Source organism: Trichechus manatus, unplaced genomic scaffold (assembly GCF_000243295.1).
Source record: "Trichechus manatus latirostris isolate Lorelei unplaced genomic scaffold, TriManLat1.0 scaffold00032, whole genome shotgun sequence".
In the NCBI taxonomy this organism is placed as follows: Eukaryota; Metazoa; Chordata; class Mammalia; order Sirenia; family Trichechidae; genus Trichechus; species Trichechus manatus.
The window spans coordinates 12,028,073-12,100,161 of NW_004443968.1; the positions used below are offsets into that span (position 1 = coordinate 12,028,073).

General features: G+C 40.2%; 1 protein-coding gene across 1 annotated transcript; it reads right to left on the minus strand.

Annotated features, from left to right (window-relative positions):
• Nucleotides 1-11,031: 11,031 nt before the first annotated feature.
• Nucleotides 11,032-54,662, minus strand: PCSK1 (proprotein convertase subtilisin/kexin type 1). Its single transcript, XM_004375040.1, has 14 exons — nucleotides 54,288-54,662; nucleotides 50,975-51,079; nucleotides 45,579-45,689; nucleotides 43,533-43,679; nucleotides 42,114-42,190; nucleotides 36,410-36,498; nucleotides 33,837-34,009; nucleotides 31,783-31,995; nucleotides 27,796-27,896; nucleotides 19,724-19,957; nucleotides 18,648-18,805; nucleotides 15,752-15,885; nucleotides 13,300-13,461; nucleotides 11,032-11,846 (listed from the first exon to the last, which is right to left on the minus strand). The coding sequence occupies exons 1-14, from the start codon at nucleotides 54,465-54,467 to the stop codon at nucleotides 11,469-11,471; spliced, it is 2,262 nt and encodes a 753-aa protein (XP_004375097.1). The 5' UTR covers nucleotides 54,468-54,662; the 3' UTR covers nucleotides 11,032-11,468.
• Nucleotides 54,663-72,089: the final 17,427 nt, after the last annotated feature.

Consider the following 72,089-nt stretch of genomic DNA (forward strand, 5'->3'; position numbering starts at 1 on the left):
AGCCTCTTTCACAGCCACTCCTGTCATTGCCAAATGGGCTCAGGAACAAAGTGGCCATGGTGACAAGGATGGAGGTTATGCATGGGCACAGCAACACAGACATCCACTCTCCAAAACTGACTTGGCTACAGCCACTGCTGAGTGTCTGATCTGCCAGCAGCTGAGACCAACACTGAGTCCTCAATATGGCACCATTCCCAGGGGCAATCAGCCAGCAATCTGGCGGCAGGTTGATTATATTGGACCACTTCCATCATGGAAAGGGCAGTATTTTTTCTTACTGGGGCAGACATTTACTCTGGATGTGGATTTTCCTTCCCTGCATGCAATGCTTCTGCCAAAACTACCATCCGCGGATTTATAGAATGCCTTATCCATGATCATGGCATCTCACACAAGGTTGCCTTGGATCAAGGAACTCACTTCACAGCAAATGAAGTGCAGCAACGGGCCTGTGCTCATAGAATTCACTGGTCTCACCAGGTTCCTCATCATCCTGAAGCAGCTGTCTTGATAGAATGATGTAATGGCCTTCTAAAGACACAATTATGGTACTGGCTAGGTTGGGGAAATGTTCTCCAGGAGACTATATATGATCTAAACCAACATCTAATATATGATGCTGTTTCTCCAATAGCCAGGATTCATGGGTCCAGGAATCAAAGGGTGGAAATGGGAGTGGCACTGCTCACTATTACTCCTAGTGACCCACTCCCCAAAAATTTGCTTCCTGTCCCCACAACCCTATATTCTGTGGGTCTAGAGGTCTTAGTTCCAAAGGTTAGAATGCTTCCACCAGGAGACACAACCCTCATTCCAATGAACTGGAAGTTAAGAATGCCACCCAGCCACTATGGGCTCCTTATGCCTCTGGATCAACAGGCAAAAAAGAGAGTTACTGTATTGGCTGGTGTGAGTGATCCTGATTACCATGGGGGAGTCAGATTGGTATTATGTAATGGATTTAAAGAAGAGTATGTTTGGAATACAAGAGATTCTTTAGGATGTCGCTTGTTACTACCATGCCCTGTGATTAAAGTCAATGGAAAACTACAGAAACAAAATTCTGACATTACTACTAATGGCCCAGGCCCTTCAGGAATGAAGGTTTGGGTCACCCAACCAGGAAAAGAACCATGACCAACTGAGGTGCTTGTTGAGGGCAAAGGGAATATGGACTGGATAGTGGAAGATGGTAGTTCTAAATATCAGCTATGACTACATGACTAGTTGCAGAAATGAGGAATGTAATTGTTTTTAGTATTTCTTTTTTTGTACGTGTGTGTGTGTTTTATATATGTATATATAATACCTTCGTTTTCTTCCCTCCCTTATTCCATTACTTATTAAAAATATAAGATGTAAACAGGACTAGCGTGTTTCAGTTGTACACATGTTAGTTGTATCATGTTGGGTGCAAGTATGACTTTATAACTGTCTTTATTTAGAGACTATGTATGGTTTTGGAAACCCTGGTGGTATAGTGGTTAAGTGCTACGGCTGCTAACCAAAAGGTAGGCAGTTTGAATCCACCAGGCACTCCTTGCAAACTCGATGGGGCAGTTCTACTCTGTCCTATAGGGTGGCTATGAGTCTGAATCAACTCGACGGCAACAGGTTTTTTTGGTATGTTTTTAGGAAATGTGTATAGGTGCCAAGTTGACAAGAGGTGTACTGTGATGGCTAAGGTTATGTGTCACCTTGGCTAGGCCATGATTCTCAGTGGCTTGGCAGATAGTATGTAATCATCCTTCATTTTGTGATCTGATATGAGCAGCCAATCAGTTGAAATGGGAGTTTCCTTGGGGGTATGGCCTGCAGCCAGTATATATGGATATTCTGGAAAAGCTCAGTCTTTCTTAATCCTGCATCTGTCTCATCATCCTCTGACATCTGGTTCTTGGGATGTGAGCCAGCAGCCTACCACCTGACCTGCAGATTTTGGGATTCACCAGCTCCCGAAACCCTGTGAGTCAGCAGCCTGCCTCCTGATCTGTCAATTTTCGGTTCATCAGGCCCTGCAACCATGTGAGTCAGAAGAAGCCTCCAACCTGACACCTGATCCATGGATTTGGGACTTGCCAGCCTCCACGATTTTGTGAGCTGTTTCCTTAAAATAAATCCTTAGTGGTGCAGTGGTTAAGCAAGCACTCGTTTGCTAACCCAAAGGTTGGCGGGTCTAACCCAACAATGGCTCTGTGGGAGAAAAGACCTTACAATCTGCTCCCAGAAAGATTACAGCCTAGGAAACTCTGTGGGTTAGTCCTATTCTGTCCTGTAGTGTTGCTGTGAGTCAGAAGCAGCTTGACAGCACACAGCATATATATTTATATATACGCCTCACTGGTTTTGCTCCTCTAGAGAACCCGGCCTAAAACACCAGGTTAAACATCTGGTCTTATAATAAGTATAAAAAAAAAAAAAAAAAAATCAAAGCAGTCAATAATATTCTGACTCATAGCGACCCTAAAATAAATAAAATAACACTCTTCCTGATATGATGCACTAAGAGAGACAGAAAATCTCATGTTATTATTAGCAAAATGTTAATAAGTATAAAAAAAAAAAAAAAAAAAATTGCCCTATAGTTGATTACAGCTAATGGCAACTCATGTGTTACAAACGGTTCCATATGGTTTTCTTGGTTGTAATCTTTACAGAAGCAGTTTGCTACGTCTTTCTTCCGTGGAACCGCTGAGTAGGTTTGAACTGGCAACCTTTAGGTTAGCAGCCAATTGCAAACCACTTGCATCACAAGGGCTCCTTATCTTAAGTACAGTGGGTTTTAAAGAAGACAGGGCCATGATAATATATACAATTTAGAAATGTCACAGTATGAAAGGACTCCAGGGAGAAATCTGTTATAACAGTCTTGGTGAAAGAAGATGGCAGTGGAGACTAGAACAGAGATGGTGAAGACCGAGGAAAGTAGGGGAGATTTGAGGGATATTTAAAAGACAGCATTCATGGGCTTGGTGACTTAGATCTGGGAGATGAGCAGGGAAGATCCAGGTTTTACAGGGCCTGAAGTTTATAGAATTTTGGGAGCTTTTTCAGAAATGGATTTACTGTAAAAAGGAGGGACCCAGGATGGCTGTTGAAGCCCCAAGCATACCGCAGAGACACACGTTGTTGTTGTTGTTGTTGTTAGGTGCTGTGGAGTCAGTTCCAACTCATAGCGACTGTATGTACAACAGAACGAAACACTGCCAGGTCCTGCGCCATCCTCACAATCATCATTGTGCTTCAGCTCATTGTAGCAGCCACCGTGTCAATCCATCTCATTGAGGGTCTTCCTCTTTTTTGCTGACCCTTTACTTTACCAAGCATGATGTCCTTCTCCAGGGTTGAGTCCTCTTGATAACATGTCCAAAGTATGTGAGACATAATCTCACCATCCTTGCTTCTAAGGAGCATTCTGGTTGTACTTCCTTCAAGACAGATTTGTTCATCCTTTTGGCAGTCCATGATATATTCAATATTGTTCGCCAGGCCAGAATTCAAAGGTGTCACTTTTTCTTCAGTCTTCCTTATTCACTGTCCAGCTTTCACATGCATATGAGGTGATTGAAAACACCATGGCTTTGGTGAGGCACACCTTAGCCTTCAAAGTGACATCTTTGCTTTTCAACACTTTAAAGAGGTCTTTTGCAGCAGATTTGCCCAGTGCAATGCACCTTTTGATTTCTTGACTGCTGCTTCCATGGGTGTTGATTGTGGATCCAAGTAAAATGAGATCCTTGACAACATCAATCTTTTCTCCATTTATCATGATGTTGCTTATTGGTGCAGTTGTGAGGATTTTTGTTTTCTTTATGTTGAGGTGTAATTCATACTGAAGGCTGTAGTTTTTGATCTTTATCATTAAGTGCTTCAAGTCTCCTTCACTTTCAGCAAGCAAGGTTGTGTTATCTTCATAATGCAGGTTGTTAATGAGTCTTCCACCAGTCCTGATGCCCTGTTCTTCTTTATATAGTCCTTCTCGGATTATTTGCTCAGCATACAGATTGAATAGGTATGGTGAAAGGATACAACCCTGATGCACACCTTTCTTGACTTTAAACCACGCAGTATCCCCTTGTTCTGTTTGAACGACTGCCTCTTGATCTATGTACAGGTTCCTCATGAGCACAATTAAGTGTTCTGGAATTTCCATTCTTCACAATGTTATCCATAATTTGTTATGATCCACACAATCCAATGCCTTTGCATAGTCAATAAAACACAGGTAAATTTCTCTCTGGTATTCTCTGCTTTCAGCCAGGATCCAAATGACATCAGCAATGATATCCCTGTTTCCACGTCCTCTTCTGCATCCAGCTTGAATTTCTGGAAGTTACCTGTTGATATACTGCTGCAGCCAATTTTGAATGATCTTCAGCAGAATTTTACTTGTGTGTGATATTAGTGATGTTGTTCAATAATTTCCATATTCGGATGGATGACTTTTCTTGGGAATAGGCATAAATATGAATCTCTTCCAGTCAGTTGGCCAAGTAGTTGTCTTCCAAATTTCTTGGCATAGATGAGTGAACACTTCCAGCGCTGCCTTCATTTGTTGAAACATCTCAATTGGTATTCCGTCGATTACTGGAGCCTTGTTTTTTTTTTTTTTTTTTTTGAATCATTACATGAGAATGTTATTTTGTGATTGTTAAATCTTTGTTCAAAGGGAAGTACTACATACAAGATCAAACACAATCAATGAAATTAGAGTTACAGTGAGCTAAATTTTATAATAGATCTCTCATACCGGGCTGCCAGGAACACACACCTCCCAAGAATTAATTGCACTCACTTATTGATAAATTGAACAAATCCATCTTGGAGGGAGTACAGCCGGAATGCTCCTTAGAAGCTAGGATGGCAAGACTTTGTCTCATGAACTTTGGACATGTTATCAGGAAGGACCAATCCTTGGAGAAGGACATCATGCTTGGTAAAGTAGAGGGTCAGCGAAAGAGAGGAAGACCTTCAATGAGATGGACTGACACAGTGGCTGCAACAATGGCCTCAGATGTAACGATTGTGAGGATGGTGCAGGACTGGGCAGTGTTTCATTCTGTTGTACGTAGAGTTGCTATAAGTTGGAACTGACTCGACAACACCTAAGAACAACAACGTCGATAAGTCTGTGCTCCGGAAAGACGAAACACAGTTGTTTATCATCAACTTTATAAAAGCTGTAAAACTGTAGAAAAGTTTTACTCAATTTCCATAAGTTAAAAAACGCACCTCCACTCTGTGAGGGCAGAAAACTTTTGTTCTTCCCAAGATCCAGGTTCCTGCCACACTGCCTGGTACACAGTAAGTGTTGTTGTTGTTGTTGTGTGCCATCGAGTAGATTCCAACTCATAGCGACCCTATAGGACAGAGTACAACGGCCCCATCGGATTTCCTATGGCTGTCATCTTTATGGCAGCAGATTGCCGGTGGCTGGTGGATTCCAACCGCCAACCTTTCACTTAGCAGCTAGCGCTTAACCATTGTGCCACCAGGGCACCTTACCCTTAGGTACTCATCTAATATTTACTGAATAAATCATACATGATGGATGCAAATTTGGTGTCTGTATCAAAAGATTGGAGCCTTGTTTTTTGACAATGCCTTCTGTGCAGTTTGGACCTCTTCCTTCAATATCTTTGGTTCCTGATCATATGCTGCCTTCTGAAATGTTTGAATATTGACCAATTCTTTTTGGCATAGTGATTCTGTATATTCCTTCCCTCTTCTTTTGATGTTTCCTTCATCATTTAATGTTTTCCCTGTAGAATCCGTCAATATTGACAGACACATGAGTTCTGGGAAAACATGGGAGGTGCTTTCTCCCTTGCATCTTTTCTTTCAAGGAGGAATACCTTCCCCAGAAGGTTCCCCAGCATAGTTTTCAAGTGTATGATATTGCATAGAAAAATAGATGATCCCTTCCATTTCTGAGATTCTCTGATTATGGTGGGAAATGTATTATTACCTGCAAGCCAAGAAGGCAAGCCACACCTGTGTGTTACTAACAGGATGTAATTATTGTCCAACAAAACACTTTCAACATAATAATTAGGCTGGGAGAACAGGGATAAACTAAAGCTGTCTTCATCAAATTAGGAAAATTACTGCTTAATCTACTAAGATCGTAAGTGAAGGGGTGCGTTCCCTCATTCTTGTCCCTCATCTGAGTTGTCTCTCCTCATAGGGATGAGTTCCAGCTCTCCCCTGCTAGTGGGCTCTGACTCAGCCTCCTCACTGACAATAGTTAGTACCTGTTTTCTTTTAGATAACTGGTGCTGCAGCATTTTGTACTGAGGCAAAGAGAAGGCATGAGCTGTAAGCTCTCAGAAATAATCAGGCATGTGGTGGCTTGGAGACTTACTTCTGATAGAATCCAGAACAGGCTGGGGAGTTGTTAACTGGATATAGTTAGTTGGAAAATAATGTCTCCCTAAGTGCCCTGAGAGAACACTGGTCCTGGAAGATGCTCTAGGAAAAAGGGATTCCATCTGGAGAAACGCTGAGAAATGCATCTCCATCTTGAAGAGTCACAACGCACACCAGTAGGTTAAAAGGACCTCTGAGAAGTCATAAATGAAACTCAGGTTTTCATTCAGTGTTTCACAAGGGTATATGTCCAGGGAATCTTTTTTAAACACACACGCACACTCATCAATATGCTGAAGCATACACTTTGGAGGGAAAAACATACCTTAGTGTTAAGGCAGGAAGGTCAAGAAATGGAAAGAGAAATAAAATCTCCAAATATAGTAGAATACTCCTAAAGTCAATGTCCAGACCAGCGACATTATTGTTCTCAATATATTTTGGCAGCAGCCCTGGATCTGGACCACACTTGAACTCGTGTGAGGTTGCTTCTGGATCCAAAGGATGCTTGAGCTATTGGGTAGGGCTGTCACTCCCCTAAGAGTTTGCGTTCCTTTCAAGATAGGTCAAGAAGGGCTGATTGACAAGGATAAGCACTTCTCTCACTTTTGAATTTATTGGGGTTTCCAAAATTTGAAGAAAGAACCAGTATGAAATCTAGGTAGGTGTTCCTGGAAGCATCAGATTGCCTATTAATGTGTCAGTTTGCAAAATTTGAAAGTAAAGCTAAAAAGTGAAACAGAGTGGCATAGTGAAAAGATGAGGTCAGACAGACCAGATAACTATTGGATTAACCATATGCAAATGAACAAATCTGTCTTGGAAAAAATACATCCAGAATGCTCCTTAGAAGTGAAGATGGTGAGACTTTGTCTGCCTTACTTTGGCAATGTTATCAGGAGGCACCAATCCTTGGAGAAGGACATCATGCTTGGTAATGTAGAGGGTCAGGGAAAAAGAGGAAGATGCCCAGTGATAGATAGACACAGTGGCTGCAACAATTGGCTCAAACCTACCTGCTATTGTGAGGATGGCGCAGGACTGAGCAACATTTCCTTCTGTTATAAATGGGCTTGCTATGAGTCGCAACCCACTCGACGGCACCTAACAACCACAACAGACCAGATAGATTATTTTATGTTTATCACTGGGACATGTGGGTGTGTTTGCAGCATGCACATGGTTAATTCAAATAGTTACCAAATGCATATTCAAAAGGAATCAGAGACATAACTTCAACCCATCCTGGTGAGAAGACTTTGAAGATGGCTGAGCTTGGAGGACAAACCCAGTTATTCTTAGAATTCCTGGAAGACTATTCTAGTTTGCCTGGATAATTACGATTTAGGAAAAAGGAATGGAGTCCAGGGGAAAACCAACCTCTGTGGGTAGGGAGGTCATGTTCTGAAATGGTGGGTGGAAATTTCAGGGATGGAAGTTTGAACCAGGAGAGAAAAGTGTGTCTGAAGACAAGAGATTGAACTTGGGAATTGGGGGGTTCTGACAAGGGCACATCTGGGAAGGATTTAATGCTTAGCCACTTTACCCTGGCCTGTAAATAGTCATATTTAGTGAACTGTTGTAAATCATTTCTCTCACATGTACTAAGTCCCTTTATTGCTTTTTTTCTCAGTTAAGGCTCAGTCATACAACACCGTATTGTCAAGAAAGTGAAAGGCTGGGCTATAAAGAAAAAGGAAATATACCTGTTCAAATAGATTCTTAAATTGCCTCTTATAAGGGCCATTTTTCCAAAAAGGAATTAACTTCTTAATGTACATTTTCAGCTTTTCTGTTTTACAGCCCGTTTGGGGAACACAATAAGTAAGAGAGGGAGATTGTGTTTTTGTTGCAAACATGAACTTTTTTTCTTTTTGACTTAGTGAGAAACCATTTATTCTTTTGATTTATAAGCATATTTTACATATTCTAGTTAATACATCAAGTGTATAGTGTGAGATTTCTCTTAAGAATGCTAAGACCACACACATTAAACTCAGCTAACACATTGTATTAGGCTATGAGACAAACGTCACTTTTAATATCACAACACATACATATTATAATTTTTTCATTGACAGAGGAGCATGCCTTTCAAAAATATTTTATTTGATGAAACTTTCTTATTCTCAGGAAAACTTTCAGTTCTTTAATATAATTTATTTTGCCTTTTAAAATTCTGTTTGATAAAAGCATTGGTACATTATAAATACCTGTAAAGAAAATATAGTTTAAAATTCTGAGGGAAATATTTTATAAGTTTCCTCTTTTACATTTGACAAAAAAAAATTCACACAGGCACTAAGAAAGACTGACAATAAAAATATTTTATGTCTGAACAATATATTCCAGTTGAAAACATTCAAACAATGATTTTATTTAAATACTAAACCTTCTCTAGAGCAAACCTTTGGCTACAATCCAATGGTTGGGGATTTAACCAGGAAAAGACACTGTTAGAAAGGGCTAACAAGAAAGCTTTATACATATAGCACTAGATTCGGAAAGGAGAAAGGAGTTTTAGCCCCAGCTCTTTCATTTACTACCTTTTCTTGACCTCTCTGGGTCTCAGTTTTTGTTTTTCACTTGAAAATTAAGATTATAGCTCCCTGGTCCTTTTCAGTTTTAATACCTTCTCATGTGCTGCAATATTCAAAATTCTATTCAACGCTTTACATCAAACACCTTGTGAAATGTTCAAGGGCTAAATGATATTGCATTTCTTTTAGAAGCACATCATCTAAGCATCATGGGTACTGCTCTGAAAATATTCTTGGTCTGCACAAATTCAAATGATAGAGTAGGGGTGAAAGTTTGTTTTACCAACCAGACTTTAAGCCAAAGCAGGTGATGGACTGCAGTATGCTCATTCTGGATCAGTTCAATGTCTCATGTGGCCTTATGAAGTTCAAACTTTGTGGAAGAATTGCCCACAGCAAACTAAATGGGAGAATGCAAGCATTGTAAGTGACTGGAGCCTTAGAGAGCTTACAGAGTAGAAGGTTAGGAGGTTAGAATAAATGGGTTAGTATAAATAAGCACCCAGGTGAGGTGGGATTAAATGAATATATAAAACCAGATTTCAGAGCTACTTTCAGGTTCTAAAATACTTTTTTTTTTTTTTGGAGGGGCTGTAAATGCAATATAAATTAACTAGATCATGGCATATTCTCATAATTATTGATCATTTTAAAATCCAACTTAAAAGAAGTTGAGGATAGTTTCGAGTCTGGTTTTTTCCCCCCAGTACATTTACACTTTGTACTCATTCATTTAGTGCAGAACTAGGTAAAACCAAATTCTTATAGGATCCTAGTAAGTAATGAGTAAGGTGGCCACCGTAAGTAACATGGAACAGAGTGCTACAGTGTTCTCAAGTCTAACCAAGCAGTTGCTACTCAGCTCCAGTCAACTGTTGCCATGAGGGAATACGGGCTCAAGTACTAGGTTTTTACATGAAATCTCATACTGTCAATATTCACTCAAATTTTGAAAGTGCTGTGCAGGCCAAAGCATGAAAATTTACCTGAGGGACAAATGGGGCCAGTAGGCTGCTAGTTCGTGTCCTCTGATTTGAATTTTAAAAGCAATTTGATGAGAATTAGGATACTCACAGCTCTAAGACTGGGGAATAGACTTCAGGGGCAAGGAATCAACTCTCAGTTTCAAAGACTGAAAAAAACCTGTTCTGATGAACATAATTAAAAAAAAAAAAAACCTCCCATTAGTTGTCATGAATTATCTTCCTGTTATTACACTGGTTCTCCTTATTATAAATTGTTTCTGTTTATTATTGTTTTAAAGAATGTGACTAGGAATTTGCCAAGTCCCAAGTGTAAGTTTGTTTGGAGAAAGCGGTATAAATTAGTTCTCTCAATATTTAGTTTGTGGCTGAGAAAGGAGGCTGGTCAGGGAAACCAGAAGAAGGGAAAAGGAGGGGAAGACCAGAGCACACAGCATGAGTCACAGTCATCCTCAGATCCATTGAACCGTCTATGTGGCACACCCATCAGAAAGGAATAGTCTACAACTGCTCAAACAGATAATGTAAACTTCAAGCTCTCTTTCTTGGTCTAATTAACCCAGGTTTTCCCCAAAATCGCCAGATTGTCATTCCCTGAATGAGTAGGCTTTGGAGTAGAAAGGCCTGGGGTATGGGTCTAATTGTGAAATCTTTCCTTATAGACTTTTCTAAATGCTTCCTTGGCATCAAAATTGGAAGAACTCTATGACAAGGATCTCTGGTGACAGAATGGTTAAGAGCTCATCTGCTAAAGGAAAAGTTGGCAGTTCAAACCCACCCAACCGCTCTGCAGGAGAAAGACCTGGCTATTTGCTTCCGTAAAGATTACAGCCAAGAAAACCTTAAGGGACAGTTCTACTCTGTCACACAGGGTTGATAAGTCGGAATTGACTTGATGGTACCCAACAACAGTAATGGCAAAGACAGGAGTCCCCGGGTGGTACAAACGGTTAACATGCTCAGCTGCTAACTGAAAGGTTGGAGGTTTGAGTAAACCCAGAGGTAACTCAGAAGAAAGGCCTAGCAATCTACTTCCGATAAATCAGCCATTGAAAACCCCATGGGGCACAGTTCTACTCTGTCACACATAGGGTCACCATGAGTTGGGGTAGACTCAACAACGACTAACAACAATAACATGTCAAAGACGAGGAGTAAGCTATTGGAACAATTTTCTTTCTCTCATTTTTTGAACTTTAGTTTTCAAATTAATCTACTGCCCAGGTTTTGCTTTCTTTTCATTTGAGAAATGAAAGGAGAGGGCTCAAGGAGGCATTCTAATGTGGTGTGAGGACATCGTATGAACGAACTCCAGAAAGAGCAAAACACTTTACGGGTGCAGGCAGTGAAGACATGTTTTGAAAAAGCTATGATCATTTCTGGAAGTTGGATTTCTTACTTAAGTTCATCCCTTTCAAACGTGTAGTTTGGGGAGAAAAGGGAAAATTATCACAAAGGGTATTATAACCATAAGGATCAATGACAAAACAATCACTTCAGACACAGGCAAAATCTAAGAGTAAGGAAGAAGCATGAATAATGAATATTTCGACTTTAGGACCACACCCTCATTTTAATTTTCCTCATTCAGAATGTCCACCAGAGCTTGCAGCAGCCGATCATCTCTGTGCTTGTAAGGTTTTGTGTTATAGAAAACGTCAACGTAGTCATTATACAGACTGTCCTCTGAGTCTCTAAGCTGGGAAGGTTTGTTCAGCTTTTCCAAGGCTTCGTAGAAATTTTCGTAAGGGATGTTGAGCTTTGCACTTGGCGACTTCTTTGGTGATTGCTTTGAGGGTGAGTTTTTGCTGAAAGCACTTTGTAGGAGCCGCAGCATGGCCTCCGAAGGGGCTCCTCCTGCCATTTCATCCCTTCTATTCCCCACACTGCTGCTGCTGGGGCTTTTTGCCACCAGGGGATTCTCATTCAGGTTCTCTGGTGTTGGCTGCTCCTACAAGACAAAATGCCACCGACAGAGGGAAGAACATCTCATTATTTACAGACAGACACACGAGCTGCATTCCTAGTGCATGCTCACTGTGGCCTCTGTGAGGCAGTGGAGGGAGCTGAAGGCATACAGGTTTGGAGTTACCATGGTTTTGGGTTTAAATTCTTGTTCCTCCCCTTACTGCAATACCCTTGGCAACCTTTTTTAATCCCTCTGAACCTCACCTGTCAAAAGGGAATAAGAATACCTCCATTTCCTGGTTGTTTTGAAGATTGACTGAAATATGTACGTAAGTACTGAGTGCATGTTGGCCTTCACTTGTCAGTACTGCTAGACTGGAATTCTTTTTGTGAAGGAGATATTAGATTAGTAACGACTTCTACAGAAGGCACTGACTGGGTGTTGTAGTGCCGCAGCAGGGTCCTGGAAGTGGTGGGCGGGGTAGAAGGGAACTGGAGGGATCTGAGAAGTAGCTCTTTGTACCATTGTGGAAGTATTTCAATATTTTAACAACTGGAGGGGCCCTGGTAATACCCCTTAAGGACTCTCAGAGGGAGAAACGCCTACAAGTTTAACCAGCCTCCAGGACTGTGAAGAAGAGGCCCCAGAGGCTGGGGTCATGGAAGGAACCTATTCTGCAGAATGTAAACGGGGCCAGAATTTGAACTGAGGTCTTCACACAGCTAGTCTACATGTTTCTTGAGGGTACCCAGCACAGAGAGGGAACCCTTCAGGGTTGACCATTCTGGAAATTCAGAGGATCTATCAACTACATCTGAGACACTTATGCTAGATGCTGGGGGTTACAGAGAAAAAGAAAATAAGGTGTCTGCATGTCCTCTTATGTGGCAAAAGCCAGAAGGCTCAATAGGTTGAGATGCAGGAACTCGAATGACTGACTTTAGCTATCCTCCTAAGTTTTCAGAGAGAAATTATTCTATAGTGCCCCTTGGTGTTGCCAAGAAGTGTTAGTTAAAGAATCAGTAAAGAGAAGCCTGTATGACTTTGCCACCTGAGCCTCGGTTTTCTTTCTGGAAAACAGACACAGTAACATCTGCCCTTCCTAGTACAGGGATTCTAGGTTAAATGAGACAATGTGAAAATGCTTAAAAACTAAGTACAATGCAAACATTAGGTCTGTATGATCATGCGTAGACAGCATTCTTTACGATTTGATGTGTCATAAATGAAGAAAATTCATATTAGAGAAGTTGATTTTGAACTAATTAATTTTAGTTTCTAAATTCTGGACAAAAAACAAATGACAAAAATAACAGAATTTCATCCTATAGGAAATTAACAGTTTACCACCATCACCCTCTCCCTTCCCACCCCCACCCCCCACTCCACCATCTCTGACCTTCTCCCTGCTTAAAAGTCAGGTACAGTTTCACCCACTACATTGTCTGCTAGAGTTGAGAAGAGCGCATGCCAAGAAGAACAGAGCCTCACAGACCTCCCCAGAATGCACCATCTTCTCCACCCCTCTTCTGTCATTCTGAACGGTGTTGTAAGATGTGTACACACGAGGCTGTTTCATGTGTTCCGGCTGAGGAGCAGTCCCATGCAAAATCAGCTTCCAGTTCACAATTCTTCCTTCATTTTGTGTTCTTCCAGACTAACGAATAAGCACACATATGGTTTAGTGTGTTGTTTTGAATAATATAAAACAAACTCATTCAAAATATCCAGACAGGATTTCCTAACTAAAATCTAATTTAAAATTCTATGCATTCCATATATAGAGCTCGATATAGAAAGAAGTTAGTTAAAGGATTCACTCTTGCTATGAAAAATAGCAATTTACAGGTTCAAGGATTTTAAAACTGATTAATTGCTTAGTAATCAAACATTTAATTCAAAAAGCAGAAGTGTCTATATGAACCTACTTTTCCGTATTGGATGTGTTCTTGAAAAGGTGACTGTACCTTCTAGAAATAGAATTATGCTTCCCAATTATCAACTTGCAGGAGAATTTCAATGGGAAAAAGTCAGCCTATAATCAGCCTTCAGCATTAATCAAGCTTTAAAAATTATATATTTATGGTAATGGTAATAATTTTCAGACTCAACAATAACGTTATAAATAATAAGCTGAAATTTAAAATATCTAAAAAATAATCTGAAAATGTAGAATCAGATTTTGCAGACCTGATAATAAAAGTTATAGTCTAGTAAATAGATTTTCTTAGTTTCCTGATAGTGAAATTGAATTAAAGAACGCATAGAGGCCAAGGTCAACAACAGGACCACCAACTAAGAACATGTTCTTTTTCTCCCTAGGAGAGCAGGAATTTTTACAACTTCCATTTCTAAATACACAGCATTAGCAGTCTTTAGGAGAAAACTGTTGTCAGAGAATACGAGTAACAGTGACTACAGAATTCTATTTATTTAATTGACATCTCCAGAAATTTGGAATCATTTCTATTTAAAAAGTTATCTAGAAACTGAAATCCAGTGCTACTGATACTTGTAACTCTTTTTTTCTTGGGAGAACTCAGAGTCGAAACACCATTCATTTATTTTCTCATCTATAGAGAATGCTGGAGGGTAATGCAAAAATAAATAATTCAGCTGCATTTTGCTTCTGGCTCAGACACTCTTTGTTCTTTCCTTTCATTTTTGTGACTGTGTGTTACAGTTATAGAAGGATGTCAAAGTGGCTTGGTAAGTAGAGAGAAAAATGGGAAATGCTCTTCAGTTTGATTCATAACTGAAACTAAAAAAAAAAAAAAGGCATATTAAGTAATATGGTTGCCTAACAAATAGCTACTTCTAAATAGCCATTAAGGACTCAGGTGCGCCTGACCTGAGCCATGGTGTTTTCAGTCGCCTTATATGCATGTGAAAGCTCGACAATGAATAAGAAAGACCAAAGAAGAATTGATGCCTTTGAATTATGATGCTGGTGAAGAATATTGAACATACCATGGACTGCCAAAAGAACGAACAAATCTGTCTTGGACAAAATACAGCCAGAATGCTCATTAGAAGCAATGATGGCAAGACTTCATTTCACACACTTTGGACATGTTATCAGAAGGGACCACCAGTCCCTGGAGAAGGACATCATGCTTGGTAAAGCAGAGGGTCAGGGAAAAAGAGGAATACCCTCAACAAGATGGATTGACCCAGTAGCTGTAACAGTGGGCTCAAGCATAACAACAATTGTGAGGATGGTGCAGGACCAGGCAGTGTTTCATTCCGTTGAACCAAGGGTTGCTATGACTCAGAATTGATGCGACGGCACCTAACAACAACAACAACGACAACAAAATAGCCATTGGAATGAATAATTAAAAGGATACCTTCATGTGACCCCAGCAGAGTGCCAGAGCAAAGTTGGTCTGAGAATTTGACCGTCTAGGAATGCAGCTAATTCTGGTGGCTGAATAGGTCACGTGCCTGGCTGCATTCAGACATGGGAACAACTGGATTTGTCCCATTATCTATCATGTTGTGTGTTGGTATATCTTTTCTTCTTTATTATGATATGGCCATTGCCGAATTTTCTTTTTTTATTATTATTTATATAGCCAAGTGGGCAGGCCTTGAAACACTGCATGTTTTCCTTACTTCTAAGTAGTGTCAAGTTCCTTAGAGCCTTGATTAATGATGACATCAAACTTAAAAGTGTTTAAAAGTGAGCTCATGCTTTTCCATGATCTTATTCATAAGTACCAGTACCAGTATGAGTTGCCTCTGGAATCGATTCCCATTCATGCTGACCCCATATGTGTCAGAGTAGAACTGTGCTCCATAGAGGTTTCTGTGGCTAACTTTTCAGGAATAGATTGCCAGGCCTTTCTTCTGAGGTGCCTCTGGGTGGACTCAAACCACCAACCTTTTGATTAACAGCTAAGTGGGTTAACCATTTGTACTACCTAGGGAACATTCATTCTTACCATGTCTGTAACTCGCAAAGTCCAGGTGCCTACAGGATTCTCTCCCCATGTGTGAACAGACATGAAGTCCCAATTCTTAAAGCCATTAGGAGATGTATCCCGCTCTCTTTCAGCCAACAGTACAGTGCTGGTTCCTGTTGTCATGCAACAAACACAAGTTATTGAATGACCTGGCAGCTCTCATAGTAGAACATACGCCAGCATCTGATAACTGAAAATGAAAGCTGGGAGAGATTAAACCAAAACCAAAAAACCAAACCCATTGCCATCGAGTCCAACTCATAGGGACCCTATAGAACAGAGTAGAACTGCCCCATAGAGTTTCCAAGGAGTGGCTGGTGGATTTGAACTGCCAACCTTTGGTTAGCAGCCGTAGCTCTTAAACCACTACACCACAAGGGTTTCCAAAATCCAAACTCATTGGCACGAGTCCATTCTGACTCATAGTGACCCTATAGGACAGAGTAGAAGTTCCCCATAGGGTTTCCAAGGAACAGCTGGTGAATTTGAACTGCTGACCTTTTGATTAGCAGCTGAGCTTTTAATCACTGCACCACCAGGGCTCCATGGCCAATTTTCCCTCTTAGTATAAAACTAGGATAGAAACATTCATACAAAAAACTTGATGTTTTTATCCACGGTACTTAGCACATTGCTTGGCATATAATAAATTCTCAATAAATACTGTGGAATAAAAAAATAATGAATGAATATGTTGATTAAGGTTTATTTGAATATAGAGAACTCAGAGAACCATATTTACAAACTGGATTAAAGCAGAAATTCAAAGATTTAAAATACGTTTTAGTGGAATTATCATTTTGACTTTTAAAAGGAAATTTTAAAAATTTACTAGATCCCCCCGGGCATCCTTTTAACTCTGTACTGAAGTCATTCCTGAGGTTCACCCTTCAGCCAAAGATTAGGGAGGCCCATAAAACAAAACAAGACTAAATGGGCATATCAGCCCAGGGGCAAGGACGAGAAGGCAGGAGGGGACAAGAAAGCTGGTAACGGGGAACCCAAGGACGAGAAGGGGAGAGTGTTGACATGTCGTGGGGTTGGGAACCAATGTCACAAAACAATATATGCATTCATTGTTTAATGAGAAACTAATTTGCTCTGTAAGTCTTCATCTAAAGTACAATAAAAAAATTTAATAGATGCCTGAGCCTATACTCTAGTGTAGACATTAAAAAGGAAAATATGTTTATTTGATAATCTTTTGTCATATAAAAACTAGTGGTAGGAGTAACTCTAAACTTTCAAGCCTAAGCCCTCTATAGATCAAAAAATAGTATTTCCTTTTAAATGAAAGGGTCAAATTATTAGCTCCATCAATATAAAAATGATTCCATCATTATTTGAGGTCAGTTCTGAGACATCACAGAAGCATGGCTCCAAAACAGAGCCTATTTCAAACGTTAAGAGTCACTGGGTTGTGCAAATGGTTAATATGCTCGGCTGCTAACCAAAAGGTTGGAGGTTCAAGTCCACCCGTAGCTGCCTTGGAAGAAAGGCCTGACCATCTACTTTTGAAAAATCATCCATTGAAAACTCTGTGGAGCAAAGTTCTATTCTGACACACATGGTATTGCCATGAGTTGGAATCGACTCAATGGCAACTGGTTACTTCAAATGTCTAGGAAGTTCATATCCTGAAAGGAGAGATATAGATACATCTCTGTCTCTATAATCTATAGAACTAGGTATAGAAAGAGTGCTCATGGTTACTCATATCTGATCTGTAAAAAATTAATTTAGTCAGTTGAGTCCTACTAAAACATGAAAGAATATTGTGACAGCTCTTCCTGGTTGGACTGTGGTTTATGGTTCACAAGCCCTTTCTTATCCATTGTCTCATCTGAATTACTACCCTCTCAGGAAAGGGCAAATCCCATGCAGCCAGTTCTTGGCCTTAATCATATTGTTATGGTAAGTTTGTTAGTCTACTCCACCTTCTTTCATGGGTCGGAATTCCAGTTTTTCAATTGATTCATTGGATGTGTTAGGTATATCTGTAAGCTTCATTAATTATTTTAAGTATCAGAGTACATTTCCCTAATGTGCTACCTGAGAGAAATGAATGATGGGCCAGTGACCTGGTGTCATGGTTTGAATTACGTCCCCCAAAAAATGTGTGTATCAATCTGGCTAGGCCATGATTCCTGGTACTGTGTGATTTTCCTGTATGTTGTAAACCTGCCTTTATGATGTTAATGAGGGAGGATGGGTGGCAGTTGTGTTAGTAAGGCAGGACTGGATCTACAAGACTGGATTGTGTCCTGTGGCGATCTCTTGAGATATAAAAGACAGAAGTGAGCAGAGAGACAGGGGGACCTTACACCATCGAGAAAGCAGTGCCGGGTGCAGAGCGCATCCTTTGGACCGAGGTCTCTGCACCGAGAATCTCCTAGTCTGGGGGAACACTGATGAGAAGGCCGAGAGAGAGAAAGCCTTCCCCGGGAGCTGACACCTTGAATTTGGACTTTTAGCCTACTTTGACTATGAGGAAATAAACTTCTCTTCATTAAAACCATCCACTTGTGGTATTTCTGTTGTAGCAGCACTAGACGACTAAGACACCTGGGAAAGTGAACACAGTCTGAAAATGCATCCAACTGACTCCAGAAGTTTATCAAATGGGTTATTTGGATAGCCTCATTCTCTGCTTATCTACGGCCCAGTAGGAACCAGCAGGGCAGAGGGAGATCTGACACCAAGAAAAATGAGTAATTAAAAAATTATGTATATATTTTTTAAGACATGAAAACTTCTATTAGGAGACTTAGTCCTATGAATGAACAAACACAGTCATTAATTCAAAACCATTCAATTAACACTTTAAAATTAAACAAATGTTTAGAAAAAATTTGTGGAAAGTTCTGTTTTTTACCAGCAGCAGAAGTGAGTGTGACGTGAAGGTCCCCTCTGCGAGAATATTCGATCGTTGCTTCAAATTGCACATGCTCCAGGGATTTGATAGCGTTTTCTTGTCCTTCACAAGCTCTTGTTGGAATTTCAATGATAACTTCTCCATTAGCTTTCAGGGCTCTGAATACGTTAAAGAATCATCACTGAATAAAGTATATCTCTTCTTTGCATTTTATGCATATACGTACACATCAGTTTTGACTAGATACTCAGCTAGGCTTGTTGTCTCTCTACTATGGGTAGAACCCAATTCAGGATTAGCTATAAATAAATTTGAATGGATAATAAAATGGTAAGGAGTACAGATACTTGAATACAATGTTATTTGCCATGAAATGGAGTTCAGGCAGGTTTACCTCAGACACATCAAAAAATGGCTCATTATTGCAATATCAAAAGACCCTCTTAATAAGTGGTTTTTTCTATAAGGCCTTCCCAGTGCATGCCTCTCAAACCTCCTACTCCTGGGCATTTCATGTTAAGCAGGTCTTCAGTATGATCATGGTAGCCTTGATGGAAACAACAGAACAGTTTTACCACACTCTGCTCCTATAGTCAGATATGGTGCGGAGGTAAACCATGTCTATGTACAATCAGTATAATAAAGGATCCTTCATGGAAGAAAAACCATGAATCACAGGGCACTATGGCATGAAGTGGGGCTATTTGGGAAGCAGGTTTTGTGTAATACTGGTAGGAAAGTATTGCACTTTATCACTTTAAAGATGCATTTTTAAAAAATATTTTACCATCTTTGAATTTGGGATGAATCTTAAAATTGATAGTTGGTTATAGTTTAATTGGCAATTTTTTTTTTCTTAGTGTTATATAAAATAGTGGTGCACCTTAGACTTAATGCAAACATGCTAGCATGATCTGCGGATCTGCAGATCTTTAAATGGTTCTCTATGGAGACCCACAGAGTACACTGGTAAACTCCATCTCCATCTACTTTAGAAGTATAGGTGGTAAAACAAGCAGTGTCGAACACTATCCTTGAGTCATGAACACACATTTATTTAAAAGCTCCTTACTTACCTGGGCTCAAAGTCATTGTCCTTTACAACGCACTCTTTCTTCTCAGGCACGCTGCTCCAGGTCCTGGGATCAGCTAAATCTACCAGTGCTTTGGCATTTAGCAACCCAAATCCAAATCGACTATTCACCATCAAGCCTGCACCATTCTTTTTCCATCCAGGGTTATTGGCCAGTGGGTCATACTCAGAGGTCCAGACAACCAAGTGCTGCATATCTCGCCAGGTGAGATTTGGGCTGTCGGGGAAATGACCCAAAGTATCTTTCAAGGACAAGATGAAGTTTCCTTGCAAAAGCAAGTGCTAAATGCAAGCATCTCCATTCAGGATGATGAAGTGTCTTTTGCAATTGTACTGATATAATTCTAATGTGTATTACTATGGTTATCTCTTTTCATCCAGAATTCAAAATACAGTACTGAAAACATCTCCCCATACCATATAAGTTAAGCTCTTAGTATGAGTAAAATTTGGTCTTCAACATTGTAGAGGATACAAAGAAATGTAGGACTTGTCCATGATTTCTAATGACTTAAATTTAACTGGAACAAAAATTAAATAATGACAACACTTTATTTGTGTTTTTTGGTCTTCTGTAATCCATTAACAGCATCACGAACACGCAGTTAAGGCCTTCACTTCCTCATTACGAACGGTCAGATTTTAAAGATACCGGCTGCTTCCTGCTCTTAAACACTTTTTGCCTTTTTTCTCTGTATATCAGAAGTGTTGAGAAACTTCACTGCTTGGGATTGCTCTTGAAAAACACTATGCTAAATGCTATGGGGATATTCAAGGAGATGGTTCTTGTCTTTACTGAGATTTCAATCCAATAAAAGAACAAAGTCTTTTTATAACGGTAATGTATCTGTTGAGTGCTGTATTCATGGCAGAATATATTGTCGGAGTTGGGAGGAGAAAGAATTCTTTGGGCTGGAAAATCAAGGAAAGCTTTGCTGGGAAAAAATATCTGAGCTGAACTTTGAAGGAAGGGTGAATGTTAAAAGGTGGAGATAGAGAAGAGGGGATGGGCCAGCTGGAGCAAAGGCACAGAGGTGGGAAAGAACAGGGTGTGTCCTGATTACAGTGAATAGTGTAGTTTGCTGGAGCAGGGAAGAGGCAAGGAGGAGTAATGGACCAGGGTGGTGAGGACCTTGAGGGCCAGGATAAGGAGCTTATACTTTATCTGGGCAATGGGGAATCGTTGAAAAAATAAAAAATCTTGATAAGATTAATGTAGCAGCTACATAAATAAGAGATGGAAGGGAATGTTGGGGTTATCATAATGAAGATGAAGCCCCCCCTGATCACCATATTTAAAATTTCAATTCTCCCCACATGCTTCCAACCTCTTTTATCGGGCTGTATGTGTCCTTCTTCCATAGCACTTTTCACCTTCTAACATATTGGGCAAATCTTTTGTTTTGTATATTATTAATTATCTGTCTTCTTAAATTTCGCCACAAGAAGGACTGAGATCTTTATCTGTCTTGTCTCTGATATGTACCTAGCACCTGGAACAATGCCAGCCATAAGATATATAATGAGTAAATATTGGATGGTTGACTGATTGGCTGTGCCTAAGTGTTAAGTAGCCCTGAATATAATTTTAAATGTATTCCAATTTCCAATTAGTCAGATTTTTTCAAGATCTCAAACTTTTCCTTGCCTTTGAGACCTGCATTATTTCCATCAAGCAAATAAGTCAAGTAAATGCCTAGGTGTCTACTCCTCAAGGTACGTATCGTATCACTAGGTTGTAGAACAATCATCAGGGGAATCTGGCTCAATTTGCTGTTTCTTCCCCAGAGCCCATAATGTACTGGTTAAACAGTCCCCTGTTGACAATAAAGAGGCAATGAACATTCCTAAACATACCGCTTAGCTACAGAGAGTGACTAATGGAGGCCTTAGAAAGACTCCAGTGATTCTCAGCAGGTCCCGGACCACTTGTGTCATAATCACTTGGTACGCTTGTATCATAATCAGCTGGTACCCTTGTACTGTAATCGCCTAGTCCACTTACAAGCAGCCCTGGTGGCACAATGGTTAAACGCTTGGCTTCTACCGAAGGGTCAGTGGTTTGAACCCACCAGCAGCTCTGAGGGAGAAAAGACCTGGCAATCTGCTCCTGTAAAGATTACAGTTTGGAAACCCTATGGGACTGTTCTGCTCCATCATACAGGGTCACTATGAGTTGGAATCAACTTGATGGTACACAATAACAATAGTGCACTTATAAATCATGAAAATTCCTGAACCCCACCCTAAACCTATTAAGCCAAAATATCTGAGGGTAGGGCATAATTTTTATACATGTTAAATTTGAAAAACACTGTCTTGCCTGTTCTTTGTTACAGCTAAAATAATAGGAGTTAGTAGAAAAATACAAGCATACAACCAATTAAGACAATTATGTCATTTCATATCATGGGGTCAGAGTAGGGTGCAATAGAAAGCAAAATAAACTATATCTTCCCTTCAAAGAACTGTGTGATCTTAAGCAAGTCACTTCATCTCCCTGCACCTGAGTCAACTCATCTATAAGATGACACAGTTGAATAAGGTAATCTCCAAAATTTCTTACTATTCATACCTTCTATATGCCTAATAAGGATCCCTGGTGGTGCAGTGGTTAAGCGCACGGCTGCTAACTGAAAGGTCAGCAGTATGAACCCACCAGCTGCTCCACAGGAGAAAGATGTGGCAGTCTGCTTCCATAAAGATTATAGCCTTGGAAACCTTATGGGACAGTTCTATGCTGTCCTATAGGGTGGCTATGAGTCAGAATCAACTCGACAGCAATGGGTATATGTATGTATATGCCTAATAAGGAACCTTGGTGGCATAAGGGTTAAGTGCTCAGCTGCTGACAGAAAGATTGACAGTTCGAAGCCACCCAGTGACTCCACAAGAGGAAGAAATGGGGATCTACTACCATAAAAATTACAGCCTAGAAACCTCTATGCGGCAACTCGACTCTGTCACATGGGCGCTATGAATCGAAATCAACAGCATCTAACAACAACAACAATGGGCCTGATATTATAAACAACTCTTTGCAGATATTGTTTCCATGCTGACCCTCCTATATTCGGAGAAGAATTGACTAGCTGAGCAAAAATAGCTGTTTTCTTAATGTAGGAATTAATTCTGTCCTACAAAGTATTTTATTGAAATGTCTGCTTTCCAGTTTTTTTAAAAGGAGTTTTAGGTAAAAAGTCTCTTATCAAGGTTGTCATTGGACAACTCACCAGGTTTTCAGTGGGATCATCAGTGTGAGCAGGTGCGGAAGGCATCACCCTGGCCCATACAGTACAATACAGATGTGTACTGAGAAGGTATTAGGCAGGCTTCTGATAATCACCATGGTCATATACAGAGCATAGGTGTTCTAGATTTCTACAGCAGAACATTAATTTCCTATTGAGTTGCAGGTTTCTTTGTTTTTAATTTTATTTTATCTGTTCTTTGCAAAACATTCAAGGGGACTTTATTGTCATGCAATAAAGAAAATTAAGCCTATTTTCCTAACAGATTTATTCTTCATTTGTGTGACTGCACTTAATAAATAAAAAGGAGCTGCTAACAACAGCATATCTCATTCCTGACAGCCTTCTTTTGTTAATTAGTGCTCACTGGCACCCACAATAATTAAATTAAAAAAAAAAAAAAACACACAGTATTGGATTGCTAATCAAAGATATGTTTATAGAAAATAAGGGCTATGGAATTAAATACTGAAAATAAACATTGCTTCTAATTAGAAGAGATATAGGTGAAGTAACCTGGAGACAAAATTCTAGAGTGAAAAAGTCGTAGGGGCCACCTGATTTAGCCTCTAATTACACCTAGGTGAGCCCAGATGTTGAAGAAATTCTAACCTGGAAACCTTTCCCAACATTTCACAACCCACTGAGTCAAGGATCTCTTTGATATGATTTACCCGAAGGTTTCATGCTGCATTGAAAGTCCATTTCCCTTTCTCCAGCTCTTAATATAAACAGAAGTTTGGTTCATCTGTTTAATATCTTCAGTTGTGTGAAGGGATTCAATGTTCCACCTCAGAATTTTTCTTCCTGATGAAAAATTATTATGATTCTTAGTTCTCTCCATAGAACACAAAAGCTACTGTCTGCCATCATTTTTAGGTATAAAAACCAAAACCAACTCCGTTGCCATTGAGTCGATTCCAACTCATAGTGACACTATAGGACAAAGTAGAACTGCCCCATAGGGTTTCTAAGGCTGTAATCTTTACAGAAGCAGACTGCCACATCTTTCTCCCTTCTTAAGTATACTCACTACATAATAATAACGGTGCCCTAGGCATTTATCCAAAGAATTCCTGGCTCTCAGTATATTTATCTCCAGGATATGCCTATTAAGTACCCTAACAGGCATCTTTCAGTCACAGCCGGGTGAGGCTGTAGGAAAATACAGTTGTAAAAGTAACTATTTATAGAAATTATTTTTCAAAGTTTGGTTGATGTACTACCAGCATGAAAACTGCCTGGGATGTTTGTTAAAAATGGGAATTCCTAGGCTGCACTCTGCTTGGTAAAGTAGAGGGTCAGTGAAAAAGACCCTCAACAAGACGGATTGACACAGTGGCTGCAACAATGGGCTCTAACATAGCAAAGATTGTGAGCATGGCGCAGGACCGGGCAGTGCTTCGTTCTGTTGTGCGTAGGGCCACTATGAGTGCGGACCAGCACCTAACAACAACATAATAGGCTGCACCCCAGGACTTCTGAATCTGAGTTGCTAGTAATAGATATGCTGGGAATCTGCATGTTAAATAAACTCCCCAGGTGATTCATGTGTATGCTGATGGTTGAAAAACACTGTTCTAGGGAAGGAAAGTATTCCTTTGGACATGTTTTAGCCAGACACCATTCTTTTTCCTTCCCTCTCCTCCTCCCATTCCCCAGCCTGCCCCCTACATCACATCTATGCACTCTAGTAAGTAGTCTGCTTGGACGGGACTCATAAAAACATAAGAGATGTATGATGTTCCTTTATCAGCCTCAACCTTCTTAACCCCCTTTCCTTTGATAGACTTCCATTCAACATTTCCTCTTCCTCAAGGGACTATGGGAGGCAGCATAATGGAGTTGCTGCTGTTAGTGCAAACTTTGGGGTCAAACAGACCTGGGTCTGAATCTTTTGTGAGATTTTGGTTACATTTCTCAACTTTCAAAGCCTCATTTTCTTCATTTACATAAAACAAATAATAATTTCTACCTCATAAGGATGTTGGAAGGATTAGGATTAGAACTATATGTAAAGAGGTTAGCATAATGTCTGGGCCATAGTAAGAACTTGGTAAATACTGGGTGCTATTACACTTGATAAGTTTAGCCAAGAGTTCTTCAATCTCCATAGCTGTTCCTTGAGGTATATAGCATGTGGATAAATGATTCTCCCAATTCTGATAGTCTAGAGATAAAGTTTTGATCACCTTTCTAGAAATTCTGGCATTCAGATTTTCTGAAATAATCATCTTGGTATAGACAATGGGAATGGAGTTCAGAAAACTGTCCAGTTGGCAACAGATATCTCAGTAATCTCTATGTACTTTGGCAGGAAGGATGTAAACATTAATACAGATCAAGCTCATCTTACTGATTTGTTAAATCAAAATTAGAAGGAAAGTTCTTACAGTGGGCACCAGGGAGATCACAGACTCTTAATGTCCTTAAATCATGGACACTGAGAATCTGATGGAGCCTACAAACCATTGCTGCAGAAAAATGCTATGCACACACTCATGTACAATTCTGCATCTAGTTGCAAGGAGGTTCATGGACCTCTCAGAACCCATCCATATGCTCCATAGCAATCCGTGGATCCCCTGCTTTAGAAATAGTCCATCAGAGATTAACTGAGATTAATGAGGCTAGATCATTCTTAGATCTTTTCCTCCTTGTACAGAAAAAGGTTTGAAGCTTTAGAAATCAGGGATTACATTTTTTAAACTTCAGTTCTTACGTGAAATCAGCATTTTGTTTGTTCAGCTTGCTGGATGTTTCTACTACACTGATGACTAGACAAGGAAGGTTAGTTCAAACCACCAACCATTAGGTTAGAAGCTGAGCACTTAACCTCTGCACCACCAGATCTCCTTTTAGGCCTGGCTGTTATTATTTCCTGTCGTTGAGTCAGTTCCAACTCACAGAGATCCTATGTACAACAGAATGATACACTGCCTGGTCCTGCACCATCCTCACAATTGTTGCTATATTTGAGCCCATTGTTGGAGCCACCGTGTGAATCCATCTCGTTGAGGCTCTTCCTCTTTTTCTCTGACCCTCTACTTTTACCAAGCATGATGTCCTCCTCCAGGGACTGGTCCCACCTGATAACATGTCCAAAGTACATAAGACAAAGTTGTACCATCCTTGCTTCTAAGGAGCATTCTGGCTGTACTTCTTCCAAGACAGATTTGTTCATTCTTCTGGTAGGCCTGGCTAGATACATTAAATACATCTGATAGGTGTGGGGTAAGGAAGAAGAGAAGAAAAGCTTAAGCTTACATTTTTAAGGATGGTTTTTTTTTTAACAGCTCCTGGGGCTAACAGCATGTGTCTTGAAATCATAAATTTTATAAGCCTGTTTTGCCACCTGGAGGTAACTTCTCGTCTCCATAGCACCCTATTTTCTTCCATTCCACACTCCTCATTATCAATCCCAACGATTTAGGTTGGATGACCTACATATGCTGACATCTTCAATTTCATATCTGAAAATCTTATAAAAGGAAGAGGTTAAAAAAAAAAAAAAAAAAAGGTCTGACCTAACCCATTCATCTAATAGATGGTAGAATTGAGTCTCCAGTAGTGTATTAACTTGCCTAAGATCACAAAGCTACTGGCAGAGATTGAACTGGAAGCCAGATATTCCCTGCACTATTTTTTCTCAAAGTTAGTTTGGATATGCTGATACCAGTCTTAGTCTGTGTTCATAGTTTTTGCCATTTGTCCACCGCCTTCCTGTTACCTGTGAACTCAGATTCCGAACATAGATTTTCTTTCGGGCCCAAGAGCTTCATGTTTCCCTCTACTTCTGATAGAGCACCTAGATCTGATTCTTCCTTTACCAGACATCCTGCCGCCCCTCCAAGTAGGTAGATTTTTGGTAAGAGCCATGCTAGGTCTGTCTTGCTTAGCCATTGTGGCTATCTCACAGCTGAGATGTCCCAAGATACCCTGTGGGACTCCATAGGAAGTCCCAGGACCCCTGGAGCTAAGCTTCACTCTTCTGGAGAAAGGCTTGAGGGCTTTTCCAGTTGTGGCACAGGTCAGGATGCTCTACATTTCTGCTACTGTGAACTTAGTCTATTAAACATGACCTGGGGGACTGCTTTGTCCATTCTCTAGAGAATATGCATGTTTTCTAATACATCGGATAACTTCCTTATTAGGAAAGATAATAATAGTTTACACGTTTAACCCTTTCTTCTAACATGCAACCATAGTACCTGTCTTGACATTTAAAGATTTTCTGTCACCACACAACATCAGAAAGCAGAAGTGAGGACAAATAAGACCAAGCTGTGGGTGTGGAGTGGAGAATTTCTTCAACTGTACTAAATATTGCAGTATTAGATAATATCATGGGGAAAAAATTGTTAAATTCCTTTTTAACATCATGTGCTAAAATAAATTACTGGGGAATTTAGAATTTAAATATGGTAATGGAACCATTTTTTAAAAAAACACAGATAAATAAGTATATTATTTTGGGTTATGAGAGGCGTTTTTGTCACATGGAGTCCAAGTTGACTCCATGGCACCTAATAACAACAACAACAGATTTAGAAAAGAAAAAAAAGACTACAAAATAATGTATGTATTATGACCCAAATTTTGTAAGATATGTGTGTGTATGAAATCTACACTGAGATGTTAACAATGGTTATCTCAAGGTGGTAGGAAGAGAGTTTATTCTTATCCTTTTCTTGGATTTTTCTACACTGTCCAAATTTTCTACAGAACACTATACATGTATATCAAAAAGATAGGAAGGAGAAGTGGCCTTAGTCAAGGTGATTAGAAGCTTTTTGGGTCTTACTTTGCTTCCAGGGCCAAAGCGAAGATGCCAGCAGCCAGGGGTGCCGAGGCCGAGGTGCCTGTGTGGGTCTCTGTGCAGTCATCGTGCAGGTCAGCACTTGTCTGGATGGCATCAGGGAGGAGAGACAGGCAGGCAGAAGATGGGAGGAGAGACAGGCAGGGAGAAGATGTGAGGAGTAACATCTTGTCCCCGCGGGTTAACCATACCCAGCATTGCATCTGCTACCGTCAGGAAACTCAGCTGATTCAATTCTCTACTTCCTCCTCTAAACCACCAGGCGGATGTTTGCCATCTGCTGATATTTTAGTTCACGCTCCTCTATATGCAACTTGTCTATAATTCTGGCATCAAGACGCCTTTTCTGGGGATGAAGTACTCCCACTATGAATATTTTTTCTTCCTAGATTCCCAGACGAAATGCTGCCTATAAAAGGACCGTTTGAAAATCACTGCTATGAATTATGCTGGCCCATTAATCATCAGGTCCATTGTGTTTGGTCTGGTGTATTTAGAAATTCTGTGTCATGCAAAATTCCCTTTTTCCTTCAGATTGACACTTGGCTGCCTCTTCAGCAAAAGGACGTGAAGCCACCCTGATCTCAGCTACTCCAACCACTTGTACAAAAATTGCTTTGTGTATAGGTTGCACTCATTCTTGCCTTGATTTGATGCTCATGTGTTAATGCTCATATTTGTACTTTGTTGAAAACAGTGGGGTTCTCAAATGGAAATTGTACTAGACTTTGACCTGGGTTCAAATTCTAGAACTGCTACTTATTAGATGAGTACCATGGGCCAGTCACTTGGTTTCCCCATCTGTAAAATAAGGTTGACATTTCCTGACTTGTATTCTCAGAATTAAATTAGATCATGTCTGTGAAAGCATTTTTACACATTATTATTGAATGTGAGAAATTACCCAGGCTAACCTTAGGGCAATGAAGGGAGAAAATAAAAGAAAGAATTTTCCAATCAGTCTGCCTTTAAGAACCACAGCACTGCTGGTTTAACAAGTAGTTGGGCCAAAGGATTACTAACAAGACACCCACCCAGGCCCCAGCATTATGGTTTTTAGTTACAGATTTCAATGTGTAGGAGGTAGGTGTAAAAAAAATAATTTGTTCTATTATCACCTCCTTTGGCTTCCCACTTGGAGCACTGAATTTCTGAAGTTATGGTGGTTGTGTTCCGAGGAGGGCTGTGGAAGCAAGGTTGCCCTTTCTACCTGTTGACGCAAGTTAAGCCCCCAGAGATGACTGTGCTGAGGAAGAAGTTTACGTAAGAAAAGGCTATGTTATTCCAACTGTCTCAAACAGAATTCACCGGCTGTCTCTCCCTTGGCTGGTAAAGGGGGAAGCCCTACAAAGACTGAAACTCTTCCTTCTGCTTCAGTGCAAAGAGCTCCAATGGGGGACAGTCTATGACATGGTGACTCTGAAATGCCTAACTAGCCATTTTCTGAAAGGCAGCCCTGGACACCCATAGGGACAATGACCAGCTAGGGGCTCGGAACACAAGTGGGGAAGATGTCTGATATGCCCCTTTCAAAGGCCAGACAAAATATGCCTTCCATAAAGAACCCTTGGGCAGAATGACACTATTATTTGAGTAATTGAAGATATGGGCCTGAGAGGGGGGCCAGTACTTGTAAGTTGAGACCACAGTTTTCCTGCCTAGAGTAGAAGACAGAAACAGGCAGAGTTCCAGAATAGTAATCGTGTATGAAGAAGAGAGTAGTGCCAACGATTTTGTTGAGATGCCATTAATAGGAGTTTTACGCACATTCCAAGGTCTAATTATCATGGGGTTCACCTGCAATCTAATTGGATTAGGCTCCGCATACTTTAGCTACTTGGTTCTTTCTGTGTCAGGAGTTAAACTGGTGGCTTTACATTTTTTAATGAAAAGTGCCTCTCTTTGGAACAGGATACAAGGAAAAGATTAGTCCAAAGGACTAATGGACCACAGCTACCAAGGCATCCACCAGACTGAGTCCAGTAAGCTAGATGGTGTCCGGCTACCACTACTGACTGCTCTGACCAGGATCATAACAGAGGGTCCTGGACAGAGCTGGAAGAAGGACGTAGAACAAAATTCTAACTCACAAAAAAAGACCAGATTTGGGAGTGGACAGCCCCGTAAAACCAAATGGGACTAATGAGGCACAGTAGTTCAGTGACAAGGGCCAGAAGGCAGAAGGGGGCAAGGAAGCTAGTGATAGGGAACCCAAGGTTGAGCAAGGATATTGTTGATGTGTTGTGAGATTGTTAACCATTGTCATAGGGCAACCTGTGTAGTAACTGTTAAATGAGAAACTATTTTGTTCTGTAAGCCTTCAAGTGCGAATAGCAGCACAATTGGAAGAGTGTAGTCAATGTCACTGAACTGTGCATGTAGAAATTTTTGAAATGGTGTATCTTTGGCTATGTGTATTTTCACCAAAAAAAAAGATTGAGAAGTTAGAGGGTTGACATGTTGTGGGGTTGTTAACCAATGTCATAAAACAGTATGTGTACTACTGTTTCATGAGAAACTATTTGTTCTGTAAGCCTTCGCCTGAAGTACAATAAAAATAAATAAATAAAAATTAAAGAAAAGACCAGATTTAGTGGCCTGACAGACTGGAGAAACCCCGAGAGTATGGTCCCTAGACATCCTTTTAGCTCAGAGGTGAAGTCACTCCCGAGGTTCACCGTTCACCCAGGGATTGGACAGCCCCATAAAACAAAACGGGACTAATGAGGCACAGCAGTCCAGGGACAAGGACTAGAAGGCAGGAGGGGACAGGAAAGCTGGTGATAGGGAACCCAAGGTTGAGAAGGGACAGTGTTGACATGTCATGGGGTTGTTAACCATTGTCATAAAGCAATATGTGTATTAACTGTTTAATGAGAAACTGTTTGCTCTGCAAACCTTCATCTAAGGTACAAAAAAAAATTATCTATGTGAGATCAAATTGACAACAGCAACTCAAAAGGTTTGATGGGAAGCCTAGGGGGCAGTGAGTTGAAGATAATGGTGATGGAATAATTTGGAAAAGGAGAGTGAGAATAGCAGCACAACTGGAAGAATGTAATCGATGTCACCGAATTGTACATGTAGAAATTTCTGAAATGGTGTATCTTTGGCTATGTATATTTTCACCAAAAAAAAAGGTCCTCCAAGGTCGAGAAGGGAGAGTGTTGGCATGTCGTGGGGTTGTTAACTAATGTCATAAAACAATACGTGTACTGACTGTTTAATGAGAAACTATTTGTTCTGTAAACCACCTAAAGTACAAAAAAAAAAAAAAATTAAAAAAAAGAAAAGTGCCTCTCTTTGTTCTCCAAGCCTTGGAATGGCCCTTCATCATCATGCCCTTGAAGGGAAATCCAATAATTGCCCTTGGCAGTCTGACTCACGGAAGCACAGGCACAGCCAGGCGTGGGCTGGAGGAGCGCTCTGAGCATGTAGCCTCCCAGAGCTGCTTATCCGGATGCTGAGTTCACCTCAGGGGAAATTTAGACTGTTATTTTCATGCAGGCCATCCATTCTTAGGAGGCATAACTTGTGTATGCTCTGTATTTTTATCATCTGCTAAAGGGCAAGTCAGACCGCATCCCTGCTATTAGAAGATCAATAAGTACAAGTGCGATAAAGCCCCTACAGCCCTGAAATCTCCTTTATGGCTGTTTTCAGGGAGGCCTCAGACAAGCAGAATGGACATGTGGCGTCTCCACAGTATGTAATGACAGGTTTGGTGACTTCTTGGGGCTGAGTTTAAAAATGTCAGAGAGGCAAGATCATCTTGGCAGAAGTGTCATTATGCCTGAGAGAGAAAATTTCCCAATATATGCCAGCCTTTCAAGTGAGTAAGTGGTAAGTCTCCCCAGCTGAGACATCAAGCTTAAGCAAATCAATCTTAGCAAAGGTCAGTTAGGGGGATCATTCTGAATGCAAGCCATGCTGTCCTACCTAAGCAGAGAGAGGTAGACAAAAACAACATACAATTCGCTGGTCGGTGTAATCCCCGCTGCTGTAAGAGGTGGCCAGCGTCGAGGAACACTTCTCGGCATACCAGGGCGAGAGGCCTTGCTGGGAAGCACTGCTGATGGAGATGGTGTAGATGCTGTCCGTGTACCCATCACAGTCACAGTTGTCTCCCTGACGCCCCCCGTTCCCCGAAGCCCAGACGAAGATGGAGCCCTTGCCTTGTCTCCCCTAAAGGAAAAGCCATAATATATACCATGTTTGCAATCAGCTACTAACCTCAAGAGTGGCAATTTGAACCCATCCAGTGATGCCACAGGAGAAAAGCTGGTGATCTGCTTCTATAAAGATTACAGCCAAGAAAACTTTATGGAGCACTTCTACTGTATAACATGTAGGGTCACCATGAGTTGGAATGGACTTGATGACAATGGGTTTTGTTTGTTTTTTTTTTAATTTTTATTATTATCTATGGAGTCCTGGGGTGGTGCAAATAGTTAACATGCTCAGCTGCTAACCAAAAAGTTGGAGGTTCAAGTCTACCCAGAGGTACCTTGAAAGAGGCTTGATAATCTACTTTTGAAAAATCAGCCATTGAAAACCCAATAGGACACAGTTCTACTCCGGCAAACATGGGGTTATCATGAGTCAGAACTGACTCTATGGCAACTTTTTTTTTTTTTTTTTAAATCATCTATTGGCATTTTTCTCATGTCCCAATAAAATCCCCAACAAATAAATACATGGACGAAGTTCTCAGAGAGAACTTTGGGGCCTATTTTCACTCTAGGTTCTCCAAAGTCAATGTTGAAAATCTCACAAGACTGCAAGAGCTATCGGCCGTAGGAGTCCTCCTTTATCTGGGCCCTCTGTGGGATGAGCAACACTTTTCTTCCTTCCTTTTCTTATTATGAGGATTCATAGTCTGGCCTTTAGCTTTTGCCTGGAGTCTCTGGGTGGTGCAAATGGTAAAGCACTAGACTACTAACTGACAGGTTGGCAGTTTGAACCCACCTCAGAGGACAGGCCTGGCTATCTGCTTCCAAAAGGTCCAAAAAACCAAACCCACCGCAGTTGAGTTGATTCTGACTCATAGCGACTCTATAGGACAGAGTAGAACTGCTCCATAGGATTTCCAAGGCTGTAAATCTTTACAGAAGCAGACTGCCACATCTTTTTTCCACAGACTACCTAAGGGTTCGAATCACCAGCCTTTTAGTTTGTAGCCGAGCACTTCTAACCATTGTGCCATGAGGGTTCTTCCAAAAGGTCACAGCCTTGAAAACTCTGTGGATGAGTTCTACTCGGCACATACGGGGTTGCATGGGTTGGAATCAACTTGACAGCAACTAACGACAACAGCAACAGCACTTGCTCATATTTTTTCACTCTTCTCTAGGTCTATGTTAGTATGTTTGAATCTTTGACCTTCCTCTCTTTCTGCTTGATCTTCTGGCTGACTGATAGAATGACACAATCAGACATTATTCAGATCTGCTGCAGCTGCATTGAAAGCAACTGTCAATTGAATGGAATTCATCAAGGCCACCCTTCTATGATTTTCCAATTTGTGCTCACCAAAGTTTCTACATTTGTTCCATCCTGTGGAGTACAAGGCCTCAAAATCTGTGCGAGAATGCAGTAAACCCAAGTGAATGCAACAACATCACCAAGGCACAAGTATTCAAAGGGAACGTGCAGTGGAAGGTAGCATGTTGCTATCTTTAAGAATTCATTTTCAGAGCATCCTAAAGAAGTCTGAGTAGTAGTGTACGTGGTATAAAACCAAAAAACAGCAGGAAAGTGAAAAACAAATGTCCAGAAGTGTGAGAATTTTTTAAGTGAATATCCTGAAAGTAATGAATCTCTGTTCAATGTCAGACCCAAGCGGGGAAAATTCCCTTAACCCTTCACATCCATCTCTCTGAAGAATGATCTGGCTGTCTAAATTGTAAAGGATTTTGACAAAGATTTCAGAGTCACCCCCCCCCCCCCATATAACTGTTCTTCCCTTCCCCTCAAATCCAAATGGTCAGGTTGCATCTCAGGTGGGTCTGTGTTAAGCATCTCACCTGTTTGACACCATATTCAAAAGCCTTCTGGGCTAGTCGGCCAGGCCCCTCCACAGTTTTTCCATCATCATTTGGGCCCCAGCTTGCACTGTAAATATCCACATGTCCGGGGTTGAATCCTATTGAACTGGCCTCAATAGCATCGGTCACAATGCCATCTAGCATTCTTATGCCTGAGCAGTAAAAAAACAGTATGTTGATGTCAGTGTGTACATGTCAAAAGGCACAATGTTCTTAGTATTCACATTTTGAATGGACTCTCAAAAGAGCCACAAACAGGGTAACCACTGGGTGTCCCAAATGCCCGTGACCCAGCTGCTAACACCAGAGAAGGAAGGTTCAAGTCACCACCTCCATAAGCTTTCTCCTCTGCCCATTAGAGAGAGCTGGAAGTACTGTGCAGACAATCCTGATTGATTATTTGTCCCACTTAAGGTTGTATTCCCAGTAATACCCCTGAGGTAGAGAGGGCACGGCATGGTTGGATGAGAGGAAGTGGTCATGGGTGTTGCTGATTATAAAATATCTTAGTTTTCCCCTTCTTCCACCACTCAATGACAGGACAGCTTTCAGAAAGATCCGTAAAAGTGCCCTCTTTCACGGCAGCACCATTAATGGCTGTGCCCAGCCTGCACCATACAAAGGACCCTGTACAGAAACCTTGAAGCTTGAAAAGATCTACACACAATAGGAAACAAATAGGGAAAGAACACTTGTTTCTAAGCAGTGATTAAAAATAACCTGGAGGCCATTCTTTAATGTGTTTCTTAAGAAACATTTTCAAGAAACAAGCTTCCTTTTCTTCTAAATAATCTCAAGGATGAAATCATTGCCATGGATGTTACTCCTGAGGGGGTATCATTTTTCATCAGGAGAAGGTAGACGCTGAGCTCTTGGTGCTTTCCAGCAGGCTCATGACGTTAAGAGCCAGGAAGGCAAACACAATTTAGACAGGTACAGGCAGTTACCTGCTTATTCCTGACTTCAGAGTAATAATGCAATGGAGCGCACAGACTTATATTTTCACACTATTATTTACGTGTAACAAAGGTTTAAAAAAAAAAGCATGTGATTGACACCAAAGTTATAGTCACATTTGTAAAAGAAATTGTTTAAAAATTCATTTGGGGCTACAGCAGTGAAGTAATGACAGAAAGAAAAAAAATCACTGGGCTTGGAATCAGAAGTTTTGTTTTTCAGTTCTACATGGCCACAAACTATCTTTTGTGATCTTGAGAAACTTGCTTCTGATTCCTTTTCTATAAAATGAAGGGATCAGATGATTCTCTCACAATCTGTAGGTACCTAGTTCATTGTGCCTTAAAAAGTGAATTCATACTGTAGGTGATTACATCATTTGTGCTTCTGCCTTTGTTTAATTTACCATGGCAATTTGAAGATGCTAGTATCAAAGGGTCAGGAATGATCCTTAAAATCTAAAAGTGTGCTGTATGAGTGAGGGATGCATTATATATACCAAGATGTATATTTATTTGGGTTCTCAAAAGGAATACATAACCAAACTCAAGGTGTATTCATGTATAATTTAATGGGGTTTTACTGTATTACATGTTCTACAATTGACCTTTTTTATTATTATAGTTTTTGAAAACTAAACTAAAAGTCTGTAGCATAACTGTGAAATCCTGAGGTGGGGATAGTGTAAAAAGGAGAGACAAGTGTTATATTCTCTGTTAGCTCCTGCAGATCCACTCTCCACCCATCTCCACGGGAGCACAGACTATGTCAAAGAGCTCCCTTGACCTCCACCTTCCCATTGAGTCAAGCCAAGTGAATACACCTGCAGGAGGTTGGGAGGTGAGAGGAAAAGTGAGGGATCCCTCCTTGTCTAGAAGTAGCTCCCTGTTGTACTCAAGGCCATGGCTCCTGCCCATTGGCTCTCTCTTATGGCCTCAGTGCTCTCTCCAGTTTCCATTGACCTCTCCTTCCCCAGGCTCCTCTAGACCTAAGGACGGTAACATCCGCCTACATCTGCTAGTCTCTTGTTGATTTCCTTTAACCCTCATAAACAGTTCCTTTATTAAATTGTCCTCAATACCCTGACGGAGTTTACCATATGTTTCCCGTAAGGACTCTGAAACAACCAGAGATTCAAAATTCTTACTGTCAAAAATAACCATTGGCTTCTTAATATAACAGGTATGTATTCTTTTTTACTTTCTAAACTTTTTTTTGTTTTTGCTATGAAGTGAAGAACTACAGAATTGAGAGGCAGAGAAAGACTTTGCCTAAATTTATCTCCTCCAAGCACTCGATAACAAACCCATTCAAATCAGAACATGTACAAAATTAGATTTGGTTCAAAAACTATCCAATATTTCCATTTTTTTTTTCCCCCACAAACATGTATGGGCTACATTCAGCTATCCATGTTCTAGGAGTTACAGATCCATCGACTTGCTTGCAAGTCACCCTCTCAAGTCCCGCAGCTAATTTTGCATGGGATTTATTTCTTCCCTGGTCATTGAAAAGCAAAGCCCCACCCTAGTTACACTGGATGATGCAAGCCTCAAACTAAAGTGCTAAACCACAGAAACAATCCTCCGTTTTACCTCCAACTTTGGAATCGTATGCAATTCCGACCCCACACTTGTGATTATTTGCTTGCATGGCAATTTCTCCTGCACATCTGGTCCCGTGTCTGAGGATTAAAAAATAAGAATTATAAAACATAAATAAGAACCAAATATTTATTTTGTTCATGAATTCATGGTACATGGGTATATTAGCCTTCTGTCAGTCTTGTTGCTGGTTTTCTTCACATCAGTATTATATGAAGTTTATGTTCAGATTAAGGGCACAGGTACTGGAGCCAGACTATGCGAATTTAAATTCTGCCTTCGGCCACTAACTAGTCATGTGATCTTGGGTCAGTTACTTCACTTCAAAGAGTTGTTGTGAAGAACACCTGATATTGTGCGTAGGGTAGAACAGTGACTGATATATAGTAAGAACTCAGTGTTAACTCTTGATACTATAATGCACAACTCTGACTCTTTCAGAAAGTGTTTCAAAGAAATTGCTTCCACTCCACACTTTTTGTTAGTGAAGTAACTCCTCATTTTGCTCCCTAGTGGCTACATTGGAGTAGATTATCCCAGACCTGGAAACCCGATGGCATAGTGGTTAAGAGTTTGGCTGCTAACCAAAAGGTCAGCAGTTCGAATCCACCAGGCCCTCCTTGAAAATGGTATAGGGCAGTTCTACTCTGTCCTCTAGGGTCATTATGAGTCGAATCAACTCGATGGCAACGGGTTTGGTTTGGTTTTGGCTTGGCCCTAGTAGGAAACACTCGCTAGGGCAAAGTTCCCACTCAGGTCCTCCTCCCCTTGCTTATTCCATCCTCTAACCATACACCAGACTAAAAGATTTGAGGGCCTCCTGGTACCAAGTGGAGTTTGAGATTTTAACAAGGCACTGCAAGATAACTGGGAGACCAGGGTGCTTTTATAACTCTGACTGGGACTGAGAGCCTGAACAAGACTGGTTTTGCAATCAGACAAAGAGGGTAATTTATAATTTCAGAATATTTGGGGGAAAATATTCATCATACAACACACCAAATTCCACCATTAAAATATCAATTCTGAAATTCTGGCAATAATAATTGTCTTTTCCCATCACTATCCTGATCTCAGGAGGGCCAATAAGTCAAGAGCACATTAATACGAATTTTTTTGTTTCATGTTTTTTTCCATTGTGGAAGCATCTGGGCACAGTGTGAAGGCTGTTGGTGGCTTGGAGGAGCCATTGACGATATATGCCGACAAAGAGGAAAAGAGAGGAAGGGTCAGCTTGAGAAACTCTGTTGGCCAGCTACTGTTAGACACTATTACACTGGCTATTAATTTAGGCTTGCATGAAATATAAAAATTCTAAATTGACTGAGTCATTCAAAATAGATTCTGTTTCACTTTTCTTTTTTCCTGAAGTACAAAAAAATGATTTCCTGGTCTCCTTCCCCTAAATGACATTCCTGCTCCTTTGTGTTAATACTGAATAGGAATCCTAAGTCAGAGCAATATAATTGTCATTAATTCAAGGTCTTCTGCCATGCAGCAGGTATCTGCTTCGTTTTGTCTGCTAGAATTTTTCTCTTTTGGGAAGCGACCCTCCTTCACTTCCTGTGATTCTCTCAGTCGTGGTGCTTCTCCTCCCACAGTGCTTTCAAGGACTGATGCATATTCTGGGGAAGAGAATTAAACTCTTACTCAGGAATCTCGAGCTTTAAGTACCATGTGAGCCATGTGAAAATTGGTGCTAGACAAGATTCTCTTTGAGAATGAAACTAAGTGGAGGGGAGACACACGAGAGGGTGGAGAGAGAGTGGTTGATATCCTGATGGCAAATTATTTGAACTCCTGGATCTTGTGATGCCTGAAACCAGAGCATTTCTTGGGTGAATTAAAAAAAAAAAAAAAAATTAAATCCCCATCTTACTTCAGCTTTAACAGGATTCTATTACTAGCAAATGAAACTTTTCTGACCAACACACCCATTCTCTAGAAAGGCACCCACATCTCATGCTTCCTTGATGGATTTACCCTCTTTCCCTTTGTAGAAGGAGAAATTCAGTCATCATCCTCTGGGAAATGTGTCCTAGAAGTCACCACTGCCTATATTCCCATTGACACACAATGGGAGACAAGGCCCAGGATAGCCAAAAAATTCAGTGCCATCTCCAGCCTGAGCCAACAGAATTAACCTGTTGGCAGACATCGTCAGTATTGTGCCTCTGTCCAAAAAGTGATTTAATATGACACCACCTATTATTTATCCCATTGTGTACTAAGGACTGACTATTTTCTAATGAAAGTTGTGGTAATATCATGGTACAAATATGAGTTGATAATTTTTCCTCCTTTTATCCTTACTTCCCACCTCCATACCTTGAGAAAAAAGGAAGACTTTATCAAAGTGGTTCTATGTCATTCTTTATAGATCTGCAGTTCTTTTTCTTTCCTTAAGTCAAGCACTGATAGAAAAGAACCCTCTATTATTTTAGAACAATGGTGGTAACTGGCATTTAAACAAATAGAATTTTTTAAAAATTATCCCACAAGATAGTTTAAAGACTACTATTATTATGGTTAAAATATCCTTGTCACACATGTTATTTAGCTAGAAAAATCATCCATAATTGGTGTTGAAATACTGAATACAGATTTATGCCAGCTTAACAGTAAGAGCTACCTGCGCTTTTAAGGTTTCACTATTTAGTGAGTCCTCTTTTGATTTGTAGAGGAGCATTCAAATGCTGCTCTCATTAATCTCATTTACATAGTAATAAAGAACAGCAGCAACACAGATAGTTTGGAGAGATAAAGCCCTTGGAATTGGGGGATAATAGGTCTCCAATTGCTATAAAAAGTCCAAGATAAAATGAAGTCATTCATTTTCCAGGCATAAGGGATTTATTTCTGACAACATACTAGCAGGGTAACTCTAATTTTTATTACACCTGGTAAAAGATAGGGATGCTACCTTTTTGGCTGATAGTCAAGAGGACTCTGAGTGATAGTTGCTTATTGTGTCATTTTCAAATAGCAGATTCTGAATTGGCTCAGAGAATTGTCTGGGCTTCTGTTCCTATTGGATGATATTATTCTTGTCGTGCTGATTTCTCACTGAAGGAAGGGTCTACCTCAGTTGCTAAATGAGAAACCTAGATAATTGTCATCATCTTTGTCATTGTCATCATCATCATTCTCATCATCATAGCAAACACTTATTTAACTTTTTCTATGTACCAGGTACTGTCCAAATCATTTACATATATAAACTCCTTTAATCCCTCAATGAGATGGATTGACACAGTGGCCGTAACGATGGGCTCAAACATAGCAACGATTGTGACGATAGTGCAGGACAGGGTTTGTTCTGTTGTACGTAGTGTCACTACAAGTTGGAACCGACTCATTGACACCTAACAATAACGACAATAATCTTCATAATCACCCAATGGAGTAAATACTATTGCTATCCCTTTTAAATAGATGATAAAGCCAAGGCATAAAAAAGTTAAGTAATTGCTCAAGGTCATTCAACTATTAAGTGGCAGATCTAAGATTTGTTCTAACTCTGGCTCCGAAGTCTGTGCTCTTAACTGTATGGCTGTAGCACATTAACTGTTATGTGGAGCTTCCATGGCAGGTTACACTTTGAAGCTCAGAGTTTTCAGGAACAAAATAAATTTCGTTATATGGGCTGCTTCCTTAGAGTATGGCAGTTCCCTGAATTGGGGGAAATGTGGCTATTAAAAATGCTGTGAGATTCCTCCTTTTTTGAGAGAGAAGATGGAGGTCTGAGCCCCACCCAGCCTCCCGCTCCCGCCCCCTGACCTCAACACTTATGAATAGAGAAACTCTACAGAGTATCACTTCAGATATTCACCTATCACGCAGCCACCACACAAGTTATCACCCAGGGTAACACTGCCCTGGGAAGAGGTTGACACCTCCAGTTAACAGTCTCCTCAGCTGTTCCTATGTGGCTGACAACAAATTTCCTTCTCAGCCTTGACCAAGGGGATGGATTGACAGTAAGTGGTTTTATGTCCATTTTAATTAGAGTGCGCCTTTCTTCCTACACTTTCACTTATTTCCTCAGGAAGTTCCTTTCAGAAAAATAGGGAGCAGGTGTCTTATAACCCATTTTAGGAGGAGAGGGAAATACAGGCAGAGAGAGGTAAGTGATTTCCCCAAGACCAACCTCTATCCTGGTATTTGGCAGAACCATGACTACAGCCAGGCTAAAATTACAAGGCCTGTGTTCCAAAAGAGCAGATGTTCCTGTTGGTTCTACACCGCCCTGGCTCAGAAATATGTCTGGGGCCCTGATATAAGCTCCTGAGACGTTCCTACTTTCCTCCAAGGGTACCCCATCCAGTGTTTCCTGCTGTGTTGTTACTGGAATGTTCCAACCTCAAGGAGGTGCTTAAGGCTAACCTCTCACTCCAACACTTGAAGAAATTAATGGTACTGAAAGAAGCAATATTTTTGAACTCTCCACAAGCTTCCCTCTTCTCTCCAAGGAAAAATTATACACCCAGAAGTTGAGGACAAGTCAAGGTACCCCAGCATCCCTTCTTGAGTTCTGATTGGCCTTCTGGAAGGAGAACCATCCAAGGAAAGAAACAACTTTAAGTCAATACTGTGCCAGCCACATGGGAGTTCTAAGAGCAAGAGAGAGAGGACTTGGTTGACCCAAGTTGGTTGGTTGGTTAATAGTCCGAGAGAGGGCCACCCACAGAGACAAGGGAAGCACTTTACATGACATTCGTGAAGAGCTTTTAGTTGCTTTGCTCTTTTCATCCCCGTACCTAAGCACCAAGCCCTAATTTTGATCTTAGCTTTGATCTATTTTGGTGCAAGTCTCTTCTGGGTGGAGCAAATGAAGAGGAAAATTTGAAGGTCTCCTTGAAGTCTGTGAGGAATTTCACTATGAACAAAGATGAAATCTCACATGAGCTTAGATGCTTTGAGGTCATGGGCTTGGAGGGTGAAGTTTCTTTGGGGCTGGCAAAGAACGTTAAAAACAGTTTCTTGCCTCTGAATCTTTCTTTGACCTCTGAGACCTTCTTTGACTTTGGAAGATCTGTCTTTTGGCTTCCCTCATCACTCTGTGGCTGCTACAAAAAGATAGCTAATTTGGGAGTCAGATGCTGTCCCCTTACTCTTCGCTTTGGCTTTATTATACCCAGCAGGAACTCTGGAGCAGGCTGCTAACCAGTCCAGTGCCCTGGAGACTGTCTTGAATTTGGGGCAGATGTCAGGGTGTATTTCTCTTGTCTGTTGTCTGAATGCTCTTCTGGGGGAACTGGTGAGCGTGGTTGTAGCCACCACAGGAAGTTGTGGCAGATTTGTTATCTTGGTCATCTATATTTCTTTTCATGACTTTAAGCCTATTGTTAATATTGAAAATTTTCATAGAGGAATTGGTGTATGGAGGGTGTGGCTCAAGGTTTTTATTCTTTATGTCCCGAATATTCTTTCTAATGTTATAACTATTTCAGTAACACTTGACAGGGAGAATTTCATAACATAAGAAGAAGGTTTAATTGAAATGTGGCTCTATAAACAAAAGGAGTATAAAAATAGAAGATTTTGTTTTAAAAATAACCAAATATTGTGATAGGGATGATATGCATTAGCATTTTCTGAAAGCTAAATGTGCATCACATTTATACTATAATTTTCTCAAATAAGATAGAAGCATTTTAGAGCACTTCATTTCCAAAAACCCACGTTTACTCACTTGTTCTCATTTGTGGGATCATATCGGGGAAATGGATCATGGTCATTATCATTAAAATCATAGCTAGCCTCTGGATCCTAAAGAGACAACAGAAATAACACTGTAGCATCATCATAAAAGCAGCACTTCCCAAGTTCTCTAACCCTACCCTGTTCCCATTCTGGACAACACCTCAAAAGCCTGCAATTTAAGGTGCCTGGCGGAGTCGCTGATCATTTATTACATCCATAAACCAGGCAGAGCTGGTGAACACAGCAAAGTGAGCCAGCATCCAGTTCTCAGTGAATGTTACTGAACCTATAGCTCATGGAAGCGCTTAGGATATTAGAGCTAGAAGGAATCAGAGCTTACTTAGTTCAACGGCCTCATTTCTACGGTGACAAATTTAGGCCCAGAGTAGTTAAAGGACTTAACAAAGGCCATAGAGTTAGCGACACTTTGACACTCATTATCTTATTAATCTTGGTGCAAAAAGGTGGTTGAGGGATGGGCTCAGGTATACTGTGATCTACTTCAGCCCCTCCAGGTACCCTAAATAAACATGTAATTTAAGTAGAGAGTGTGTTTGAAATTCAAGACAGGCTTTCAGGTCCACCACCTTTTCCAACCAGGTTGCTACACTTACACATCTCTCACATAGGAATTCTATCACTACTACTGCTATTTCTTGGTATTTCCCTTATCTTTCAATAATTGCTACTTTCTACCCTGTGCTAATCTTTTTCATGCCTTCTTCTCCTTTGCTCCTTAGATTTGTACCATAGCTGGTACATCTTGGATGGGTAGTAAGAGTGAGAGAGATAAAAGACAATCTTAAAGAAAGAACATCCACACCCCTGATCTAAAGAGCTAAGATATATTATGGGGAACTTCATAAACAATTGCACAAGTAGTTTTCATTTATTTATTTTCCAGTTTCTAGTAAACTTTTCCTTTCTCAGCTTCGCATTTTTGCACTGTGTGAAGTAGACTTCAACTTTGCATGGAGGGAAACATATTTTTGCAAGTTCACAGCGTCAGAGATACTGACCCTTAAGGAGTGTGAGAAGCAAGACTATAAAAATGGTCTCAGGCACTGGGCTTGATTTGATTGCCTTAATGCCCCAAAGACTGAGTGGCTCAGAACCTGAATGGGTCTAATAATTTAGAGGATTTTTGTGACTTCTCCCACCCCCACCAAAAAAAAAAAACATGTGTTTGTGTAATCCGTGGTCCCACTAAATTCTTTCAATGCCCACTGGTACAAAACAAGTTCACATGGGCTGGCAGAAGTGTGAGGGAAGGGATGAATGAAGCCTTGGCTTTTCATCACCAGAGCCAAGGTCAGAGCAGCCTACTGTTTGAAGGAAAGGAAATCCCTAATTATGTGTCTGTGTAGAGAGCTCCCTCAGTCACAGTTATGGGAAAACCCAGACTCACATAATTGGCATAGATGTCTGTGTGATTCCACTCCAAGCCATCATCCAGTACAGTGATAACAACTCCTTTGCCCGTGATGCCTTTTTGCCACACAGGTATCACATGGAGGTCCAGCTTGGGCAAAGCTGCCGTCATCCTGGTATCTTGCTATGGAAAGAAAAGCAAAGAAACATTAGTGAAGTCGTGATTTGCTTGCTGCAAAATGAGAACTTAAGCTCTAACTTGGAGATCCATGTTTCCTTTTCCTGGGGTCACTCTACCATTCAGAAGAGGCAATTAAAACTAAAAATTTTACCTAACAAATCAAAGTTAAATGTGGGGGCAAGTGAATCATCACTGCTCTTTTCCCAACTGTTCCAATGGAAAATCACTTGAAAAGATGAATTACTCTGTGCCCCTTCTCTTTGAACTGTGTAGCTTCAAAGAAGTTTATCCCTAATTTTCTTTCATTTATAATGACATTCTCAAGCTTTTCATCTGCTGAAACATTATTTGATGTCCCATGAGGCTATCTCCCCCCCAATCTTGACCCTCCATTGCTGCATTGAGTTCACTTTGTATTGTCTTGTGCATGGTCATTCTCAGATTTTTTTTTTAACTTTTTTTTAAAAAAGAAAACAGAACCTAGAGTATCCAGGACTTGCCTATTTCCAGTTATGAGTGTTTTAAGGAGTAAGTACCTGTCAGAAGAGATTGGGGTTTTCTTTTTCAGATTTTTTTTTTTTTTTTTTGGATTTTCCAATTGGTAGGACTGTAGGAAAGCAGAGCCATGCAGCAAGGGAATACAGATAAGAGAACATTGCCAAGTGTGTGAGACACAAAAGAGTGCCAGGGACTTGGTGAAGGGGTCAGTAATCAATTTATAAATAACGCTAATCAAAAGTGTCAATGAGTAGACTGACCTGTTGTTGATGCTCCTCAGAAAGAGGTATGGAAAAACAAGGACTTACCAAGCCACTGTGAAGCTGAATCACAGGAAGCTGGAAACCACACACAGATTATTGGCCAGCGCCAGAGAAGAAGGCCTCTGTGTCAGTCACAAGAGCAATTATAGAATGTGGTTGTTAAGACCATGGCCTCTGGAGCCATGAATTATGGCCCCACCACTAATAGCTGTGTGATCTTGGCAAATTATTCAACTTGCCATTGCCTCTGTTTCTTCACGTAAATGGGTGTAACTGTTGTATCTACAACATAAGGTTGTTGTGAGGAACACTAAGAATACTATTTGGCACATAGAATTCTAAGTAAATGCGTAAAAAGTGTTAGCTAATGAGTCTCTTCTGCTGCAATGAGCAAGTACTACTTACATTAAGATAATATCAAGAGGAATTGATATCCATTCCCATCCATTATGTAACAAGAGTATCTGAACCTTAGCTCTTGGCTGTCATGAAAAATTATCTTTTTTAATATTCTTAACAGCCAACACTTCTATTAACACGTGTTGTTGCTATAGAGTCTTAATAGTAAAACAGAAGAGAAAACGCCCCGCAGGCCACCAATAACACTTATAATTTCTCCATTCAGTACTCATACACCAATAAGGATTTGGTAACTACCTTAAACGCAGAATGGTTTGAAGTCTAGACACCTGCAAATAGACTCTTCTTGTGTTCCTTCCTTTAGGTTAGTTCAGACATTCTCACCTATAGCATGTAAGAATTGCCACTCAAGGCTGTATGTACTGAACCAGGTACACTGTACTCTGTGAGTTATTTAAAGGGTTCTCAAGAGTAACTTTGACCAAATGTGACTTTTGCCATAAGTCCTGTTTTTGGAACCCCTAACCTGCAAGATAAGTTATGACTCTTCTGCACTTACTCCAGATAAACTTAAGAGGGCAAAGAGGCAAAACCCCTTCTCTCATAACAGCTAAAGATCTGTGGTTCAGACTCCCTCATTCAGAAACACAGAAGATTTAGATCATGGAAGGTCCCATCAGCCCTCATCTCCAGGTAACATAGCCCTCTGCTAAATTTTCATTTTAAAAATCCATTTTGCAGATGTAACAATAGAAAGAACTCAAGTTCTGTAGGCACTTACCAAGTACCACTGCTGGTTCCACATCGGATCATTGAAGAGATTTAATGCTGAATCTTTTAGAGCTGTACGTTTACTTCTATCTTTTTCATACTGTTGCTCAGCCCATATCACCTACAAGGATTTTTACAGCAAGAAAACCAATGGTCAAATAGCCACCTCTATGTAATCACCCTTCTTTTAACTACCTCAGGTACCCTCCCAATCAGAGTTCCGGCAGCTCCACAATCAATGTTTTTGTTTGACTGCAGATCAAATTTGAAGCTCAGTGAGAAAAAGGTATTGCCCACTGGGGAGACAAACATTCCCTCTATTACAGTAAAGTGTACCTTTAGGAGGAGGAGAAGCAATCAATGAAGTGATTATTTGCTCAAATTATTTACACTGTGGTAACAGTAGAAGTAAAAGTTTAGCCTACTTCATAAGCAAATGGATCACGTTGTGTTGTTGCAGTTAGGTGTCTTTGAGCCTATTCCAACTCACAGCGACTCCACATACAACAGAACAGCACACTGCCGGATCTTGCATCACCCTCACAATCGTTGCTGTTTGAGCCCATTGTTGCAGCTACTGTGCTAATGCATCTCTTTGAGGGTCTTCCTCTTTTTCGCTGACGCTCTACTTTACCAAACATACTGTCCTTCTTTAGGGGTTGTCCCCCTCTAATAACATGCCCAAAGTACATAAGACAAAGTCTTGCCATCCTTGCTTCTAAGGAGCATTCTGGCTTACTTCTTCCAAGACAGATTTCTTTCTTCTTCTGGCAGTCCATAGTGTATATTCAGTATTCCTCACCAACACCATAATTCTAAGGCACCAATTCTTCAGTCTTCCTTATTTATTGTCCAGCTTTTGCATACATATGAGGCAATTGAAAATATCATGGCTTAGGTCAGGCACACCTTAGTCCTCAAAGTGACATCTTTGCTTTTTAACACCTTAAAGAGGTCTTCTGCAGCAGATTTGCCCAATGCAATACAGTGTTTGATTTCTTGACTGCTGCTTCTATGGACGTTGACTGTGGATCCAACTAAAATGAAATCCTTGACAGCTTCAATATTTTCTCCATTTATCATGATGTTGCTTATTGGTCCAGTTGTGAGGTTTTTTGTTTTCTTTATGTTGAGGTGTAATCCATAATGAAGGCTGTAGTCTTTGATCTTCATCAGTAAGTGCTTCAAGTCCTCTTCGCTTTAAGCAAGCAAGGTTGTGTCATCGGCATACTGCGGATTGTTAATGAGTCTTCCTCCAATCCTGATGCCACGTTCTTCTTCTTAGTCCAGCTTCTTGGATTATCTGTTCAGCATACAGATTGAATAAGTATGGGGAAAGGATACAACCCGGACACACATGTTTCCTGACTTTAAACCATGCCGTATCCCCTTGTTTTCTGTTCAAATGACTGCCTCTTGGTCTATGTACAGGTTCCATGTGAGCACAATTAAGTGTTCTGGAATTCCCACTGTTTGCAATGTTATCCATAATTTGTTATGGTCTACAAAATCGAATGCCTTTGTGTAGTCAATAAAACACAAGTCAATAAAACATCTTTCTGGTATTCTATGCTTTCAGCCAAGATACATCTGACATCAGCAATGATATCCCTTGTTCCACATCCTCTTCTGAATCCAGCTTGAATTTCTGGCAGTTCCTTGTTGATATACTGCTGCAACCGTTTTTGAATTAACTTCAGCAAAATTTTACTTGTGTGTGATATTAATGATATTGTTCGATAATTTCTGCATTCTGTTTGATAATCTTTCTTTGGAATAGACGCAAATATGGATCTCTTCCAGTTGGTTGGCCAGATAGCTGTCTTCCAAATTTTTTAGCATAGAAGGGTGAGCACTTCCAGTGCTGCATCTATTTGTTGAAACATCTCGGTTTGTATTCCATCAATTCCTGGAGCTTTGTTTTTCACCAATGCCCATAATACCCATTTTCGCATTGAAGTTCTAGGGCTTGATAGCTGAATATTTATCCATTTTCATTGAATAAGTCAATATCTGAGAGATCCTAGACACTGCTGTTATGGTGTTCTTACAGCTTAATTTCTCTTTCTTTACACAAAAATGGTAGAGATTGCAAATGTTACACAAGCTAAGAAAGGTGCTGTGTCTTTGCAGATTCAAAACTCTGGTTCCTCTGTGTGCCAAAGCTTCCTGCTTGAGAGTATTTAATATGTGAAACAGATCCAGGGTGATGAATGAACACTACTGACCATGCACACTTACCATTAATTCAGCTTCATGTATTATGCAAAGAAATCTGACAATGTGAATATTACCTGCCCCATATTTATGGCATAATCCTATTATACTTGAGGCACTGAGAGGGTAAAGGGCCACCTTGTGGTTATAACTGCTATGAGGCAATGCCAATCTCTTATTTTGCTAGGCGACATGACCATTTCCTCTCCAAAACACATCCTCTCTGTTGTATACATGATGACAGTCCAGTGTGTAGTGGGATATTGCTAATGTGAGAGTATTCATGAATCAGATCCAAAAATAAAAACTGAAAATTAATTTGCAGCTAAAGAATAAAACCATCCACTAAGACTCCTGAATTTTCAATTAGAAAATGTACTGCAGACCTATTATAAACATTAGGAGGGACTTAAGAGCTAGAAATTAGTCACTACAATTTATTTTTAAAGTGCCTTTATTTCAAACTTAATTGTTTTGGCCTAAAATACTCCAATGCTTTGAATTCACTGACTGTCATCTGAGTTGATCTTGTGGAAGGTGGCTGCAAAGGAAAAAGCACTAATCTTCAGGGGAGAGGGTCACTTATGTTTGGAGACTTCATTAATAGATTTGTAAAGATAGCCTATCAGTGCATTTCAGAGGGCTAATTTAAAAGAATATTATGCCTCAGCCAAAAAAAGAGCAATAAAATTAAAATCAAGGGTAATTTTTTTAAATGGAATATTAGAAGAGGAACTCTGCCATCTGATCACATAAACAACCAATTGTAGGAAACAGTGTTATGATTAATGTCATTAACTCAGAAGCCCATATTAATCTCTAGAAGAGCAGACCAAATAGAACAGAGAAAACTGGTGGTCTTTCTAGTATGTATATAATAGGTATTATGCACTTAATTGTAAATAATCTTTTTGATCCAGAAGGAGCATTAAAGATCATCTACTGCAGCCTTCCACTGCAAGCTTCTATGGGTTCCAGGAATTTTTTCCTAGAATAAAATTATTCTAAGGGTAATTTCTCTTAGGATTATGTAGACTTATTTGGTAGAAGGCTATGTTAGAGAGTAAATTCTTAGCTCTTCCTCATTAGGTCTTGTGATTCCCCCTAAAATCAACTATCAAGGAGACATATAAAGAATAGAATTGGGACATCAGTTAATTTTAGGGAAATATTTTGAATAATAATAACAGGTATGCTCCATTCTGTCTGATTTTCTCTTACAGAGTTGAGAAGGGAGGTCAGTCTGATTTCCTTGTGCATTAATGCCTGGCATGCACTGAGACAGAGAAGAAAATCTCTCTTGGTTTGTCCAAGGACTAAGTCTAGTCACAATGCTAGAAGCTGTCGTACTTTTCAGAGCCCACATACAATAAGCCATCTGCCTTGACGTGGGGCGGGGAAGACCTCACTGGACAAGAAACATACAATGTAAGTTTCAGAGCCTCTGATTTTGTCTCCCAAATCTAGCCAGAATTTGACTAACACCTAGCAATGAGCGTGTTATAGCTGCGTGTTGCTGTCCATGGTCCTGATACAACATTCTTTGTCTAGACGTGGTTGTTTCTCTTATTTCTGGACACTGGTGACCCAGGTCTAATCTTTCCCTCATAATTTGCCTTCTTCTTTTTAAAATTTTCTATCGGTTGTGAACAACAACAACAAAAACCCCAGAATATTATTTCACAGGCCTCATGAATTTCGTGTACTGCCAACAGTTCTATCACCTTTCTGTCATTTACACTTCCCCCTCCCCGGAAAACTGAGAGGATATATTCTCTCTCCCACCCAAACCTGTTGCCATTAAGTCAATCCCAACTCATAGCGACCCTATAGGACAGAGTAGAACTGCCCTATACGGTTTTCAGGGAGGACCTGGTGTATTAGAACTGCCGACCTTTGGGTTAGCAGCTGTAGCTCTTAACCAGTATGCCACCAGGGTTTCCTCCCTCCCACCACGTTTCCATAATTCCCTAGTGTGTTCTCAGCAACAGGATTCATATATACAGAAGCAGGCCAAGCAGGAAAAGTTTCCACTAGTATGGTATCTGCAACATTCTTGAGAAAAGGCAACATTGTGTCTGCAAATAGCAATTCTCCCAACATAATCAATGTTTTCTATTGATATGTAAACTGGTTTGAAAATAGATCTCAAAAAGCAATAGGTATATTAAATATGTATTCAAATGGTCCCCATCCTATTTATCTATATTCATTCTAGGCATTTCCTGCTTTTGCCTAATCATTGACTCTGCACACAAACCAGGATGGAAAAGAATCAAATGCTTTGGGTCAAATAAATGCAATGATTACAGAAACATTTATTTCATGCAGACATAGATTTAGAACTTTAGCATAAACACTAGTTCCCTCTATAACCAAACCAAATAGAAATAATAGAATGTTTTTTCAGTCCCACTGAAATGTTATTGAAAGCAAGGTTCATATATTTCTATGGCATCCCCACATTGGCTATTGAAGAGTTTGGTACATAATAGGTACATAATAAAAGGCTGTTGATTGATTGTATTGTCAACATTTTCATTAGTGCTGCCACCTGGTTTTCAATATTCACTTTATGCTCTTACACTGGATTTGTGAGCCAGTATATATATATATATATACATATATACTACTAACCAGTATACACACACACACATATATATACAGGTAGCTCCGACTTACAACAGAGTTCTGTTCCAACAACTCCGTCTTAAGTCGGTTCTGATGTAAGTTGGATACCTCTTTTTTTCTTTTTTAGTTTTCATTATTATTGCCTTTTATTATTGGTATCTTTACAAATCCGATCTTTATTTGCTATGGGGGTTGGAAACATTACATATAAACATCTGCCAGAATGATAATATCAGCAAATTACATGCTGCAATACTGTATGTGGTACATATTACTAATGATAAGATGCACAAAAAAAAAACCACTGTTGTAAGTGTTGTTCATCATAAATTGGGGCCTACTTGTACATGTATATATTTCAGTTTAGTTGGCTCAACCAATGTAGTCCAATCTTATTATTATATGCAATTATGATCCTATGGAAAGGAACACTATGGATAAATAGTTATTATCATAACAAAGGAATCATATTTACAAAGTGCTTTTGCTCTTGTTGGAAATCATAAAGAAAGCAGATAAGTCAGGGTACTGGTTCAAAGACAAATGCACAGCACTTACTCGAACATCATCAGATAATCTTTTAGTGATGTGAAGGGCACTCCTTCGAGACCTTCGAGGATGGTTTTTATGTTTGAATAAGTAGTGATTTTCAAGAGATCCAATCTAGAAAAGAAGATAATAAAATAAAAATTCACTTTCCAAAAGAAGTATGCATGGGCTAGTTTGAAATGCAGCTAAAGGCAGGTGACTTTTACTAAACCCATTCCTAAACCTGAAGTTACCTTTTTTTCTTCATGAGAAAGACAGTGATAGATGCCTTCCCTATTTTGTCAGTGCTGAATGAAATGACACTCAGGATATTATCGCTTGGGCTCACAGTGTATTTGAGAAGTTGGTGGTTCTTCTGTTTTACACCTTTTAGAGGAACTACATTTGATTTTTTTTTTTTTGTAACAATGTTGTGTATGTAGGCATTTCTCAAAAAAATACCAATTTAATCAAATGTATCCTGTCAGAGAACAATAATTTATGGAAAGCAACCAAACTCCTTGAGTACTGTATATGACCAGTGCCACATTCAGCTAAAGCAATTAATTGTTGTTATAAAATGTAGTTACTGAATCCATGGTGATAATAATTATCAGCTACTAATGGTGACCATTTGATTCTCCTCTAGTTCAAGGCTTTTGAGATAGGGCGGGCTTGCCACAGTTAGGACAGGTGTTTCACCTTAGGGTGTGCATACTTCTCTGGGAGACTATCGATATCTTTAGTCTATTAGAACCATTTTCATTATTATTTTAAGCTAGTGTTCCTTTATTCAAAATAGTACTTAACTCGAATCTACCACGTCCTCTAAATACCCTGTATTTCCTTAATAAAGATACAAACAGTTGACAATGGATTATTTAAGAAGAAGCAGGTTGTTTAAATTGGTGATTCTCATCATCTAGAACAATTTTTAATAAAGATGCTTGGGCCCTACCCCAAGCCTACTGTGTCTTAGGGTGTGAATCTGCTATAAGCTCTAGATGGAGTTGGTGACAGAAGTCAGTAGCCATAGGAAAAGATCACCAGTGTTTAGCTTTGTCTCTGCTTTCGACTAGTTTTGCTTTTGGTCATTTCATTAATCTGAGCTTTGTCCGTAGGCCATAGAGATTCTGTGATAATGATGCTAGGTTAGCGTAAACAAGGGAGGAAATAAGTAGACCCAAGAAAGCATTAATTGTCTTTCAGAAAAAAATATTGTTTTTAAATTTTTTATTACTATGCTATTTTTCACTAGAAATGGCTAGAGAAAATATAGCATATGCAAATAATATGCAAATATGAATGCCCTCCCCCACTTTTTTTTTTTAAAGCTTCTTGTGGCCATGCCATCATTTCTCTGAAGATCCTAGCAAGAATACTGATTTATTGTTTTTTAGCTTGGGGATTTATGTTTGTTTATTTTGAAAAGCAATTCCCCCATTGAGTGGTCCAGCTTTGGATGTGGGTCTGAGGCTAATAGGTGAGAAAAGAAAGAAGGATTTAATGTTTGCTTTCTCCCTTAATCCTTTCCTATGTAATTACCAGTGATAGTTAGCCTTTCAGTAGTTGCCCAAGGGATAAAGGATTAAATTTTCATTCCCCACCCCCATAGGACACACAAGGTTTCCATGATGCCCACCACGCCCACCAGTACAGCGCCATCTGCTCTTCCCTCTCCCTTTAGGTACCAACAATTCCCAAAAATGACTCGCAGTTACCAGGCTAACTATTAAACTCCATTATGTCTCTTTCTCTTTCCCACAAGCTGTTCCCTATGCCTGCAGTACCTTTTCCAATCTCAATACGTCCTCCGGGCGACCTTTGAGTCTTTTCCCAAACCCTGTGCAAATGTTTCCTCCTTTGGGTAATCTTGTTTTCACCTCTCCCCAATCACCTTCCATCTTCATTTCTTCAATCAACAAATACTGAGATGTCAGGAGCAACTTCTACTACTACACAAATTACATCATTTGCTTCTAAGCCAGTCCCCTCTAGAGACCTGACTCTTTCTCCTCTTTCTCAGCCCCTAACACAGAGCCTGGCACAGATCAAGGGCTGGGCAAAAGCAAAATTCTAGGTCTGCACCTGGAACACCGGAAAGTCAATCTGTGTACTGGCTTTCCCTGACAGGCATTTCAAAGGCAGCTTGGCTCATAAAGTTGGAGAATGAAGCCTCTGGCAAAGGAAGGCGTCTTCCCTAGTGGATTCGATCTGAGGAATCGCCAACGCCCACACGGATTACTCATCCGTGACATTAGGAGTCTTTACCACCACCTCCAGAAAAAAACGCGCCAAAATGTTTTACAACTCCTTCCTCCCCCGCTTCGACGCACAACTACTTCCAAGGCAAAGGGTGGAGGTTTGGTTCTGAGCCAAGGAAAAGCTCTAGCTTGGATCTCACACCCCCCGGCGTCCCCTTGGTGTCGCCCAGCCAAACACCCGCTCTACTGCCTTCACCACACCCCGCGCAAAAGCTATTTATTAGCCCATCCCCCATTCGGACAGATTACAGTTTCCAGCACAAGCTGAAAACCCTGGGGAAGCGATTACGCACTTGACTGAGGAACAAGAAAGAAATAGATCCCTTCCCCGCAGTCAATTCAGGCGCTAGACCCTGCAGGGGGACTGGTCGAGCAAAGTTGTGAAGCTCGGACTTTGCAAGTTCCCTGTGAAATCCCAGAGCTCCACTGAAAGGTGTGGAGAGTTTGTCCCCGTGTGTTTCACCCACCTTTTCTCCCGCCGGCTCCCTAGGCTCTCCGCGGGCCCCCAGTCTCCCAGCCGCGAGTCTTGGCCGCTGGCGCTCTCCAAATGCCCTGGGCGTGCCACCAAAAGCTGCCCACGGACATCGCCAAGGCTGCCTGGTCCCTTGCATCAGGATTTGGATCTGATGCTGCCATATTGAAAAGAAGGAAACAGCCGGCTCCTGACGCAGACCGACTGGGTCTTGGGGGACAGAGCGCACCGCCTCTCCGGGAAGTGGGGGAGGGCATTTGCGTGGCGAAAGCCTGCGTGCATCTCAAGTTCCCTGAACAAGCATGCAGGGATCTTTCTTCTAAACCGCTCTGAAACAAGATTTCAATTCTAGAGCGGACAACCGCAAGAATAACCTCTATCCAGCTGCACCGGCTTTCTTCTGCCTGGCTGCTCCGAGCCCAAACAGTAACTAATGCAAGCTCTTTCTCTCTCCAAGCGTGCCTGGGGCGAGAGCTGGAGAAGCTCCTTGCTTTTTGTCACACTGGGCGCAGGGGAGTGCAACTGGAGCTCCCACCTGGGAGACCGTGCTCCGGTCCTGCCCGTCCCCTTGGGCCCCAGAAAGTTTCTTGAAAGTGCAAACTCTTACCTGACCCAAAAGGTCATAGCCCAGCTCCTCAGCTATGGCCGAGGCTGCCTCCGGTCCCCCGGAGATTTCCGCCGCCCATTCATTGACAAACTGCCTCTTTGCTCCCACACAGTTCAATGCGCACAAAGCGCAAAAGAGGGCTAAAGCAGTACCCTGCAGGGTCCAGGCTCTCAGCTCCATAGCTCACGCACTGGTTCGCACACAAGTGGGAAGGAGAGATAGAAGAGAGCCAAGGTAGGAGAAAAGCCAAAAAGACTCGCCTTTCCCACCCTGGGGCTCTGGACCACTTCTGGCTGCCGGTTGCTCTGAAGGGAGATAGGAGGCGCGAGCGAGGAGAGGCTGGGCGGCGGCGAGCGCTCAGTGAAGCGCTTTGGTCTCCCGGCTGAGTGGAGCCCCAGCTCTTGCGAGCCAGAATGGAAATGAGTGTTTACACGTCAAATCGACGAAAGCCATCTCTTGACGTCAGATCTACCTGGACTAAGATCTGGATGGTATTCCCGGCGGGGTGGAGAAGCGGCTAGAATAAGCAGCTAGGGATTAAGAAAAGGAAGGAATCGTTTTCTGAGATCAGTCGGCTCCCTGTCTGCCCTTAAATTCTGTAGCTATGAGAAACATCTTCACTTCTCAAAGTGAAGTGCCCCACTTGCATATAACTACTAACAACCAAAAGCTGGGAGTACAACACACTTTTCTCTCCCTTTTATCCCTTTTCTTTATATTTATTCGGTTCTCTCTCTCCTGTATGTGTGTGTTTGGGCGGGGGTAGGATCTTTATAATGGCCCTCTGGGTAACAGCATTTGCTATGAAGAGCAGGGTTCTTAGGTCTCCCAGTTGGACAGAGGCTGGGAGGACACAGAGAAGGAAGCTACTACTACCCAGATCCTGCTGTAAATCACCCAAGAAAATGAGTATCTCTCCAAGACAGTGTTAAAGCAATACTTTTTAAAATATATTTTTTAACCATTCAAACCACTTTAGTTTACAATTTTACTTCCTTTTCTCCCCTGTTTCTCACCCTTGGTAAAACAATATTTAAAATGCAGTTCCAGACATTGCAGAGCATAGTATCACCACCATGCTTACAGTGCTTATCTGAAAAATGATTAATTTATATTTTTTAAGCAGAAAAATATTCTATTTATTAATCAAGAGTATCTAAGGCTCCAAATGATGCTATGTTGCCTCAGGGTTGGGGGTGGGGGGCAGGTTTCATTAACCCTGAACTTTCCATTTTTTTCCCCCCGAGTGAGACTCTTACGTGTTCCACTGAAGCTGTGCCATTATTTTCCCATGGGACGCACGGTGTCTCTTTGTGGAAGAATCTCATCCCTTGGAAAGAGAATAAGCAAACCTGCAAATCAAACACCCAGAGGAAAACTAGTTCACAGTCTAGAATTCAGCACTGAGGATTGGACAGCGATACACGCGCGGCCACTTCCAAAGCCGTCCTTCCTCTGGGCACCAAGTACCGCCGCCCGTGTGCACCTGATCAGAACTAAACTGTTTCACTTTTGATCTGTTCCTTTTTCTCTTTTGAATAGCAAAATATAAAATCGACAGTAGAGAGGAATCGTGATTAGCCTCCTGATCGTGACTATTTGCGTCGAGCTCGCGGGAACGCGTTGGACTCAGCCCAGAAGTAAAATTGCAGTGAGGTGAAAAGGAGCGAATGCGTAGCGTCTGAGGAAGGTTTTTGGGTTTTTATCGTTGTTGCTGTTGTTGTTTTTAAGCTCCCAACCGCCGGAGGGCGCAGTCTGTTCTAAGAGACAGCGACAGACCGAGAGAGAAGAAGAAGAAGAAAACGGAGAAGATTGGGAAGAAAGCATAGGAGGATGTGAAGAAAGGGACCACGAGATGCTCCAGGAAGTGAATGACAAAGGACTTTGAGGAGGATGGAACGATGAGACTCAGTAGTAATAATTCTTCATTTGCCTTCATGTTTGGGCAAATATGGGCTGGACTGATAATTTCTTTAAGCGTAAGGCTTCTTAACAAACACAATGTTAGTAAGCCATATGATGCAGTTAAGTATTTTTACAATAATGTGAGTGAATCTCACATGGCATGTTGCAGAATGGGCTCAGGTCGATTGCTCCTCTGTCATCTCGGTAAATCCACATGTGTGAGTGTCGATGGCTTGGTAAGCTGTCCTTTTACCCCTTCACGCTTCGGCCTGAGTTGTGGTTTCAAGTTCCCCAGGCTGTTTCCTTCTTGCAACAGACAGATGCTAACTATATGGTAGTTACCCAAAGGAAACCCATGGCAATTGTTTAATAATGATAGGTATTATTAGAGCAAGAGCATATTTGCCCTTTTCTTCTTATTGTTCTAGAGAACCAGTTTGGCAGAGTGTTGGTAATAAGGCCAGTGTCTCATTAATGAGAAATTTCTCTTAAATGGAACACTATACATGCATGGAATAAACATCTGGTTGATAGTAGGGAAAACTAAATTATCAGTAAGAAGATAATAGCCCCATACACACAGTATGTATCAGTTATTTATTCTGAAATTGTCTAATTTTTAGCCTATGGATCTTATCTGTCACAACGTCTGGGATGCAGAAGACATGAATATTTGCCGTGGGTAGGGGTGAAAATGGATTTAGAATCCATCTTAACTTTTTCATATCAAGAGCTAGTCCCATCCTGTTATATGGATCATAACCACCATGCTCATCAGAGTCATATTTTATATCATGAATTGGAAGAGCCAATTATCACTCTTAACTTGGTTTTAATAGTATCTGATTTTCTGATTAATTTGTATAGAAAACAGGATAATTCAGAAACCAAAGAGGATTGTGTTTCTATTATGAATTATCAAGTGAGCTCATGCCTTCCAAGACTGTTCCACATGCCCAGTAACAGTTAATTATTTATTAGGTTTTCTTGGAGAGTAGTAAGAGCAAGTATAAGCAAGAAGTAAAAATATGTTTAGAGGAGATCTATAGACCGTCATATCTCTTAGTCTTAGAAAACCAATTTTTTAAACCTTTTGTTACTGTGAAATAAAACACATGTACACTCAAGTGCACAAAACAGTGTGCTCAATGATTTATCACGATGTGAACAGTGTCACTACTCAGGTCAAGAAAAAGAACATTGCTAGCCTTCCAGAATAATATTCCAAGGTTTGCAAGAGGCATAAAAGGAGTAAGGAAATAAGTTTAACATTTTTCATGTAAACTTATCCTTCTCCTGTGGGAAGAGAACTAAAAGCTATATATTAAGTCAAATATTTAATTAAACTGTAATTAAACTAAAGAAATTAGGTAGCAGAAAATATTATGGAGACAAACCTACCTATAGCAATGTTTCCCAACATAGGGATTGACACAGTAGCTGCAACAATGGACTCAAGCATAACAACGATTGTGAGGATAGTGCTGGACCAGCCAGTTTCATTCGGTTGTACATAGGGTTACTATGAGTTGGAACTGACGTGACGACATCTAACAACAACAACATATGGGACAAGGTGAAGAAATTCATTACATTTTCTTTATATGATATAAGAAAAATAAAATACATTTGGGGCAAAATATTATAATTGAATCTGAATAACTTTAAATTGAGAAATGTGAACATGCTTCCATCAACGTAACTTTTTATCTCAGGTTTTATGCTTGAAAGGCTATAGCCTATTTCTAATCAAGACATTTTAATGATAATCCTTTCAAGTTCTTGGTTGTTGCTATCAATGAGAAATTTTGTTTGCACATATGGGGAATGAAATTTTTGAAACCATTTTTACAACCATTCAAAAATTTGCAGCATTTGATTTTAAATGATTTAACAGCTCTTCTTTTTATTTCTTTGCCAAATTTACCATTGGAATTTCATATGATGAAGCAAATAGATATAAAATTCACCTAAATTTCATATGTCAAATATTATAAAATACTACTGAAATTCTAAATTAGAGAACATGCATATCTTTTAAAAAAAAGTCAGCGTGCACCTACTTTGCTGCAAATAGATAGAAGTATCTATAATATAGAGAAAGACTGCTCTCTGGACCACCATCTAAAGATATATCTGTCAGGAGCTCTTGATTGACTTTCCTATTATCATTCCTCCCATGGTGAAATTTCGATGAACATGCTATGTTACTTAAGCAACTAGAATATGAACTCTTCAAGCAACTCCATGATGGAAAGGGAAATGCTGGCAACAGGTTGCTGAAGTAGGTATCTGGGTGGTAGAGATGCTGCTTGGTTGAGCTCATTGCCTTGAGGCCAGAACAATGAATGCGAGGTGTTACCAGTCATGACTGGCTAATCGCCAACCTGATTGGTTCTTCTTCCAATCCAGGGTGAGAGAATAACAAAGCAAAGTTTCTGCACTGAAAGACTCTGAGAGTGATGAATAATTATGAGGAACTTTTGTTGAATGGATTAGAGAAGCACTTAAAATCTTGAATGTAACATAGATTTAAATTGAATTATTTAACATTGAAACCACGAGTACTATTTAGCTCCAGTTGCTGAAAGTGATTGGTCATTATTAGTGACAATGAATAATTAAGTACAGTTATATATAAATATTTATTTTTAAAATTTCTTTCTTTAGAACAGGTTCTTTTAAAATACACATTTACTAAGTAAGTTTTAGAGTATCCTTATTTCTGCTTCCACACAATGTTCCTGCTTCCTCTTTACTCTCAAACACTGCCATTTTCATATGGAAAATCCATTACATAATTGCTTTCTCTGCACTTCAAGTGTATTTTAGTATGAGAATTACACTCTCAGTATTGAAAAGGAACCTTAAAATTCATATAGTTCCTTATTTCTCGGAGTGATCCATGCACCAGCATCAAAGGCATCACTTGGGGACTTGTTAGAAATTTAAACTCTCAGCCACTACACCCTACCCATTGAATTAGAATCTGCACTTTTAATACAATTCCCTAGTGATTCATATGCAATTAATGTTGGTGATGTACCCCTTTATACACGACACTTCTTTATAATATTCTCGTCAAGTGGTTGGGTAATTCAGCCCATTGGATAAGCAGCCCGTTTTTTGGTTTGGATTGACTCAAACTGTTGCAGTGTCCTTCCTAACAATGACACAAATCTTCCCTCATTACCTACTTCTAGTCAAGCATGTTAGTTTTTGTCCTATGGCACCACACTGACAAGTCTCAACCTCCTTTCTACATGACAGCTCTTCAGACTATGAAGACAGATTAGTGTGTCTTACTTTTTCTACTCTAGGCTAAACATCCCCATTCTCTTTCCCCTCCCCACCCTGCATTTCTCAGCTTCTGCACATTTGTAATTCTCGGGCTCTTCCACAGGGTAAAGTACATGACTCTTGGCACTTCAGGAATCACAGCTTTACAGTTCATGATGTTATTGTTGTTAACTGCTGTCAAGTAAGCCCCCAACGTATGGCAACCCCATGCTTAAAAGAATGAGACGGTGCCTGGGCCTGTGCCATCCCCATGATCAGTTATGGATCAGACAGTTGTGATCCACAGGGTTTATATTGGATGATTTTTGGAAATAGATTGCCAAGTCATTCTTTCTAGTCCATCTTAGCTCTGGTGAAACCTGTTCAGCATCATAGCAACACTCAAGCCTCCACTGACAGAGGGGCGGTGGCTACACATAAGATGCATTGGCTGGGAATGGAACCCCGGCCTCCTGCATGGAGGGTGAGGATTCTATCACTGAACCACCAGTGCTCCCAACGGTTAATGATACAAGGAAGAAAAGAGGTTATCCTTTCCATGTTCAGTATGAAGAGTCCCAGAGAAGAACTCCAAGTGCCAGGCTTGGGCCATCTGTTCGCCCTGGATGAAACACTGTAGCCAGGAAGTTTTTGTATTGTGATTGGCCAGACTGGGATCACGTGACCAAACTTGTGGTTGAAAGGCAGAGAAGCGCACCAGCTTTACTGTGACTTGCAGCCACATCATTATTTCAGGAAGGAAAGAGCCATTTCCCAAAGAAATGAGGGGGTGAATGTTTATTGTGCTAAGAAGGGAAGAAAAAGTGTTGACAAACCAACAATAATCACCACGTGCTTCGCTAGGTAGAAAGCAAGCAAAGGATAGTATCACATTTCAAATTTTCCCATTCTGAACATGATTTCTCACGCAGCTCATACATTTAAGCATCATTCAGCATTCAAAAAAAAAAATCTATATTGTATTAGTTAATTTAGACAAAAATAAAATAAAATATAGCATGTAATAGATTTAAATCCTTTCAGAATTTTCCAAATCGATTTAGGTGTAGGATCATTTAAAAAAAATTTTTTAAAAAGATAATTTCTTTTTCTAATTTTTTATGTTGAAATAATTTTAGATTCCCAACATAGTTGCATAAACAGGACACAGAGCTCTTGTATACCCTTTGCTCGACTTCCCAAAAGTTAATATTTTATATAACTATAATGCAATTATTGAAGCCAGGACATTGATATTGATACAATACTATTAACTAATCTACAGACCTTCAAGTTTTTCCACCTATCCTACTAATAATATTCTTCTAATGGCCAAAGATTCAATTGAAGCTCTTCATTGAATTTCATTATGTCCACTTAGTCTCCTCCAACCTGGAAGATTTCCTCAGTCTTTGTTTCTCCTTCACAACATTGATACTTTTGAAGATTACTGGCCAGTTATTTTGTGGAATGTCCCTTAATTTTGGTTTTTCTGATGTTTTCTCATGATTAGATTGGAGTTATGCATTTTTGGCAAGATGTGATGTTATTTCATTTTCAGTGTATTTTATCAAGAGGTACAATATGCCAATATGTCTAAGTACTGGTGAGGTTATTTTTAATCATTTGGTTAGGGTGATATCTGCCAGGTCTCTCTGCTATAAGATTACTATTTAAAAAAGATAATTCAAGGCAAAAATAGTTGTTGAAATCGTAAGAACCATAACATGCTAATAGTTTCCAAATGTATACTTATGGGGAGAAGATTAAGATAATTTCAACTGCATGGACATTTGTATTTGTGACCCTCACTACTTATTATTCCACAAGTCAGAATATTGCATTTTAGTCTTATTGATTGTATTCCTTGCTTGTCATAGCTGGAATGAAGGTTGGCCCACTTGTTTAACCACAATGAGAGACAATTTCAGAAGACCTGATTTTCCCTTTTTATAGCAGCTTCACTGCAATTCTTCAAGGATTACATTTATTTAAACAATGAGCATATTAATTCCAGCATTCACTGGAGATAGGTAAGAAGCAAAGCTGAAGTTAGGTTTATTCTAGCACTTCTCATCTCTCAGTGTCACCTTCTAGATAGAAAGTGTGAAGGTGACTGATTCTACAGTTGATCCGGGGACAACTTGAACTGCTTCATGGCCCAGCAGAGACAACTCGGTTCTCAGTTGCTTCTCTCTGCTCTACCCTCCTGGGCCCCTTTAACCACCACCACCAACTGGAGAGAGAAAACAAAGCTTCTAAAGCAGAATCTGGAGCACAGCATGGTACTTTAAAAATTGAAATTAGTTACTGACACTTAAACTCAGGAGATGTTTCATCAAAGCTTGTTTTCTGGATTTTCTTGAAAAACTGGAAAATGTGAGTCTGAATTCCCTTACAGAAACAGTCAGCTCCACCACTCTCAGACACTGAAATAAAGTGACAATTTCTTTAATTATGTTTACTCCCTCACCTTTTTCTCTTACAGTTAAGTTCAGGAATACCTACTTATAACAAAAGTGGGAAAACAAAACATAGCAGATCAAGTGTTTCAGGAAAATTCTCTCCTGTGCCTGGCTTACTTGACTCAATTATGGCAGCTTCTTCTCTCCTCTGATCATTTGTGTCTGCAGCCCTTTCCCTAGAGCCTTCTGCAGACTTTTTATTATACTCTTCATACTTGGCTTCACACAGCTGTCTCCTCCCAGCAAGAAAGAGAGGCAAAGACCATCAGGTCCCTCATCTCAGGGCTGGGTGGATATATAACAGGGGAAGACTAACAGTAGGCAAGAGTTCATTCCAAGCCCATGAAATTGGAGAAGACATGGACCGATGGGTGTTGGAAAGGGGAGGATGGCAGCAGGGCCAGGGGGGCACTTTAAAGCTACTTAAGTTGTTCTGACACTCCAGGCTGGATGAATCAGGAACCTAGGGTGGGAACAAGTCTACAAATGGGTAAGTGAGTAAGTCTGGCATTGAGAAAGCTGGGGAAAGTGGGTGTGCAGGGGTGTTTCAGGGAGTGGCTGCCAATCCAAGTTCTCCTTACCTAACACTTCTGTGGCTGGAAAAAAGCAGAGGCAGTGGCTTTACTTTTATTTGCAAGACTAGTTGAGAGTTGACCAAAAGAATGACATCATTCACAAAACTGAGTCCAAACTCTAGATGGATGCTATTTCAGAAAGCAGTAAGCATGGAGACAAGAGCAGACTCTAGAGTCAGACTGCCTGGGTTGGAATCCTAGCTCTGTCCCTTGTTAGCTGGGGACTTATGGACACATTTTTGATACTTCTTTGCTTTAGTTTCCTCATCTATAAAATGGAAATATAATAGAGACTTACATCATGGACTTATTATATGTAATATACTTATAACATTGTCCAGTGCACGTAAATGATGTTTTTATTGAGAGACTAGCACCCTGATTACATCATAGTTTGTTATAAAGATGTGTTTCAAATCTTGGAAAGGGAGGAGGTTTTGTGGTTGTCTGTGCAGGTTGGATGGGGAGATGGTTTCAGAGTCTAAAGCTGCCGAGGTCAGGCCCTCAGTTCACTCCTTTTCCTACTCACTAATTTCCATTGCCCTTCGCATCTCCTTTTCTTTTTTTCTATCTTAGTTGTATTCATTCTCAACTGATTTTTCCTATAAGCCTGTTGAGAGAGGTAGGACATATTTTATTATCTCCAGTTCACAGAAATGCAGAGAGATGAAGTTAGTTACCCACGACTCACGCAGCTAATTTCAAATGCCTGACTTGTGTACCAGAGACTTCCTCTTCCCAACACTTTACACTTGATTTCATAATGGAGGATAAGTAGTGACTGGGCTGGAGGGAAGCAGGGAGAGCTAGGGGGCTGCTCCCTCCAAACACATCCTCTAAAGGTGGGCACCTTAAAAAAATAAGGAACTGTGTTGACCTGATACTGTTAAGTATGCTGGAAATTTATTAAGTATGAGAATAGAACTCAGTGTGTTGAATATTCAACCTCAGGAGTGGTCAGATCATGAGACACACAAAGGGGGGCTTCTTTTTATGTGTTTACCCGTCCACCTTGCTCTCCTGATAGTGGAACCAGATTGTGATTCTGTCTGTGTGTGATTGAACAGTAATACAATTACTTCACTTCCATGTGGGAAGATTTGGATCCAGCAAATGTGAGCCATGATTGTAAGAATGTAATGATAACTGACTTTATAGTACTTATAATATAGTACTTTATAATTTTCACAAGGGTTCCACATCTACTTGCATACAGGCATCTTACTACACCATTACCATCCCCATTTCACAGACAATTAAACTAAGTCATAGGCAGTTTAGGCCACTAGAACCAAACCAAACCAAACACATTGCCATTGAGTTGATTCCGACTCACAGTGACTCTATAGGACAGAGTAGAACTGCCCCATAGAGTTTCCAAGGAGCACCTGGTGGATTCAAACTCCTTTTGGGTAACAGCTGTAGCTCTTAACAGCTACACCACCAGAGTTTCCAGGCCACTAGAGTTCACATAATTAATCCGACAGCTAAAACTAGAACTCTGGTCTGCAGTGCTTCTACTGTCCATTTACATAGGATAGTTTGATGTTTAATAATTTGAACATTTAAGAGTCTAAATCCTCTTTGCCCCTTGCTACCGTTGTGACCTAGGACAAGTTACTTAACCTATTAAAGCTTCAACTTCCTCATCTGTGAAATGGGGGAAATAATACTGCCTATAGCTTATGAGAATTGAACATAACTAAATCTTGCCAATTGCTTAGAAGAGTGTTTGACACATGGCAAGTGCTCAGTAAAGGTTAGCTGTCATGATTATTGATCTGTCTCCTCTCGCCATCTTCTTGGCTTTGTGTCAAAGAGAACTATCGTTGGAGAATAACTCCAGAAGCACTATATCCCTGGCTTTATATTGTCTGAAAATACTATTACTCTTCATCACTTTGGTAAGACTGAAAGCTTAAAAATAAATGGTTAGAATGGACAGCATCCCTGGCATTAGTGCCCAGCATATTATAGGCCAATAATTTTCAAACTCTTTATTGTGCATAACACTCAGCTGGGGTGCTTGTTTAAAATGCAGATTCCTGAGCACCACCGCTATAGCGTTGGCTCCCACCCCCTGCTGCTGTCCCTTTCTTCCTCTTCCTCTTCTCCTTCTGCTCCTTCTCTTTTCTTTTCTTTCTTTAGCATCTCAAACAGACTGCCTGAGGTTATTTTCCACTATTAGGTTGGCTCTATTATTATCTCTTTAGAGAAAATGCCACTGAACTTGGGGAAAAAAACAGAGTAATTACTCAAAGGAAAAAATATATATATAAATTTCCTGGAGCCAATTAGGAAGATAATCATAAGGTTGCAGAAATCATTTGCTCATGCATCGCTGTAGGGGTATGGCCCTCTCACAAAGAGTAAAACAGTCCATGCTTGTTTCCGGAGCTTATTAGTGTTAGACCCAAATTTAATGCCTGACTTTGAAGTTTTAAAGTCTTTCCTATGAAGATACAGAACTAGATAAAGTGTTATTGTCCTTGCAACCCAATAGAAAGCTTACTTATATTGATCTTTTGCTTGAAGTCAGTCAAGTACTCCAAGAAAGATGTTATCTGTCCCCACTTCTTGCTCCAGCTCCCAAGTTATTTCACCTAAGTGTTGGGAAACTGCACAAGAAAGCTAAGTGCAAAATACGAAACCACTAACCTAACCAAGTGTGGTCACCTATTTGGACACTGTATCTATACAGCATAGAAGAAAGTAGATATTTTGCAATTACCAGCTTTTAAAGAATATAAATAACCAGTCCAAAGCACAGGCTTCAATTTATTTTTGAACCTGAATTATATATTTGGTCATCTTTACCAGTAGTTATCAGTTCTTGCTGCATGTTAGAATGATTTGAGTATCTTTTAAACAATACTGATGGTTGGCCCCATACTAGAGATTGCGATTTAATCGAGGGTGGCATGGAGCTGCAGCATGAACGTATTTTAAGTCTGCTAGGTGTTTCTATCGGGCATCAAGGGATAATTGTTGCCATACATTGTGATGTATGCTTATAATGCAGTGATCCCAAACCACATATGTGTGAAACACATAATGTGTAACTTGAGCGTTTAAACTAAGTTGTAAACAATCTAAACTGAAAAATAACTTTTCTGGCATTAAAAAAAAAAAAAAACAAAAAAAACCTTTTAATCTCACCAGCCACTACCTTGTTGTAGATAGCTTATTGTTGTGACATGGTGTGACACCCCAATGTACATTCCTCAGTACGAACCTATGACGTGAGTTACCCTGATGCAATGGCAAATGGACGCCCCCAATGGTCCCTTATGGTGAAAGACTAGAGGGATTAAATCACAAAAAAAAACCAGCATTTGCTCTTCCCACAAGAGTTAAGCAGAGGCAGAATGACTCTCTATCAGTTGAGTCTCTGACCCTCTCATAACACTGAGATAGCTGGAGTCTCTGTTGGAGATTCTGCCTACTGCCACTGACCTCGGACCCCAGCTATGAGAAATCTCCTCCGAGGGTGAGCTGCTGGGCAAGGTTTCCTTCCACCACCACTCGTTAAAGGCTGAAAATTTGGACTTTAATTGGACTAACTTTACCCTACCCTGATTCTCCAGGTCTAAATAAAGTCTTGGGGTCTTACCTGTGTGCTGTGCCATGACTACTTTGCAATAAACTAAATGAGTTTATGTGTGACAAACCTAAGCATTTCTCTACTCATTTTAAAATAATACCCCACAAGGCATACATAAATCAAACTTATTTAAAAATTGTCTGCTCTGCATCCGTTTGCAAGGCATGTTGTGGTTGTTAGCTGCTGTCCAGTCAGCTGGCAACTCCATGCATAAGGAAATGAAACACTGCCCATTGCTGGGCCATTCCCATGATGGGTGACAGATCAGACCATTGTGATCCATAGAGTCTTCATTGGCTGCAAGGCATAAACATAGTTTAAGACTAGAAGTAAAGCTAAGAAGATGATTTTAAGAACACTTTAGTCTCAGTTACCTACATATTTTAGGGGAAATTAAATATTTGGCCTAGGATTTCTTCTGAATTGTCTCAATTCTCCACTTCATTTTTCTAGTGTACTTGATAATGTCAAAATACTCTCATCACCAAAGAACATGTAGAGCCTCTAGGATATTCCAAATGACTCTTACCAATATAAGACTGAAAGGTAAAAGATAGTTAAATCTGCTAATCAACAATTTCTCTTGGCTAGATGAAAGTAGCCGTAGAAGCAGCCACAGGGTTGGAGTCTTCACCCCACGTCACTCTCTCTTGAGAGAGTAGAAACAGTCTGGAAAGACTTGCATAAAGAGGACATTCTTTGCGTTTGACTGCATTTCTGGCTCTGCTGCTTCAGTTCTCATCAAAACAGGTACATTGAGATCATGATTTTCCAACAAACCTCATGTAGCAGATTTTCCACTTTGTTGGCACTGAGCATAAAACTTGTTTGATTTAGGAGGGTCACTAATAATGTTCTAGACTTGCTGCCTGTGCCTTGATGTTCTGACACTTGGGAATAGGCTTTTACTATGCGCCATGCTTTAACATTTAAAGTCCTTTTAGAAATTGAATTCCTCTCTGACTTCAACTCATACTGCAAAATCTGCTGGGTTATATAATTTAAAATATTCTCTTTTCTTCAAAGACTTGCATCAAATCATTGTCTACAATAGCTAAAAATGATCTTTTCTCTCTCATTTGCATTCCTTTTTCTTTTTGCTATAATTTCTGGGAAATTTTTAACAGTTACATTTTCTATGTCAATAACTATCCATCAGCATAATTTTAATTGTTGCATAGTTATCCATTGTATTGGTGTCTTATGGATTATTTAACTAATCAAATATACTCACTTATACTCCAGCCTTTACAGTGAGTTTTTATTTTACCATCACATTGTTAATTTCCAAGAAATCTTTTCTGTTTTATGAATATTCCCTTTTTATAGCACTCTGTTCTTCTCTCATGGTTTTAGCATCTTCTCTTTGAGAATATTGATGCCAGTTTTTTCCTTTTTTGAGGTTTTCCTCCCTTTGTGTAGTCCACCAAGTTCTTTTTACCTGTTTGGTTTCAGATCTCTCTGTCTCTCTATCTCTCTGTCTCTTTGTCTCTCTCTCTGTCTCTGTCGTGGTAAAGGCATTCCTCCGATCTCAGGTAGTTCTTGGTTGCTGGACCACATTTAAGAGCGAGATAATAAAAGACTGATTGGAAACTCTGATCCTGTAATTGAGGACTGACAATTGTGAGCTTTGCTGCAGGATGATTTGGCCAGATAGTTGAGTTGAGAAAACTCTGATGTCAGAGTTTTTAAGTCTTTTCCTCTTGGGTTGGTGAGATCCCACAGAGAAGACTCTAACCTTCAATCTGGAGGGAGAGGGACTGGTTTCCCAAGGAGAAAGAACTCAGCATCCATTATGCCTACATTCACTTAGCACCACGTTTCAGTATGAAACCTCCATCTTTAACTGCGCCTGGTGTCCCCGCTGAATCTCTGTTTTACTCTTTCTGGGGAGGAAGCCTTCAGTCTCTTTCTAGGGTAGAAAAGGGATAGCTTCCAGGCAGCACAGAGTGATGAGGAGATCTGGGGTTATGATTGCTTCTAAAACAGACTTTCAAGTAATCTTTTTTATTTTAGTGTCTTTTTCAGCCCAACTTCCAGAGGTATTTGGTGTTGCCAAATCCTAAACCTTTGGGGGAACTCTGAGGTATAGAAAGAGTTAGTTTTTGGCTTTCCTTTCTGCTAGTTTAAGATTCTATTTTCTTGGGTTTGCTAAATTATTTGCTTTTCTTCTTCCATAACTTTGTTGCTATTGTTCTCCCCATTCTGTGAGTTTATGCCTTTAAAAAAATCCCTTCACTATCGCTTTTGAAGGGTTTTGAGAGGGAGCAAAAGTAGACAAATTTATTTAATCATCTAACTTTACATGGGAGCATAACAGCCAAAAATAGACACAATCTAAATGACTTCCAATGTTTGATTAGTTAAGTAAACTATCAAGCACCCACACAATGGAAAACTATGCAATCATTGAAAATTATTTTGATGAATAGTTATTGACATGGAAATATATTGATAAATTAAGTGGACAATGATAGGTTAGTAACATTAATAATAGTAGCTAACTGAGCACGTTCTCTCCCCTCATCATCTACTAAGTATCTTAAATGGATTATTTCATTTTATTGCTCACAAGAATTCTATAAGGAAACTACTATTATAATCCATTTTATAAATGAAGAAACTGAGGCTTAGAGAGATTAAGCAATTTTCTCAAGATCATAGTGACTTTGATCCAGATTTGAGAAGTCTGTAACTAGGTTCAAAAATGACAGAAATAGAATTCACAGACACCAATCAGTTCTGTTTACAATCTGTATCAAGCATCAAAAGAATATGAGATTCACCTAAAGAACAATAAAATGTTCAAAAAAAAATATGAGAACAATATTGACAAGGATACACCTGACCAAGCATGGCCTCTGCTGTTTCTCTTCTTCCCACAGGGGCATCCCCAGGGAGATGATGGTCAGCAGGCTGAGCAGGTGAGAAATACAAGTCTGAGAAGTCCAGGGCAAAGAATGGCCAGGTTCGTTTTCTTTCCTGCTTTCTAGGCTGCCTCACTGCCAAGAAACAACTTATGTTACTGTGTAAACTAATAATTCTGCAACTCAGCAATTCTGATATCTGGGCATTTTGTCCAGATCTGGGTCCAGAGATTCTTACTGCAACACACTTACATGATTTGCTTTATTCTGCACCTGAAGTGTGGGAATTTTCCATTTATGTGCACTTGGTGGCTTTCCATGGGCAGGCCTGGACAAGGGTGTTTATGCAATTTAGAAGCAAAGTGTGTAGTATGTGATTCAATTTCAATAAGATAAAAAGAAAATGTATTCATCACTCATATAAAGGGCTCTTTCTTAAATCCTAGGGAGTGTGTCCTTAACTCTCCTTGCACGGGAGGGGGTGAGGGGCGGGGTACTGGGATACCAGAGATCGTGTTACCAGTTTTGCTGTTCCTGTGTGCTGTCTTCTATAGTCCTGAGGTCCATGATGAAGACATTTACCAATACCCACAGAGGAGGAAAACTCTTTCCTTCCTTTTTAAAGAAACACCTTGGCTACTAGTCCCTAGACTGAGCATACATACAGATTTCTGGTGGTAAATCCAAACATGCAGAGTGACGTTGGTGGAAGATTGGAAATAAGGCTTTCTGTAGCTTATCTGCTTGCCCCAGAGAAGAACATTGACCTCATTGTCCTGATACTCATGGGCCCCTTTTGAATTCTTTTTAATGTTCTCTGTAACTCCAGGGGCTGTCACTTTGAATGGTTTCTGTTTTTCTAAGCTTATCTCTTCTTTCTTTTTACAGTTCATCTCTTTTTTAAACTCTATCTCCTCACCCAGAGTTCCACTCTTCTCCCTATTTTTGGGAACAATAAAGTCCCCAGTCCCATCTTGATCTTGTAAATTTCTTCAGCCTCGTGCACTTCTGGAAGTTCCAAAGCATTCTCTTTTCTGCCTTTTCTGATTCTAGGTTCTGAGAAGCATGAGCTGCAGGTACCATTGGTGTATGTGTAGGGGCGGGTGGTTGGGGGGAAATCTACTTGGAATTGTACAGTTAATTTTATGTTAATCTCCAAGAAAACATCATACACATTGCTCACTCCAAGGATTACTTTTCTGCCAAAATCCCTCACTGAGTCTACATAATGAACTCATATTCCTATTGCTAATTCAGCTTGACCTTATTATGCTAAAAGAATCATTTGCTCATAACCTAGGTTTGTATTACAAACCACTCTTCCGTTAACTTTGAAAGACACCACGGCAACTGCTTGTCTCTAATTTCTGGCTTTCTTCTGTATTTGTAGAAGGGAGGGAATATACAGGCCCACCACTCCTATGTGAGTGGCAGGATGACATTTTGAGATATTAACAAGGATTCCCCAACCTCCTCTCCTACTCAGTCAGTAGCACATATTGCTTTTTGGAGAATGCAGGTTTCTATACCAGGAACACCAAAAGAAAATAAGCAGTCACTGCTCAGCTTTTGATTGTTAAAAAATAAAATTTAAACTTTACTGCAGACACCTTAATCTGTAAAGCCAGGGGTATTGATATTCAAGATCTAGGTTTGTTTTGAACTGCAAACGGCCAAGACCTGAAGGAAGCCAGGCATAAAGTTTGTGCCATAAACAACAGAATGGAAAGAGAATAGATGAAGAGTCAGATGGCCATATGCTGCAGACTAGATAAAGTTTGTCTAGGCAATGGGAGCCACTACTCATCTGTCAGTTTGTCTTACTGTGGTGGCTTAAGGGTATGGTCTGCATCAAATGTATATGAATGATAAAATGATAAGTAAAAGAGCTGAATAGAAGATTTCAAAGGGCAGCTCAAGAAAACTAAGTGAACTATTACAATGGAATGTGCAAAGACCTGGGGTTAGAAAATCAAAAGGGAAAAACACACTCATAATTTCTTGAGCTGAAAGAACTCAAGAAAAAATTCAAGCCTCGAGTTGCAATATTGAAGGATTCTTTGGGAAAAATACACAGGAAGGAAGCATCAAAAGAAGATGGGAGGAATGCACAGAACAGCGCGGGAAATGTCAAAAGAAGATGGAAGAAATACACAGTCACTGTACCAAAAGGAATTGGTTGATGTTCAACCATTTCAAGAGGCAGCATATGATCAGGAACTGATGATACTGAAGGAAGAGGTCCAAGCTGCACTGAATGCATTGGCGAAAAACAAGGTTCCAGGAATTGATGGAATACCAATCAAGATGTTTCAACAAACAGATGCAATGCTGGAAGCACTCATTCATCTATGCCAAGAAATTTGGAAGACAGCTACCTGACCAACTGACTGGAAGAGATCCATATTTGTGCCTATTCCAAAGAAAAATGATACAACAGTATGTGGAAATCATTGAACAATATCATTAATATCACGCGCAAGTACAATTTTGCTGAAGATCATTCAAATGCAGTTGCAGCAGTACATGGACAGGGAACTGTCAGAAATTCAAGCTACATTCAGAAGAGGGCATGGAACAAGGGATATCATTGCTGATGTCAGAAGGATCTTGGCCGAAAGCACAGAATACCAGAAAGATGTTTACCTGCAATTTATTGACTATGCAAAGGCATTTGACTCTGTGGATCATAATAAATTATGGATAACATTGCGAAGAATAGGAATTCCAGAATTCCCATTCTTAATTTTCCTCATGAGGAACCTGTGCCTAGACAAAGAGGGAGTTGTTGGAACAGAACAAGGGTTTAAAATCAGGAAAGGTGTGCTTCAGGGCTGTATCCTTTCACCACACTTACTCAATCTGTGTGCTGAGCAAATAATCTGAGAAGCTGGACTATATGAAGAAGGTGGCATTAGGATTGGAGGAAGACTCATGAACAACCTGCAATATACAGATGACACAAACTTGCTTGCTGAAAGTGAAGAGAACTTGAAGCACTTACTGAGGAAGATCGAGGACTACAGCCTTCGGTATGGGTTACACCTCAACATAAAGAAAACAAAAATCTCACAACTGGACCAATAAGCAACATCATGATAAAGGGA

Excerpts from the sequence above, each read along its gene's own strand:
- PCSK1 (XM_004375040.1), bottom strand. The coding sequence starts at position 54,467 with ATGGAGCTGAGAGCCTGGACCCTGCAGGGTACTGCTTTAGCCCTCTTT. Across the intron at positions 51,080-54,287 it reads GCTATGACCTTTTGGGTCAG|ATTGGATCTCTTGAAAATCA; the intron begins GTAAGAGTTTGC and ends CTTCTTTTCTAG. Across the intron at positions 11,847-13,299 it reads AGATGGTGCATTCTGGGGAG|GAGCAGCCAACACCAGAGAA; the intron begins GTCTGTGAGGCT and ends TTTGTCTTGTAG.